A 67,566-nucleotide genomic window follows, 5' to 3' on the forward strand; every position below is an offset into this window, starting at 1 on the left:
ATTTCAAATTCAAGTCAAAAACAAATAAACAAAATGCAAATCAGATTAGGATACTCGACTGCTCTGGGAGAGGCCAAACATCAGGACTTGAATAACAGATTCCAGACCAGCTTTGCAATGTCACGTGGTCTTATCCAGCCCCGTCCAGCCTGCCCCTGCCCCTGCCGAGCTTCCGCTTCCCTTCCCCTTTAGCTGTTTGCATTTTCATCCTTCCAGGAGCTTTCTGCGGCTCTATATCCATATTCTGTTTGTTTCCTTCAGGGCAACTTGCTACAATGTGTAATAACTGTGTCTGTGTATCTGTCCTTCACTTCTTGTCTCCCGTAGGCGCTGAGCTCCGACAGGTCCGACCTTCGACGGTTTCATTCTTGGTGATACTCCCGGTGCCTGATGAGCACGTATTTATCGCGCAGTGAAGGAAATGAGCAAAGGCAGGTGCGGAGAGGTGACACGAAATCCTTCCACGTAGGTCATTGTCCTGAGTGCATTCCCAAAACACCTGGCTTGGGGCGCAAGACAACGGGAGCCCCTGGCAAACAGAGCTGCACTTTCATCTTTGACCCACACTACTCGTCAAAACCACCTTCTCCCTACTTGCAGGACAGCCCGGAGGCAGACAGAACCACAGGCGCGGAAACACCGTTCAGGAGAACAGGAGGGCAGCGGGCGCACCAAGCCATCAGACGCAGTCATTCCATGAGCGGTGTTGGGACCCACCCAGCCGGAGGCAAACCCGGGCGTTGCTCCAGTGTCTTTCTCCTAAGGGGACCCCAGCACGGTCTCCCAGGCTCGCAGCCCTGCTCTGACAAAGGCATTTTCACAGCTGCATTTTACAAATGGAACAGGAAGAACCATGGCCAGTGGGCTGGAGACCCACTCCTGGGCCACAGGCTGAGGCCTGGCCTTCCAACCGGTCCTGTCACCGTTCTCTTCCGTAGACAACCGGAGCCCAAGCAGGGCAGAATCCATTCAGCGCAGTCTGTCATCAGCTCAGAATCAGCGGCTCCGGGAAGCCCGCGGACAGCTGTCCCCAAGGGAGGTAGCTAGTGAGGGCCAAAATCCTGGCTCCACGGAGGCCTGGGTCAGCCATCTTGGGGTACAGTGCTCCCCTCTTTGGTGCTCCTGGGTCCTTGTACTCTCCTATGCTGTAGGGTGCCTCTGTCCACGGAGAACGAGGTCAAGCCAGGATCAAGTGTCCAAGGGCCTCCCAGGCAGGGGCAGCTTCAGGGTGGGCTGATCTGGGGGTTCTTCAGAAAGAGGGCCAGCCTCTGGGCGACAGCGTCCAGGTCGCCTGAGTTGGCAGACCGGAGGAGGTTGCTCTTTCGCACGAAATAGTGCTTCAGAAAGTGCTGGCTTACACACTTGTGCAGCTTCCTCACCAGGCGCAGAAAGGCTTTGCTGAAGACCCGCCAGTCCTTCTGGCGTGGGTACTTCTCACAAGTCCAAAAGAGCACTGTCTGGGGAAGGAAGAGGTGCTGTCAGACATGGGTCCGGGCCACAGAGGAGAGTATCCTCAGGAATGTTACCCTGCTCACATGGCCTTGGAAGAAGGGAGAAGGGGGTCTCACCCAGGGCAAGGAGGCTCCGCCGGGATTTCACAGCCCCCCACCTCAGGTGTGCTCTCGGCCTCATCTGGCCAGTCTCCTGCGCCTGTCATTGTTTCTCTCACCACTGACATTTCCGGTGACCAGCACTCTCCTTAAACCTGCGATCCCCCCCACCCTGGGCAGATGGCTTTGCCTCCTACTTTACAGGGAAAATGGAAACCCTCACGCTAGCAAACCAGACAGTTCTAGCCATCTCTGCCTTCAGCACCCTCTTCCTCTCTTCTCCGCTTGACTGTCCCACCTAGCTGGGTAAACCCCAGGCAGGGCTTGGGGCTCCTCCTTCCAGAAGCTGTGACCGACTTCCCTCTTTCTCATGGGCTCTCAAAACTATCAATTGCACTCCTGGGTATTTACCCCAAGATACAGATGTCGTGAAAAGAAGGGCCATCTGTACTCCAATGTTTATAGCAGCAATGGCCACGGTTGCCAAACTGTGGAAAGAACCAAGATGCCCTTCAATGGATGAATGGATAAGGAAGATGTGGTCCATATACACTATGGAGTATTATGCCTCCATCAGAAAGGACGAATACCCAACTTTTGTAGCAACATGGACGAGACTGGAAGAGATTATGCTGAGTGAAATAAGTCAAACAGAGAGAGTCAATTATCATATGGTTTCACTTATTTGTGGAGCATAACAAATAGCATGGTGGACATGGGGAGTTAGAGAGGAGAAGGGGGTTGGGGGAAATTGGAAGGGGAGGTGAACCATGAGAGACTATGGACTCTGAAAAACAATCTGAGGGGTCTGAAGTGGTGGGGGGGGGGTGGGAGGTTGGGGTACCAGGTGGTGGGTATTATAGAGTGCACGGATTGCATGGAGCACTGGGTGTGGTGAAAAAATAATGAATACTGTTTTTCTGAAAATAAATAAATTAATTTAATTAAAAAAAAAAACAAGGGGCGCCTGGGTGGCTCAGTGGGTTAAGCCTCTGCTTTCAGCTCAGGTCATGATCCCAGGGTCCTGGGATCGAGCCCCGCATCCAGCTTCCTGCCCAGCGGGAAGCCTGCTTCTCCCTCTCCCACTCTCCCTCCTTGTGTTCCCTCTCTTGCTGTGTCTCTCTCTGTCAAATACATAAATAAAATCTTTAAAAAAAAAAAAAAACTATTCTCAGCTCTCCTGCCCCACCCCCTGTCCCAGGGTCCCAGCTCCCTCCTAACCTCTCATTCCTCTGCTCAAGTGCAGGCTTCTCGAAACAATCCGCTCAATTATCAGTCGTCATTTCCCCTCCTCTTATTCCCATCTCAATCCACTGCCATACGGACTCTTCTGCCATCTGGCCTGAGAAGCTGCTGTCTGTGAGGTCCAATGATCTCCATGCTGCTAAGTCCAACAGGTCTTGCCCCGCCCTGGCCCTACCTGACCTTTCAGCGGAATCGGATTCTCCCACTCACAGCCTCCCTCGAATCCTTCTTCACTGGCTTCCGAGCCACGCACTCCCTGGATTTCTCCAGGCGCTACAGCTATGCCTTGGCATGTTAGCCCCTTGACTGCCTCAGTCTGGAGTTTTGGAGGCTTGGTTCCACACCCTCTTTCTCTTGTTCTCTCTTGCTTCCTTCCTCAGTGGCCTGAATCCCCACCAAACACACGGAAGTCACTCATAGTTCTCTTTCTCCAAGCCCTACTTCTCCTCTGACCTCTTCCTCCCCCGTTATCTCTTGGAAATCTGAAGGTTATCTCCATCAGCCTGTCCCAACTGAACTCATGGCTTTCCCACGTCTCCAGGGCTGCTGTCTAGCCAGTCACGCAAAACACAAGCCGGGGGTCACCCTCCCTCACCAGCATCCCCAAGCCCCCCAGTCCTCCGAAGGGGTTCTTCCATCTCCCCCCGTTATGCTCGTCTCCACGGCCGTCCTCCTCTTCCGCCTCCCCCGAGCCTCTGTCCCCATTCTTGCCCCCATCCTGTCACCACCCATGCTGCAGCCAGCATGATCTTTTTGAAATAGAAATCCATGGTTCTTCTGGTCTGAAAGACTTGCAAGCCTTCTCCTGGCTGGTTAATGAAAAACCACAATTCTTCGGAGGGTTTTGGCTCACAAGGGTGGGGCCCTGCCCTCCTTGCCAGCCTCGGCCGGCCCTCGGCCCCCCTCATGCTCTCCTTCCAGCCCCACTGGCCTCACATTGCTCTCTGCTACCCCGGAGGGACTTCCTGCACATCCGACTTCTTCTGCTTGGAACACACTTCCTTCCCCAATTTGTCCAGGACACTCGTCCATCAGATCAAATGCCCCTACGAGACCATTCGACACTTTCTTCACCACGTACTTCTCAGAATGCAGAATGCCCGTGACGGCGGTTGCCATCATCTCTGTTATTTATGTATGCGATCCCCTAGGAGGCTGTAAGCTCTGTGCACAAAGAGGCCAATCAATACCTGTTTCATGGCTCTGATGTCACACAGCCCCCAGCAGAGGAGCTAGCCCACGGGAGGCAGTCAAAAATGTTTACTGACTAAGGGAAATAATTCATTAATATTATGATCTGGATATTGAGCATTTTTTAAAAAGAGCCTCTATGAGAAAGGAAAACAACAGTTGCAACTTCACAGCAAGATCCTGAGTATGTGTGTATTTTTAAAGATTTTATTTATTGGACAGAGAGAGAGATCACAAGTAGACAGAGAGAGAGGAGGAAGCAGGCTCACCACTGAGCAGAGAGCCCGAGGTGGGGCTTGATCTCAGGACCCTGGGATCATGACCTGAGCCGAAGACAGAGGCTTTAACCCACTGAGCCACCCAGGCGCCCCGAGTGTGTTTTGATTTAGATCACATTGTGCAATGTGAATGAGCTGGTGATAGAGTCATGCTATCAAGATAACCTAGACACCCCTGCTTTAATCCCTCTCGTGGTTAAGCTTTTATCTGCCTAAGCAAACCTGAAGTGGTTAAGCTTCTTAGCATCAAACCCCTGTGCCTTTGAGTGGGGTTTTAGGAAGAAGCAAGCCAATGAAGGATGAGCTCTTCTTCACTCAAAGTTGCTTTGGGGGAGAGCTGCTTTGGGGAGGAGGCAAGAACCTCCTCAGACCATGTCAGACTGAGGGTGATGCCGACTCGTACTCCCTTCCTGAGGCTGTTTTGCAACCCAGCTCTTCTACTTTTCCCAGACTGAAGTCTTGGCAAGGATCCTGCCCACCCAAGCCATCATCCGGGATGGTGTCTAACAGCACACGGTCACCAGCCACATCCATCCTTATGTCTAAAGGTGAGGACATCCTGGACCGAGGATAGAATACTAGAAGAACAGGCAGCTAGTACTACTTCTGTCTGTCCTGCCGTTCTCCATGAGTATCCCCGCCTTCAACTGCCCCTTCTTGAGAATGCACAATTCTGCACTCTGTCACTGAGTTAGGGAGAACTGAAACAAAGCACATTTAAGGAGTTGCCCTAAAACCCTCTAGTGATGGAGAAGCCACTGGAATAAAAGTATATCCTTGTGTGTAGTGCAGTGTTGACAGCAGTCAAGGGATGGGAGGCCCCCTGTGGCCCTATTCAATCTTGTCTAAAATGTTCATGTCACTTAATATGTTTCCATCCATCTTAACTGTGAGGCAGTGAAGTCAATGGTTAAGATCTTGAGGTTCCAGATAAGATAGAATGTGGCTTGCTTCTCAGCTCTGACCCTTCCTAGTGTGGCTTGTAGGAAGGCAAGCAAGCAAGAAGCCAAACCTGCCGAATGAACTTGACCATCCTCCGCAAGCACATGCCCTCAAGAACAGGTGGGTGTTTTTAGGGGAATGTGTGTGGGCACATACCGAGAATGTTGAAACTCCAGAGAAAGGCCCCGGGGTGTGCAAATGATATTTTAACTAATTCTTGGGGAGGCCAAAGAGGACAGGATATTAGGAAAGAGGAGAAAGAAAAGCAGAGACTACTGCTTTCATGGGGGAAAAAAGCTGAATATGATGTGAAAGCACTCATTCATTTGCTCAACAAATATTTATTGAGCAACTACTACGTACAAAGCATTGGGAGAGATACTAAAGGTGCAGTAGTAGTTGCTCTTCAAGAGCTTACACTGGAGCTGGAGGAGTTATCCAGGGTCAGAAGATGGTGGTCCCCTGAACAAGAGGGGGCACGAGCGGGAAGGCACCGCACAGACAGGCAGCCTGTGCTCGCCTTTGCAAAAGGTCAGGGAGAAGCTCCCGGACACACACTAGCTAGGCTTAGGCTGTGCTGTCTCTAAGTCCACCTGCCACCTCCCAACCTCAGAGTGCCACACAGCATGGTCCATGAATAGCCTGTTCACCATGTACCGTTGGGAATTTGCAAAAGAGGAGTTCAGGGTGTGATGGAGTGCCCCCCTCCCCAGGGATACCCTGTGATGTCCCAACCCGGGCCAGGGGTCTGCTGCTCTGGGTCTGTTTTCCTCGGTGCTCCCCATGTTGTGTGATGCCACGTGCACCTGGGGGACCACCTGACGGCCCGTCTCCCCCACTGGACTGTCGACTCCAAGGAAGCAGGAACCACTTTCTGTGTTTGCTCACCTGGGACCTCCATGGGTAGCGCACACAACAGGTGTCCGGCCCACAGTAACCTCAATAAACATTTGCTGAACGAGCGATTAAAGGCAGTCATGAATGTATATGACTGGGTGTGGGGAAGGAGGCAAGTGCTGCAGAGGAAGGGGAAATCCCTGCCTGAGGATCTGGAACCCGGAAGTTCAGGTCCGCAGCCATGACCCCATGGCAATCACCACTTCCTGCTGTCCCCCAACCCCCATGTGGCCGTGGCCTCACGAGGCTGAAGTGGAGACCCAGGGAGTCTTAAAGCCCCGAGTCCAGCCATTTGCAAGCTGTCCCCAGACTGTTGGCTTCTCAGGGGCAGGGGCCATACCATGTAAACAGCGCTGAACCTCAGCATGGTTTCTGGCACACAGTGGGCACTCGTGTTGGTTTGGTGACTGAAGTAAGTGGAGGGGAGAGACAGAGAGAGAAGAAAAAGAGGAACCGACCAAAAGGAAGAAAAGAGAGCAAGAGGGCCAAGGAAAAGAGGAGGCCATTCAGCTTGGGCAAGGCTGTGGTGGGCACACAGATGGCCCGGGGGTCGCAATCTCACCAGGCAACAACAGTACATGGGATGGCCAATCGGGACACCAGCGCCCCCTCTCGAATCTGACAGGTACACCCCCCCCCAACGGGAGTGGCTCTGGCCAGCGCGTGGGGCCCCCGGAGAGGATGCACCCACACCTGGGGTGTGCCCACTCACCTGCAAATGGTGGGACGTGATGACCGGCCTCCTTCCTGGACACCAGACGTCCTCCTTCATCTGCCTCAGGGCCCGGAGACACTTCCTGCGGCAGCCCCCGTCCTCGTCCAGCTGCTCCAGCAGCACCTGCTCGGCCTGCAGGAAACTCAGCTGCCAGTGATAATGGGAACAGGCCAACAGGGCAAACCCAAAGGACTGGGAAAAGAGAAAAACACCAGGAAAATGAGGAGGGGGAGGAGGCTTGCCATCTCTGAAGCTATCCGCTACTCTGGGGCGGGGTGGCGGGGGGAACCTGCCACTAAGCAGGCAGAACCTCCCACATGGGGACGTGGAGGCAGGCTCAGGGCGAACCACTTCCTTGTGCACAGGGAATGGGAGAGGCTGTGTCCACGTTCCCACAGGCACTGGTTCTCCAAGCCGAGCCTGCACCTGGAGAGCTTGTTAAGGCCCAAACTGCCCGGCCCTGCCCATGGATAGGAGCAGGGCTCAGGAATCTGCTTTGCTAACAGGCTCTCAGGGGCCGCTGTGGACTGTGGGGCCCCCACCTGGAGCACCACTGCTCGAGGGAAAGCTCATTTTTCCCTTCCAGCGCGGGCTGGCAGTCAGTGATGCTGCAGATGGGTAAGCTGTGAGTGCCTCTGCTTTGGGGAGCTGCGCCCTCCGCTCCCCGATACCTTGATGCACTCCACTCTCTGTCGGGAAGGCCAGCGCCTCAGACAGGGAGGCCACCGAGCTTTCGCAGACCAGGCAGTAGGGATCTCCACAGCGGGGACCAGCTCTAGCTCCACCTGCCCTGTGGCTGTTTCCACGGCAACCCAAACTGCAGAGTGGTGTGTTAGCATGCTGACCTTACCTGTTGGGAAATGACAAAGAGGCAATGAGAAGAGAAAGCCTGGCTCCCTGTGAATGTTCAAAGGAGGAACTGGGGAGCAGGGGCAGCGAGCAGCAACCTGTGCCTGGTGGGGCAGCTGGGCACAGGTTGGTAGCACTCCAAAGCTGGGGTATTTATGGCTAAACTAGACAATTAAGTGAATCTGGATAGAAACGTTGCTAGCAAATCTCGTGGTGGGTGACTGTTGCTTTTTCCTTTCTCCCCGCCCCCAAGGCTTTTACGGCTCCTTTTCTTCGAAAGTAATAAGATTCTTTTCAGAAGGCTCAACTGAAGAAAAGAGACACAGAAGACGAAGGAAAGAGGGACTATTTGCTAGTAAAAATGAAATCCAACCATTCTTGTATGCCCCCTCCATTGTGCCCAGATGTCCTGACCTTGCTGGGGACAGCATTCCACCCGACTCATCCATCTGCCCCTGGTGGGGTTCTGCTTAACCCGTTCGTTCCCTACCTGACTCCCAGTCTCTCAGACGGCATCGTTTCCACCATTCAGCATTGTTTCCACCATCCATCAAGCTAGTCTGGCCTCCGATACATTGGTCACCCCAAGCCCTTATAATTATAAAATGCTTCAAAGTGTGTCATCGCCATTGGTTGAAAGGGTCGAAGGAGTGGGAAGAAGCTCCCACTACCTCTTCAAACCAGGCAATGAGAGGAAGAGAAAAACCAATGCATCTGGGAGCATTTTCCAGCGCCTGTACTAGAATTCATTGCTGATCTGTCCCCCCTTCTTTCAAAAGATGCACAGTAGTTTTTTCGTTTGTCTTCACTCAAGATGAGGATAAGCTGTCTCGATCAGGATCTATTATTTTTCTCCTGTTTGCTCAGAGAAGAAAATGGAAGCTCACTCATTAATCGTGCTAAGCTATTCAAAAGGAAAACACTCTTCTCCTTGGGCTGGCGCGTGATAAAGAGGTTATTGTCTGCATCTCATCAGAGCTGCCCAGACAGGAACAGGACGACGTCTGGCACCCTGGCATTATTTACTGAAAGCATCTCATCAACCTGGCCCATTTGCAAGGTCTCATTTGCACTTTCACTATTACCACTGTTTCAAAGTGAAGAGGTCAGCACATGCTGGAACCAGCCTGCCCCGTCCACACCTCACTTCTGCCCTGGCTCTGCTTGCGTGGTGCGTGACCTCCCGCATGTCAGCTCATCTCTCTAAACCTCAGTGTTCTCGTCTGTAAAACAGGCAGAAAAATAACTCTGACTCTCCAGGGTTGCTATGCCATGACCAAAGCATCCTATACATGGTAAGAATCCATTCAACATGGGTTAACTCCATCACGGAAACTTTCAGATCAGTTCCATCCAGACAAGTAAAAGCACATTCAAATCCCTTTCTTTCTACACATGTGGAATTGCGTCCTGTTCAGCACTTTGGTGTTCCCTTCATTATCCAGCATATGGATCTTTCACAACTCAGTGTGTACAACATGTACCCCATTCTTAAAGGCTGGACAGTGGACGAAAGGCAGAGATAGTACAATTTATTTTGTCCATCTCCCTTTGTTACTGACATTATTTCTAGTTCCTTTCTATTACAGAGCCTATGGAAGTAGACACCCTTATGTCTGTTTCCTTCTCATCTGTAGGAATCTATTTCTAGAACTGGAATTGTTGAACTGTCAAGTCAAGCACATTATAAAAATGAAAACCGACTCATCACCCTTAAGAAGTAAGCACCGATTTACACTTCCAAGAACAATGCATGGAAAGGCCTTTTGTACCACAGTCACCCTTGGCCTGAGCATGATCTCACATTTCACCTCTGTCCATTTAATGCACACTGCTTGAAATATACATTAGGTGGAGCCTTTTTCCCTGTTTTGTTTGTTTCTTTGTTTAAGATTTTATTGTGAGAGCGAGAGAGAGAGAGAGAAGTATGAGTTGGGGACAGAGGTGGAGGCAGAGGGAGAAACAGAGTCCCCGCGGAGCAGAGAGCCCGATGCAGGGCTTGATCCCAGGACCCCGAGATCATGACCTGAGCCAATAGCAGATGCTTAACTGACTGAGCCCCCCAGGTGCCCCTTTTTCCCACTTTTTTTTTTAACTACTACTTGTTTATATTCTTTTTCTGTGAGTCTTTTTTTTTGGGGGGGGGTCATGATTTCTATTGCTCTACTTGTATGTTTTCTTATTGGTTTACAAATACTCTTTTATAACTAAGGAAATTCACCACTTTTCCCAGTGCGAAATACACTTTTTTTATTCTGTGGGAACAAAATGTGTGTGCGTGCATGTGTGCACACATGCCCACATGGTAGCATACAGTTTAAGATTTGCGGACTGTCAAATTTAATCAGTTCTTCACGGCCTCTCATTTTTGTGTTTTGACACAAGTCAGTGGTTTCTGAATGTGGCATCTTAAGACACTGGGGGACTGCAGTCAGTTGTAGGGTGAGATAGAAGTGTGCTAGAAACAATGATCTGTGGCTTGCAATTTTCTTTTTATAAAGCATACCCAAGGTTTTAAATTCACATCCAGGGAAGGGTGTGCAAGCCAAAGGTCATCGTATGTCTGCCAGGGCAGTGATCCACGGAAATCCCAGCATCCCACTCTTGGGTGTCAAAGCAGAAAAAAGAGTTAATTCACATTTCGGGGAGTGAACAGATGTAAAGAGCACATGGTTATTGTCTCAGTTTAGGGCACGAGTTTCAGGTAACACTTAAGCACAGGTTTTTTGTTTTTTACTTTTTTAAAGATTTTATTTATTTTATAGTGAGAGCGATAGCGTGAGACAGCATGAGTGTGAGGGGCAGAGAGAGATGGAGAGAGAGAGACTCCCAAGCAGACTCCATGTTGAGTGTGGAGCCTGATGCAGGGCTCAATTCCAGGACTCCGGGACTGTGACCCAAGCTAAAACCAAGAGTCAGACGCTCAACGGACTGTGTCACCCAGGCGTCCCTAAGCAGAGGTTTTATAAAGCTAAAAGGAAATGCCAGAAACTGCCCTTTGTCCTGTTCTTGATCAGCTCACCTGAAAGATGACAGGTTCCAATCGCATTTTCTACCAGCTTCCGGAACACCTGGAGGACCTTGGCGGGCACAATATCGCCCTCAATGTTCACATCCGCCTCATGCCACTGCCACAGGCTCTTCATAAACTGCTCCACCTCCAGCCACTGCTGCAGGCCCTCTGGGTCCTGCAAGGGGCAGGACAGCCTCTCGCCCTGCAGCGTGTAGTAACGCCAGCGTTGCTCCCTGGCCTCCCTGTACCCGGCCAGGCCCTTCACTGGGATGGTGACCAGGAACTGGCTGGGGGCCAAAACCTGGGGTCAAGAAAAGAGACAAGAGTGTGAGTTCACTGACTCCAGAGGTAAAAGCAATCTCCGGGGCACCAACCTGTCGAACTGGGGAGCTCAACGAACCACTCAACGCTTGGCAATGTGCTAAGATGGACAGAGGGCTGCACCTCTTTCCATCTTTGTCCTGCCACTAACCACGGTATCAGGCAGATGAGTTAATTCACCGAGTCCTTGGTGTAAGGAATCTGCAAGGAAAAGAGTGCCCCTGACCTGGAACTCTAAGAGGTACCCAAGGGGGAGAAGAGAAAGCAGGGAAAGGAAACAGTATACACTGAGTTCTGCACATACTAAGCACTGCAAGCCCAGGCATTAGACGAGGTGATCTTCCCAGTTCCACGATGAGGTGGGCTTCGTTAACATTTCCCAGATGAGGAATCTAAGGCTCAGAGAGGCTCTGACATCTCCCTGGGGACACACAGCCCATTGAGTGGGAGAGCCAGAATGTAAGCCTAAGCCCTCTGACGGCTTGTTCAGGGCTTGTCATCTATGTTGGGCTGGCTCTCAGTCAGGGAGGAATGACCTGGGCTGGGTTAAAGGTCTGGTAATGGGAAGGGTTGGAAGGAAGCAAAAGGATTCTGCAAAATGTCTCCCTATCTTTTTGCCCGTACTGATGGCCCATGACCAGTATTAATGATCGGTCCTTACAAAACCACAGGTGAATGCAAGGCAATTGCTGAGACCATGTGAGCTATTGAGATGATTCTAAGTTTCATAAAACTTAGAATAAAGGAAACATTCAGAATCTACCTATTCCATTTCTACAGGTACCAGTGAAGCAGAGGTCAGGGTCAAAGTGGTCAGGCCCAATAGTCCAAAGGGTCAAATAGATTGCCCAGCAGTGTGGTATCCCCAGAAGGAGCCTGACCTCTGGCCACAACACATGGCAGCCTACTCCACACCGCACCTCTTCCCATCAGTCAGCTGTGCACTTCATGGGCCTCCTCCTTCTCGTAGAAAGTCCTGACCATAGTATTTGGTTAATCTTTGCTCAGGGCCCTGTCGTCGGCCAGTTCATGGGTGAACACCAAACTCTGCCTCGTTCTCAGACAACAACAGTGTGATGCTTTAGATAACGGATCCATGTGACTTCTGGTGCCCACAGAAAGGCGGTGGGATTTCAAAAGGGAACACATCAAAACTCTGGCACACTTTGAACCCCCCTTCACGGGAATTCGAGAACACCACTATTGTGTTAATAGTCACATAAATGATGCTTAATTAATACTCGCCACATTTGTTCCAAGATAAAATAAAATCAATTTCACATGCTCCACTCCAACTATTTTTGAAATTTAATATGCAGGACACGATGCATTTATATAAATGCAAGATCCATTTTAACCTATGAATTCTAAGTGAGACCACAGAAGGAAATTTCCTCCGATATAATTCTAGGGAAAGTGTTGTTGTGGGGTGCCTGGGTGGCTCGGTTGGTTGAGCATCTGCCTTCAGCTCAGGTGATGATCCCCGGGGTCCTGGGGTCAAGTCCTGCATCGGGCTCCTGCTCAGCAGGGAGTTTGCTTCTCAATCCATCTCTGCAGATCCCCCTGTTCATACTCTCTCTCAAATAAATAAAATAAAATCTTAAAAAAAAAAAAAGTGGTGTTGTGTTTCTACTCCTAGTCACTGGTCTCGAATGATCTACTGCAGGTTGGAAGGGCGACAGAAGTGGGCAAATGATGTTATCCTGGGGTAAATTTCCCAAAATCTGTACTCTGTCCCCAAATACACAGGTCCCAGATCCTTGTGCCTGACAACCTTGGAATGTTCTGTACACCCAAGGGTCTTCAGTTCAGGCTCTATTTCTTTTACTCATTCATTCATTCATTCATTCACTGAAGCTGAGTGTCTGCATGGGCCACACACCATGTTGGGTGCTAGTAATGGAGCTATCAATAAACATGATCTTTACGATCAAGGAGCTTATCGTCTTGTGTGAGAGATAGGGCATGAATACACATATATTTAATACACGCAAAAGGGGTTCTTAGGAGCCATAAAGAAAAATCAAGATAAAGCAGCACAGGGACTGAAAAGGACTCAGAAGCCCACTTCCCTCATCTCTGAAAGGCAATGAGCCATGTCTGTTCCTCGAGGCTGTTTGCAAGTGTGAGGGAGGCCATTTCTGAGAGAATGGTTCGGTGCTGCCGGAAGGCTGCCGTCACACATGGGCCCTGGTGGCTTAGAGTCCTGTCTGCAGCGGGGACAGAAGTTGCGAGGCCACCCCTGCAGTTTCTAAGGTCTGCCTCCTCCCCCACCTCTGCAACCCAGACTCTTAACTTTCAACCCTTTTCTCACAGGTGTCTCCAGTTCCTCTCCCCAGGCACCCTCTATTAGGCAGGCACTGCCTACATGGATGTTCGCTTAACTAAATTTCAGCTGTTACAGCACAGTGTGTTTGGAGTCCGAAGCCCCGGGCTGAGTTCTGGCTGTAGCGCCTAACAGGACATCAAGTCATCTGACTTCTCAGAGCCTCAGAAGGGGGGCTCACAGGACACAGCAACTCTGGAGTCTGTGTGTAAGTGGCAGATACTAAAAGGACCTGCAGAACACAAAGGATCACTGGTACCCTCGGCTGGGGGACACCTGCTGCACCGAGACCTGCCCACCCGTGCACCTGACTCCCTGGGTGGTGCTTAGAGAGTAAGTGAGACCGGCTTACCTTGATGTTCCCATTATACGTGTCAGAGTAAGGGACAGCCTGGAATCGAATGTCTTGGTGGCTGATTTCGGCGGTCAGGTGGTGGACGATCCTCTGCACCTCCTCCACAATCGGGGAGACCTGCTGGCGCCTCTCATCCACCTGGATGGGAAGGGATGAGCACAGCAGTCGTTCCGGGGGCGGGGCCCGGACACTGGCATGAGGATGCGACATACAGGCCCAGCGGTGGGCGACCATAGCAGCACAGGCAAGCAAGCACACCCTCCCAAGAACCCCAGGGGACATGCACCGAGGCGCGGTGGCACTTGCTGATGGCTCAGTGCTCCCCTCTGAAATAGAAGCAGTCATCAGCATTGACCCAGTGCCTGTGTGCAGTGGGTGCTGGGGCACAGCAGTGAACGAGAGAAGAGCAAAGAAGACAGACAAGTCCTCATATATACAGGATATATGTACATATGTGTATATATACACGCATACACACACACATACGTAGTATCTAATATTGGGAATGATAAATCCCATGAGGCACATAAAATAGGATAAGGGACTAGAGAGTAAAAGGGCTGCTCATTTAGATCAGGTGGCCACAGAAGGCTTCTCTGAGGAGGCGCCAGCAGATCCCCTAAGCAGGAGCATGCCTGGAAGGCTCAAGGGCCGGCAAGGGGGCCCCTGTGGTTGGAGCCTGGCAAAGGGAAAGGAGGGTGACAGGAGATGAATGTGAAAAGGCTGGCATGGCCAGCCCATCCTGTGGGGCTTTGTGTGCCGTGGTGAGGCTCTAAAATGGGATTAAGAGTGGTTGCTGTCCAGGCTGGTGAAATGAAAGGTTCAATGTGTGTAATCACAGCGCAGACGCTTTCTAGCCTTCTGTTGTCCATAAATGGTGACTCTCTTGGCCCTGGTACTCTTGCTACCAGACCTGCCAGAAAAGGCACACATTTATGTTCCCTCAGATTCACACTGCAAGTTCCCAAGAACAGGAATTACCATCAGAAAGTTGAGCACTAATGCTACAAACCCTCACAGGTACTCAAGGTCTAGGGAAATAGGTGCTTGTGGGGAATACACGGCACTTTTAGTAAACTCCAGGGAGCTAGGAAGATCCAAATGAAGAAGAAATGGGAAGAGCCCCTTTGTGTTTTCTGGAATGGAGGGGGTGTTCCATTCTGTTGCTCGTGCTGGTGCCCTGACGAGGGTCCCCCTTGTGGTGGTGGGGCGGGGGAAGAGGCGGCTGACCGGGGCCAGGAACTGACAGGAAGCAGTATCTGATATATCTAAATGCAATGTCATGGCTGTTTCTATGTATTCTCCAGTCATTTAAGACACCCATAAATTAGTCAAGGAAAATGTCTAAGTCTAGGAGATTTCTAGCTATTTTTCTAAATGAACTCATCAGCTGGTCCAGTCATCTGAGACCTCATACCTCTCACCAATAAACCCTACAACCATATATGGACCCAGTACACAAAAGTGCTCATGTACACATGCTCTATGTCACGTGTATAAAGTGTGTCACATATATAAATTAGTTCATTAATAAACATTTATTTAGCACCTCTGTGTGCCAGGCACTCTGTGACATGCAGGGGCACAACAATGAGTGATACAGAAATTGCCACGGTCTGCAGTAGTGGGTAAGACAGGTATCAGGTCTGAATAAGCATGGGGCCCACGATAGGGAATTACCAGAAGGGTACCCCTGGGTTCAACGGGGCAAGTGGCCTCATCTGAAGCCCAAGACCTGCTTTAAAGATTCCTATCCCCACACAGGGGACCATCTTTGAAAAACTAGTACTTTCCAGATGCCTAGGAGTAACAAGAAACATAAGACAAGGCTCCTGATCTTAAGGAGCTTAAATCTCCCTGGAAATACATGATATACATAAAATAGTCTTTTCAAAACCCCATATTTTGACCTAAGGGTCAAAGGTCTTGACCTTGCCTGACCTTAGGGATGATGATCATATCTATGTGTTTGTTTTTTTTTTAAAGATCTTATTTATTTATTCGACAGACAGAGATCACAAGTAGGCTGAGAGGCAGGCAGAGAGAGAGGAGGAAACAGGCTCCCCTCTGAGCGAAGAGTCTGATGTGGGACTCGATCCCAGGACCCTGAGACCATGACCCGAGCCAGAGGCAGAGGCTTTAACCCACTGAGCCACCCAGGTGCCCCCATGCAGATTTTTAATACCATCTTCTTGCCATCGGCACCCACCACTGCTCTTATATGTCTACCCACTACATTCATCACGGGGTGGGGGGCACCTTTCTTAAGCATTTGTAAACTATCAAGATCCTGCATCTTCTAGAGTGTCCAATGGAAGAGGAAAGGCAGTCAGGGAGGGGGCAGACCCTTTGCCATGCCAAACATAAAGGGGAATGCTTTTAGTAGCCCATTTTAAAGGGTCCCCTGCAGGGCCAGACTCTTCTGTGTATTGTGATTCAACTCCATTTGATATAAAATGCCAGATGCTGTGTGTATGTGCCTGTATGACAGAACAAGACAAGGAAACTGGAAATTAAAGTCACAGCCATCTTGTGCTGGGCAGAGGTTTGTATAGGATGCTATGGGTATACAGAAAAGGGAAATTTCATCTAGTCTGGAAGCTAGGGGTCCTTCCTGGAGGCACAGCATAGGGGAGTCCTATCTTGAAAGATTAGTAAGAGTTAGCGAGAAAGAGAAGAGTGTGAGGGTTGTTCTAGAAAGAGCAAATGGCAGGTATCTAGTACAAGGAGCATAGGGGAGATGGCAATGGTTTCCATTTTGCCAGAGAAAAGAGTGCCTTGGAGGAGGATGGTGAAATGGGAGAATAAGCAGCAAGAGGTCTTGAAAATCAAGGAAGAAGTTGTTCAAGAACAAAGTCAATAGTAAGTGGCCCAATGAATAGGGCCCCCCAAAATGTCCACAGTGTTTGGGAACTAGAACAGGATTGATGTGCTCAGGGAAGGGGTGGGCACTGAAGCCAGACTGCAGTGGCTAAAGGGTAAGTGGGAGGCGAGCAAGGGAATACAGAGGTCAGCAACTCCTCCAGGAAGTGGGGCCAGGGAAGGGGAAAAACAAAATAGGGACACCAACAGGTTTTTTCAAAATGACACACAGGTTTGAACATGTTTAAATGCTGAGAGAAAGGGGCCAGCAAGGAAGGAAGACTCAGCAGGGAGAAAACCACTGAGTCAGGGTTTCCCAGCCAGAGCATCTTGCAAATCCAGAAACCTGGTAAGCAATTCACCTTGGCACGTCACAAGGAAAGAGACAGGTATAAACACACATAAAAGGGTAGGCGTGCAGGAATCTGAGAGATTTCCTGTCTGAGGACTGTTTTCTTTACAGAGCAGGAGCCAAGGCAATGTGCTATGTGTGAGGTGGAGAGGGGAACACAGGGGACTGCAGACTGACAGACTTTGATGTGGAAATCACATCTCTGAGGGATGGGCGCTGTTCAGGCACCTATGTGAAGACTGCCAGGCACTCCCGACTCAGTTATGGGGGGGTCCATGGGGCCATGGCATATCGGGGATTCAGCTGTGAGATGGTCTCCATGGCTCAGCCCTCCAAAGGTAACAATGGAGGTGCTAAGGCGAGGGCTTCATGGGCAAGATCTGAAAAAGGATAAAGGACCGAGGAAAGGTTTCCATGGTGGGCCATGTCTTCTAGCTGGGGAAAGAGAATGGACAAAGCCATTTAGTAGATGATGGAACACTGGACAAGTTCAGGGGCTCCAAGTCTGATCAGGAATAGCAGGAGAAAGTCATACAAGGCTAACTAGATAGAACCCCATAGTCAGAGTGGTTGGGAAATAGTCTTCCCAAATACCTAATTCCTTACATTGTGTTGAGGACTAAGGCTCAGCCACAAATCCTCCAAGTCCACTGATGGGAGTTCATAGAACTCAGATGTCAGCAACACAGTGGTTAACTCTGTATGGGCAAGTATATTTTATTTCCCGAGTTGATAAACTAATGAAAGATTCATCACCATATCGACACTGTCAAATAATTTTTTTTTTTTTTTTTTTTTTTTAGAGAGAGAGATTAAGCAGGAGAAGAGAGGCGGAGGGAGAGAACCTGAAGCAGGCTCCACACTCAGCACAGGACCCAATGCAGGGCTTGATCTCAGGACCCTGAGATCATGACCTGAGCCAAAATCAAGACTTAGATGCTTACCCCTCCGAGCCACCCAGGCACCCTGACACTGTCAAATAATTTTTAACTGATTTAAGCTTGAGAGACGAAGTGTGTCTGTGTGCGTGCACATACACACACACAATGAGTGGTCTACTGGACAAAGTTCTCCACTGTGAATCTCTTCCTACAAATTCTGCCCTCACTGGACGGTAGAATTTTCTTACTGGGCAGAATGAGGCAGTTCACACACTCCCTGGAAGACACCTATATTCTCTCATTCATTATACATCTTTATGACCTGTTTCGATTTCTGAAAGTAAAAATCAGAGTAGGTTCTAGAGCCTAGAGCCACAAACTCTGGTTTTGATTTCCTTCTTCCATTACTGCTGCCGCCATTTTGACTTGGGATCTTAGAACTGGAAGAGACCTCAGAAATCACCTTGTCTGGTGTCAACATATAGGAGTCCACAGTGATGGGTGGCTCTCCTAATGGCACATTGGCAGTTGGCAGCAGGACTGACCCTAAGCCCAGGGTCCCTCACTGCTCTTTCTGTCCCTTACCTCCGAGTGGACGCTCCCACAGTCATACCTACCTTTAGCCTCTTCCTGAACCTAACCACGCCCTCCATTTAAACTGAAGTCAAGGCTCATGAAGGAACAGATCCAAAGTCTCCATTTCTTTGGGCATCACTGACTGTTCTGACACCCACAAGCACCCCAGGGCAGCACAGTAGGGTCCTGAGTGTGGGGCTCCACCAGGACTGAGGGGAAGAGCCCTGCTTCTGACAGGCCTCCCTCCCCTACTCTCCCACCCAGTGCTCAAGCCCCCCAAGTCAGGTAGCAGCCTGTTCCCTGCAGGTGGTGATGGGTCGCGGACCAACCCTCCCCCCCACCACCGCCCCGCTCCACCTCCTACCCTAGGTTCTTCCGTCTGCACCTCTACGGACCACACCCTTCAGCAGCCCCAGAGGGACTTAGGCTGAAGGCTGCCCAGGCTCCATCCCACAGACCATTTGTCACTCTTTTGGTGTCACTCACAACCCAGACACCCCAGGCAGTTTTCCCTCGCTCCTCCGGAGCACAGCCTCATAGGTGGAGCAAGAAGATTCCATTTCAGGGTGTGGAAAAGCAAGGAATGGGGCCCGAGGCGGCTCTACGGGGACTGATCTTGAGGGAAGAAGGAGGTGCCACCACAGAGACCTGTCACCGGCCAGAGCCCAGAAGCCCTTTCAAGTGGGTCCAACTTCAGGCAGATACCAGGTGCAGCCTGGTATATATACCCATCACCAGACCCATTCCACAGGGCAGCTGGGAAACCCACGGTCATTTCAGAAGAAGGAATCAAGGCACGTGCAGTTCAAACATGACCTCAGTGCAGGCCTGAGTTTCACTCGCCTCCCCCAGGGATTAGTTCAGTGAAAAAAGGTGTGCTTTTCTTTTTAAAAGTCTGCATTTCTGGGTGGGACGGAGCATGAGCAGAAATGAAGTGGGTGAGATTAGCCGGGCCCATGACGCAGACGCGGTTACCCTCTCTCAGCCTCCCCTCCATCCCAATGACCCTAGAAAGTTACACCACACCTGTTAGCCAGCAGATTCGGGAACTCGAATGAAGCAGAGTTTCCATAAGAAGAGTCATGAGAGGCCCCCTTGAAGGATGCCCTGCGGTTTCTGTGTACCTGCCCCCACACACGTACACACCCCCAGCCCGGTGTCTGGCTCACTGTTGCCCCACACATGGTCTGCTACTATTAATAGCTCGAGTGCGGAACAATTTACTGTTTCAAATATAAATGAGTGAGAATTCAAGGTTATTGCCTATCATAACAGCATTCTGACTCATTGCATTCCAACACGCTTTCTTGAGACAGGCAGAGGGGCAACACTAAGCAGCATGCCAGGAATGTCACACAGGTCTGGCCACGTGAGCATGTGGCCTGTGTCACTGTCACCCACTGTGAGTGCCCCTGGGGATAAAAGGCTGAGAACTTCCTGCCAGACATTTTAATTCTGGAGCTGCATTAAATCCAATAAACAGGATCTTTAAAAACAAAAACAAAAAAGCAGGATGAGCACCATCTCTGTCATCCTGGGTTAATGACGGAAAAGTCTAGCACATATACTAAAACTGGAAGAAAAGTCTGAAATGATGAAGATGGAAGGTGCTAATGAGGCCCTGAACCATCATATCCCCGTTTTCTCAGACCCATTCTTCCCCAAGCGACATGTAGGGGCCCTACAGGTTCCATACATTGTGCAAAAACCAGACCAACACCAGCACCACAGAGCAGGGACGGGAGGCCCTCCCGTGTATGAGACCCTCCCTGAGAGCTAGCTCCCTGGAGCTGCCCCATAATACTGGAAGGTGGCGGCTAGGATTATCCCCATTTTACAGAGGACGAAATGCCAAGTTCAGAGTGTCTAAGGAATTTGCGCTGGGTCCCGCCTGAGACAGTTTAATTCTCGGAACGGTGATCCACGCTGTGCACTGTCACACCTGGCAGACCACATTCGTAACCACTGCACTGCTCAGCCTCCCCAGGGACAAGCTGCAGGGCCTGAAACCCACACTGACTGCTTGAATGGAGCTCCCTCAGCCAGAAAGGCCTCTCCGTTACTCCTCCACTTAAAACCCAGTGCGTGCTCTCAGGCTTAGTCTCCACTCCTCTCGCTGGGCCACGCCTCCCCGCTGAGAGCCAACACTCCTCGGTTCTCCTCCAGCACCCTGTAGAAATCTCGGTGTAGCCCTGTGGTCAGCCATGTACTGTACCAAGCATTTCCCTGTCTGCACAAGAACAGCCTCCTTTTACCCTTGGAGTTCTGTGCGAAATCTGCAGGCAGGAGAGGGCCATCCTTAAAGATATTCCAGACACACTTTACCTCTCAGTTCACATACCACATCCTGGACCTGGGTTTAGGGCACGGTGTTTTGCACACAGCAGGTGCTCAGTGTGTGTTTGTGGAGATACAGAGGGATTTAACAGAGCAAATATGGCTTTGGAGTAAAACAGAATTTTCTTACTGATACCTCAACACTCTCACTATCTAGCTGTGTCACCTTGGACAAGTTTTTGGAGGTATGTGCACATGTCACCTAGTGGATGATGGGTCCAATGAGATACTGCCTGGGCCTCAACCTGCCGGCACCTTTTACACTATTCTTGTATTATCTTCACTGAATCCTAAAGCTATTCTGACCACATCTGTGCGAAGATACTGTGTGAACATCAAGGGGAATGAAGATACCCGAGACACTACCGCCCCCTCCAGAAACTCATAAACAGTAAAAGGAGATAATATTTAAGTGTCCACCCAAGAGAGTAACAGGAAAGGTGTCAAGAGTCAATATACAACCGATTGCCAAATAAATATTGTCAGTAATAATTACGACGAGTTCACAGGGAAATCAAAACATTCTGTGCTAGGGTGTCAAGGAAATCTTTCAAGATAAGGTTGGCTCTGAGTGGAGTCTGAAGGATGAATATGAGCCAGAGAAATGGAAATGGAGGGGAGAGAGGATGTCTCCCCTGGCAAAGGAGAGAGGGGAAGCTCAGGCTTAGACCTTCTCAGGGCACAGTATCTGTGGACAGGATTAACAGACTGACCACCTTCGGGGACAGAAGGGGGATACACCTGAGAAGGAGCGCTGAGGGGGGCGCAGGAATGCCACAGCCCCCCCCCCCCCAAGAAGCCTCGAGCACATGCTCTGTTGAACTGACACTCAGCCCCAGCCCACAGTTACCAGGCAAGAAACTGGGACCTGTGGTTGCCAGATAGCCTGATGTTTTCCTTTTTCTGGAGAAGATGGAAATCTCAGTTTCTATGCAAAATCCTGCTATTATGAAATGTTTGTAACAAATATGAAAAAAATTTAACAACACTCTGCGGGCGGGCCAAAAAAATCCTGTGCGCAGGCTGGAATCAATGTATAGAGCACTGTTGAGAATTTCTGCTATTGGAGATGGTGGGAAACAGCGTGGAAAGATACAGTGTTACTACTTGGATGCCAGGCTAAAAACACTTGGACTTTTTCCAGAAAACAGAGGACCATGGGAAAATGCCAGCACCCCTTCCACTTAAAAGAGTCCCCAAAGGGAAAACAATGGGAAGTTACTTTGTTGGGTGTAATTTTTATCATCCCACGTTTCTCCTATTCATCTAAGTGGTTTGCCTAAGAAATCAACTTTACTTATCACTGTGATAATGAACTCTGCTTTGTTTACTTGTGAAGGCATGTCCGTAATTTTAGACCAGTCCCTAATCTTAGTTTAAATGCTTTAGCTTTACTGGTGGCTCTGTGCCTTAAAAACTTCATCAGTAAATGGAAAGGCTGAATTAAGTCAGATAATATTTAAGGTGCCTTCCAGTTCTAACAGTCTAAGAGTCTAGAAGAATGTCAATTAACTCTTAAAGGGTCTGTACTAAAAATATGCTATACATTTTAAAATACAGCAGTTTTATAGTTTCCAAAAGGTGTTCTTAATTTCATTTACTCTTTTTTAAACACCCTATTATTTCAATGACCCCTCAGAGAACAAAGCTGAGGCTCAGGCTGGTTCGGGGCCTTGCTCATGACTCTGCCCAGTTCAGCTACAGAGCTGGAGTCCAACCCACGTTCTAACTTTCTGTTCCACACTCTGCACCCAATGGCCTCTGGCACTAGAACCTCAGAGAGAGGACGGAAATGATGTAAGCCCTAAACACTCTTATGGGTGATGGTCTTGGGTTCCTGAGGACCACTTCATGGATCTTTGAAAGCAGCCTGACTTCCCTTCTTAATTCAGGTTGGTGGGACAGAAGGGGTGGGGGCGGGGGGCATGGGAGAAACCCGCACCTGTCCTTACCTTAGCCAGGAGGCAGTCTTCCAAGTCTCCTGCAGTCGGGGATTTCATGGCTTCTTGTTCAGTCCTCAGTGGAGCAGCAACATCTTGGTTTTTCCGTCAGTGGAGGACAACACTTGCAGGTTGGTTTCCCAAGAATGTTAGTCTCAGTGCTAAGTTTCTTTGAGAAGGTGTACATGGACCAGAGGCTGGCCTTCCCAGGTCTTCCCTCCAGCTCTCACTTCCACACTGGGAGCATCTCTCTGTCATCTTTTGGGAATATATATATATATTTTTTTTAAAGAAAAGGAATTTAAAAAGAAGAGCTGATGAAATTGAAACTGAATTTGAGTCCAACCTAATTTGACTCGATTTAGCTCTACTGATGGATGCTTTGACCGAAGGGCAATTTCCCAAGTTGTATTTCCCACTCAAATACTTAAAAGCTTCATTCAAGATAAAAAAGCTCTGTAGTTGGCTTCTTCCCCGCCTTTTAAGGTTCTTGTCCCAACACGAGATGCACCTTGAAGCCCAGTATCTTATAACTCCTTGTTCTTACGCTGTTGACAGTAAATATTCCTTGCTCTCCAATCCAGAAAATCCCCCAGACTGATTTACCTTCTTTACAATAAACAAATAGGGAACTGCCAAACTACCAGCCAGGCACTCGCCATTTGCCTACAAACAAGTGATTAGGTCTCATCAATCAGATCCAGGCACAATAATTTGCAGGAGGAAAACACACACACACACACACACACAGACACACACAGACACACACGCATACACACGCACACACGCACACACGCACACAGGCACACAGGCACAGATAGAGAAAGGCACGCACACCCAGGAACAGCAGGACAGGAATCCTTCAGCTCACCTGCTGACCTTTAAATATAATCTCCCTCTTCCCACTTGAAAGCTGGCAGTAAAAATAAAGTCAGTGTAAACAGGCCCCTCGAGAGTCAAGGAAACACTCTTGTCTGCTTTTGCCAGCAAAACCATGTTGGAAAACAGCTCAGGCAGTAAGTTCCCAGTCTGACTGGCTGGGGCCAGTTTTATTAAAGAAAAAAAAAAAAAAATTTCACAATGGCCTGATCTCCCTGAAGCTGGTAAACATCGGAGAATGCTGTCGGATGATCTAAAGAAATTGCGGCACTTCCGGGAGCCCTGCTCACTTCTAAGCACTGTTCCGAGCAAAGGTCTTTTCCAAACCCACCTCTGAGAGCTCAGCCTAGGTGCCTCAGACACTTCGCTGTCGGTAGCCACTATATTTGCATATCTCCGTGCTGTGCCCCGGGTTGAAAGCCACACGGGAGCTCCCTGCTCCGCCCACCTCATGAATCCCAGCCTTCACGCCTGCTGCTATAGATCCCTTCTGTGACACACTGCAGTCAGCTGAAATAGTCTATGTAAATATTGCGAAGCTCCCCTCCTCAAAACTGCCTTGATTTTCCATCTCCTTCTCTTTGTAACCCAGTCTCCTTCATTTGATAGCAGATGCTCCCGAATATTTCAGAATCTTCTTCTCTAGGCTTATCACTGGTCAGTCATTCCAAACTCCGGTTTTTCACAAACGGAGCACAGAGCCTGCCTCTTGGAATTTCCTGCAATCCAGAATCCTCTCTCCACCTCATTTTCAGTTTCACCAAAGTCCTGCTGGTCGTCCCCTCCACCCCCACCCCACGCTCTGGGGTTTTGTCCTTTACTGCCGCTTCACTGTAATCATTAACTTGGGATTCCCGGTCCTCTGGGGGGGACCTTTCCTACAGCTCTCAGCTTCCCCCCAGACACCTGTCATCAGATACACAAACTTGCATCATTCTGTGCCTGGGGCCCTCCTTCCTCCATGGCCCCAGCCCTGCCACTGATGGGAATGCTGAAACTGCGATTCTTCTCTCGCTAGGGCTCAGTGATGCTTCCGGGGTGTGAACAGGGAGACCAACCGGCAGGCCACCTGTAGATCCTGGGAGAAGGAAGAAGTCTGTGCTCAGGCTGGCTCACGACATTCTAATTTTACCTGGATGCCATACCTGGCAATCAGAAGGTTATATAAACCCAATCAGTTCTCTACTCCCTGATTGAGTTCCTCATGGGCAAAGTTTCCAACAGGAGGACAGTCCCACAGTGGGGCCCTCTGACAGATTGGCGAAGAAGACCTTTCTTTGTAGATAGAGATCTCTGGCTAAATGGCTTTTGGATTAGCAAATATTTATTGAGCAACAGGCTGCCGAAGGCACTATGTTGGGCCACAGAGCGGGATTCAAAGTCAACTCAGATTCTCCTCCTTTCTGGGGAAATAAATATTCTCATTTCTCATGACTCATACCAAATGCCAGTACGAACCTGTAAACCAGCTTTGGCTCCATTTCTGTTGTGAGGGCTGAGAAATTATTTTTTAAAGTCAGTTTAGTGAGGTATTCAAAACCCTAAACGAACAATATGAAAGTCCTAGGAAGATAATGTCAGCCCTGATTCACCAACAGAAGTGTTTGCTCTTGACTTACAATGGCTACAGTTTTCATTCCAAGGTGAAGGGTTGGCTTGATCCAAATCAACCTTAAATACACAAATATGTTAAAGTTCACCAAATATGTTAAATACACAAATATGTTAAAGTTCACAAATATGTTAAAGTTAACACAAATATGTTAAAGTTTACAAACTCTGACATATTTTTCAAAAATTTCCTTTAATCCTAGGGTGACTCAAAGCTAACAGATCCAAGAACCCAACAGAGAAAACTGTCCATGCCACGAGGAAGCCCCCAGCAGTGAAGGCAGTGATCCCGTCTGTTCTGGATCCGCACCGCGGTCCAGTGCCTAACACATGATTGATCCTCAGTAGTGATGAAAATATGATTGCATTATACATGAAAGTGACCTCATATATAAGATATTTGGAGATGCATGAGATCACTTTATAAATTATACGTTTAATTTCATACATGCACCTGTGACCTTTTAAATTACTATCATCTTTTATAGAGGCCTATTATAAAAGAACTTAGCATAGTATCTTGCACATGATAGGATCTCAATAAATATCTGTTTCCATACTCCATTTTCCTCCCGGGAAGGGGATGTGAGTAACCATCCTGGTCTTATCTCAGGGGTAAGATCTTTCACTGTATTGGTCTTCAGATTCCCATCGAAAAGCTAGTCTCCTTTCCGGCATACCAGAAATGGCAACTGAGATAGTTTGAGCTTGATCTTTGTCTAATCTAAGTTCAGAGGCCGATGGTCCCAACTCAAATGCCTACGTGGGTGGGGAAGGTAATAAAATAATCAGGATAGAGTAGAACAATGGAAAGGGGTGGGGCGGATGGAGGACTCAAGAATATATTCCCTATCTAGGGAGGTAGGGAGGATAGTCTAGGGGGTGTGTGTGTCTGTGTGTACTGAAACAACACTGTACTAACAAATACTGGACAATACAAAACCCACCTCTGCACTCTGTACTCCTGAAATACTAATATCATTGCAGTCCTCTGGAAAATCATGGACATCTTCCCTGGCCCTTTCATAGGCAAAGCTCTCTGCTTGGGTACTCTCCTACTCTCCCCTACCTCCTCCCCCCCTTCACTAGGCCAACTCAGATACAGACCTTCTCTGATTCTCCAGGCTGAGTAGGGGACTCTATGTCAGTGCTCCTAGACCACTTGCTGGTTTACTTGTATCTATCACCAGTTGTACTGTGTACCCTTTCCTCATTCTTCAGTCTCATCCTACCTAGAGGCAGAAGATAAAGTGAGAAAAGTAAAAGGTAAATAATGAGTAAATGCTCATTCATTCAATTTGGGAGGACCATTAATCATAGTAGAAAGGGAATCAGATAAGGTCACTTAAAAAAAAAAGAAAAAAGAGTTTAGGGATGCCTGGGTGGCTCAGTGGGTTAAGCCGCTGCCTTCCGCTCAGATCATGATCTTAGGATCCTGGGATGGAGCCCCCACCCCCGCATTGGGCTCTCTGTTCAGCAGGGAGCCTGAATCCTCCCCCATCCCCACCGCCTGCCTCTCTGCCTACTTATGATCTCTGTCAAATAAATAAATAAAATCTTTTTTTAAAAAAAAAAGATTTTATTATTTGTCCAAGAGAGGGACAGAGACAAAGATAGAGCACAAGCAGGGGTTGCAGCAGGCAGAAGGAGAAGCAGGCTCCCTGCTGAGCAAGGAGGCTGAAATGGGACTCGATGCTGGGATTCTGACCTGAGCTGCAGGAAGCCACTTAACTGACTGTGCCACCCATACCTCCCCAGATAATGTCCCTTTTAAATGCTGACTTCGACTCAGAAAGAGCAGGGCAAAAGGATAAGATATGAAAGAAGCCACTATTCGTACTCCCTTTGGCAGCACACATACTAAAGAAGCCACTATTCATAACCTAAAACTGTCCGGACGGCTGAAAAAGTGTTCAATAATTAGAAGATGCCATGTGGATCTTGGAATCCAAACACCCATGTGTCTTCGGACAAGTAATGAGTCCATCTGGCCATGTCAATAAAAAGTACATTATTTCTTAGCTGCAAGTGTTATCCTAATACATCCAGAAAGAGAAGTCCTCCAACTTCAGCTTGAAGGGAGAAAACATGTTTACTTAACACCCATGACTCTACCACTTGTATCAAAAGAAATATGATCAAAAAGAAATGTGATCAAAAGAAATCATTAGTGCTACCAACCCCAGCTTTCTGTGCAGCAAAGACAACCTATTTTAGTTACAGAATGGCATATATATTAAACGATCCCCGCTTGGGCCAGGGGAGAGGAAAGGAGGCTATCTAGAAATGTTTCCATCTCTCTGTGTGTCCATCCATCTATATTTCTGTGCACTGGAATGTCATTCTAGATTTTCCTCATTCAAAGGAATGATTTTCCTCATTCAAAGGGCCCATGCTGAAAGGCAACCCAGAAATGTATTTTTAACAGATACCAGTTGTTGATGTAATAAAACTCCTGCTATGCCTTATATGACAATTTATTTTCAAATAAAATCGTAAAACATGTTTCCATTTTCCTATTATCCTGCCTGGGAAGCAGAGTGGTATTTTCATCTGAAACTTTTCCTTAAGTCAGGGTATAGCTTCCTTCCCTCTGCGCTGAGTTATGGGAGTCTGGCCCATTTTTCTGTTGACAGCACAATGGACACACTGCGAGGAAGAGTCTCTAAGGAAGAAGACATTTAGTTTTGTTAACCGGTTACACCGTGAACTTAACTGGTAACTTTACCGATCCGCCCAGCTCAGTTTCCATCATGTCTGAGCCAGGAGGTGGCAGGACAAAGGTAGGACAGGAGGGCTCAGTCACTGCTAGCTCTCGGGCACACAGGGGACTGCCTTGTCCCTCATCCACCCTCTACTGCTCATGACACATGACAAATATTTCTGGCTTGGGTTTTTAAAATTGTTTTAGTTAAAAGATACAGATAGAAGATACAGACATGGAGATCAATGGAACAAAATAGAAACTCCAGAAATAGACTTACACAAATACAACATTTGATCTTTGACAAAGTGTAAAAACACAGTTCAGTGGAGGAAAGATGTTCTTTTCAACGAATGGGTATTGGAGCAATAAGTTATCTTTAAGGAAAGAAAGAAACCTTAGTATAAAATTCACACCTTGCGTAAAGATTAACTCACAATAGATCATAGGTCTAAATGAAAAACATAAAACAATAAAAGTTTTAGAAGAAACACAGGATAAATCCTTGTGACTGGGGTTAGGCAAAGAGGTCTTAGGAATAACACCAAACAGATGATCCATTAAAAAAAAAAAAAAAAAAAGAACAACAACAACAATAAAAAAAAAAACAACAACAACTGATAAACTGGACTTCATCAAACTTAAAAACTTTTGTTCTTCCAAAGATACTGTTATGAGAATGAAAAGACAAGCTAAGGACTAGGAGAGAAATATCTGAAAACTGCATACTCCATAATGGACTTGTATCCAGAATATACAAAGGATTCTCAAACTCAAGAGCAAGAAACAAATAGCACAATTAAAATATGGGGGCGGGGGGTGCGTGCCTGGGTGGCTCAGTGGGTTAAGCCTCTGCCTTCAGCTCAGGTCATGATCTCGGGGTCCTGGGATCAAGTCCCGCATCCGGCTCTCTGCTGGGCAGGGAGCCTGCTTCCTCCTTTCTCTCTCTCTCTCTCTCTGCCTGCCTCTCTGCCTACTTGTGATCTCTCTCTGTCAAAAAAATAAAATCTTTTAAAAAAAATATGGGGAAAGAACTGAAATAAACACTTTACCAAAGAGGATATAAGAATGGCAAATAAGCACATGAAAAGATAATCAAAATCATTGACCATTAGAAGAATACAAATTAAAAACACAATAAGATACCATTTCTTACATACTTTTGAATGGCTAAAATCTCACAATATCAAGTGCTGACACATATACAGGGCAACTAGAACACAATACAGTTCTGCTCAGAATGTGAAATTGTACAGCTACTCTGGAAAATGGCATGGTGACTTCTCAAAAAGCTAAATATAAATTTGGCCCCAGCAATCCCACAGTGATGTTTATAGCTGGGGGAAATGAAAACTTGGATTATATGAAAACCTATATGCAAACATTTGCAGCAGCTTTATTTGTGATAGTCAAAAGCTGGATATCCCCCCAAAGTTCCTCAACAGGTAAATAGATAAAGAAACTGGAACTTGCCCACCAAACTACTGTGCAACAACAAAAAGCAACAAACTACTGATAAACAGAACATGAGTGACTGAAATATACCATGCTGAGTGAAAGAGCCCAATGTCAAAATGTTACATACTGTATGATTCCATTTATTTGACATTCTGGAAAATTCTCAAAAAAAAATCAAGCTATAATGATGGAGGACAGATCAGTGGTTGTCAGGGTGTTTGGGGTGAGGTGAGGATGTGACTACAAGCAGATAGCTGAGGCAACTTTTGGGCTGGTGGAACTGTTCTGTATCCCAATTTGGGTGGGGTTTTCTTGAATCTCTATATATGTTAAAATTCACAGAAATTTTCACCAAAAAAAGTGTTACCATAGGTAATTTTTAAAATACAGAAACCCAACCATATTGATCATAATGGAAATAAAATCAAGTTACCAGATTCCTCATAATATATTCTGTTATTTTATTGAAAATAGATAAATATTCTGTAAAGTAACCAAATAGTGCCTTTCTTTAAAAAGACTTTTTTTTTTTAGAGCAGTTTTAGGTTCACAGAAAAATTGAGAGAAGGTGCAGAAATTTCCTATAGATCCCTCCCCACTCCCCTCACATTCACAGCCTCCCCCATTACCAACATCTGCCACCAGAGTAGAGATTTGGGCAGCTGATGAACGTCATTATCACCCAGTCCATAGTTTATATTGTGTTTCACTCTTGGTATTGTATCTTCAGTGTTGTTAGATTTAATTTGCTCATTTAAAAAAATTTTTAATTGTTGACCTAGGGTTTGCAATATAACTTACAACTAATTCAAGTCTACCTTCAAATAACACTATACCACTTTATGGGTGGTATGAATACCTTATAACAACAAAGTTATCCTAATTCCTTCCTCCCATCCCATCTCTCCCTGGTATCATTGCTATCATTCATTTTACTTGCATATAAGGACACATAAATAATACATACACATAGAATATACATAAGCATACATAATTGAATACATTGTTTTTTGTTTTTAAAGATTTTTTTTTTTTATTTATTAAAAAGAAACAGATAGTATGAGCGGGAGAAAGGAGAGAGAAGGAAGAAGCAGACTCCTGGTTGAGCAGGGAGCCTGACATGAGGCTCATTCCCAGGACCCTGGGATCATGACCTGAGCCTAAGGCAGACACTTAACGGACTGGGTCACCCAGATGCCCCAATTGAATACATTGTTGCTATTATTTTGAACAAACTGTTTTCTGTTAGCTCAGTTAAGAATAAAAAAATAAAAATTTTAACTAATGCTATTAAAATATCTCTACTACCCAAAGCAATTTACACATTTAATGCTATCCCTATCAAAATAGCAACAGCATCTTTCACAGAACTAGAACAAACAATTTTAAAATTTGTATGCAACCACAAAAGACCCTCAATTGCCAAAACAATCTTAAAAAGCAAAGCAAAGCAAAGCTGAAAACATCATAATTCTGGACTTTAAATTACATCACAAAGCTGTAGTAATCAAAACAGTAGGGTGGTGGCACAAAGATAGACACATAGATCAAAAGAACGGAATAGGAAACCCAGAAATGAACCCACAATTATATAGTCAATTGATCTTTGACAAAGCAGGAAAGAATATCTAATGGATAAAAGACACTCTCTTCAATAAATGGTGTTGGTAAAAATGGACAGAAATATGTAAAAGAATGAAAATGGACCATTCTCTTCCACCATACATAAAGACAAACTCAAAATGAATTAAAGACCTAAATGTAAGACCCAAAACCATTAAAGTTCTTGAAGAAAGCACAGGCAGTAATTTCTCTGACATCAGCCATAGCAACTTTTTTCTAGATAGGTCTCCTGAGGAAAAGGAAACAAAAACAAAAACAAACTACTGGGACTACATCAAAATAAAAAGCTTCTTCAAAGTGAAGGAAACAATCAATATCACTAAAAGGCAACCCTTGGAATGGGAGGAGATACTTACAAGTGACATATCTGGAAAGGATTGGTATCCAAAATATATAAAGAACTTGTAAAATCCAACACCCTAAAACAAATAATTCACTTACAATAAGGGCAGAGGACATAAACAGACATGTCTCTAAAGAAGATAGACTGATGGCCAACAGACACACAAAAAGATGTTCACCATCACTTACCACAGGGAAATGCTCATTACAATGAGATATCACTTCACGCCTGTCAGAATAGATAAAACCACAACACAAGGAACAACAGGTGTTAGTGAGGGTGTGGAGAAAGGGGAGCCCTCTGAGACTGTTGGTGGGAATGCAAACTGGTGTAGCCACTCTGGAAAACAGTATGGAGGATCCTCAAAACGTTAAAAATAGAACTACCCTACAACCCAACAAATACACTACTAGGTATTTACCCGAAGAATACAAAAATACTGATTCAGAGGGATATATGTACCCCCCCATGTATATAACAGCATTATTTACAATAGCTAAATTATGGAAATAGCCCCAGTATCCATCAATTGACATATGGATAAAGATATGTGCTATATCTATCTGTATCTATATCTGTCTGTCTATATCACAATGGAATATTATTCAGCCATTAAAAAGAATCAAATCTTGTCATTTGCAACAAGATGGATGGAGCTAGAGAGTATTATGTTAGTAAAATAAGTCAGTCAGAGAAAAACAAATACCATATGATTTTACTCATATGTGGAATTTAAGAAACAAAACAACTGATCATAGGGAGGAAAAAAAGAGACAAACCGAGAAACATACTCTTAACTATAGAGAATACACTGATGGTTCCCAGAGGAGAAGGGAGGGGCATTGTTGAAATAGGTGATGGGGATTAAGTAGTGCACTTGTGATGAGCACTGGGTAAAGTATGAAAGTGCTGAATCACTAAATTGTACACCTAAAACTAATATTACACTGTATGTTAGGTAACTGAAATTTAAATAAAAATTTAGGGAAAAAAAGTTGTTCATTTTACAATCTTCAGTGCTCTTCTTTTTCTGTATGTAAATCCAAGCTTCTGACCTATGTTATTTTCCTTCTCTGAAGAACTTCTTTTAATGTTTCTTTCCAGGCAAGTCTACCTGGCAACATAATCTCTCAATTTTTGTCTGAGAAAGTCTTCCTTTCTCCCTCACCTTTGTTTTTTGGGTTTGTGTGTGTGTGTGTTTCTTCTTTCTTTCTTTCTTTTTTATGTTGTTAGTTATGATACAGTACTTCATTAGTTTTTGATGTAGTGTTCCATCATCCATTGTTTGCATATAACACACGGTATTCCATGAAATACATGCCCTACTTAATACCCATCACCAGGCTCACCCATCCTCTCACCCCCCTTCCTCCTAAAACCCTCAGTTTGTTTCCTGGAGTCCATAGTTTCTCATGGTTCCTCTCCCACTCTGATTTCTCCCTCTTCATTTTTCCCTTCCTTCTCCTAATGTCCTCCATGCTATTCCTTATGTTCTACAAATAAGTGAAACAATATGATAATTGATTTTCTCTGTTTGACTTATGTCACTCAGCATAATTTCCGCCACTCCCATCCATGTTGATGCAGAAGTTGGGTATTCCTCCTTTCTGATGGGTGAATAATATTCCACTGTGTATATGGACAACATCTTCTTTATCCATTGATCTGGTTGAAGGGTATTTGGGCTCTTTCCACAGTTTGGTGACTGTGGCCATTACTGCTATGAATACTGGGGTACAGATGGCCCTTCTTTTTGCTACATCTGTATCTTTGGGGTAAATACCCACTAGTGCAATTGATGGGTTATAGGGTAGCTCTATTTTTAATTTTGGGGGGAATCTCTGCACTGTTTTCCAAAGTGACTGTATTAGCTTGCATTCCCACCAACAGTGTAAGAGGGTTTCCCTTTTTCTACAACTTCTCCAATGGTGGCTGTTTCTTGCCTTGTCAATTTTTGCCATTCTAACTGGTGTAAGGTGGTATCTCAATGTGGTTTTTTTTTTAGAGATTTTATTTATTTATTTGATAGAGACAGCAAGAGAAGGAACGCAAGCAGGGTAAGCTGGAGAGGGAGAAGCAGGCTCCCCACTGAGCAGGGAGCCAGATGTGGAGCTTGATCCCAGGATGCCGGGATTGTGAGCCAAGTCAAAGGCAGATGCATAACAACTGAACCACTCAGGTGCCCTTCAATGTAGTTTTGACTTGAATTTCCCTGATGGATAATGATGATGGACATTTTTTATGTGTCTGTTAGCCATTTGTATGTCTTCTTTGGAGAAGTGTCTGTTCATGTCTTCTTCCCATTTTTTGGCTTGATTATTTGTTTTTTGGGTGTTGAGTTTAAGAAGCTCTTTATAGATCTTGGATATCAGCCATTTGTCTATAGCGTCATTTACAAATATCTTCTCCCATTCCTTGAGTTACCTCTTTGATTCATTGACTGTTTCCTTTGCTATGCAGAAGATTTTTATCTTGATGAAGTCCCAAAACTTCATTTTTTATTTTCTTTCCCTTATCTTTGGAGATGTGTCTTGAAAGAAGTTGCTGTGGCTGATGTTGAAGAGGTTACTGCCTATGTTCGTTCTCCTCTAGGATTTTGATAGATTCCTGTCATATGTTGAGGTCTTTCATCCATTTTGAGTTTATCTTTGTGTGTGGTGTAAGAAAATGGTCTAGTTTCATTCTTTTGTATATAGCTGTCCAATTTTCCCAGCACCATTTATTGAAGAGACTGTCTTTTTTCCTGCTTCGTCGAAGATTAGTTGGCCAGAGTTGAGAGCCCATACCTGCGCTTTCTATTCTGTTCCATTGTTCTATGTGTCTGTTTTTGTGCCAGTACCACACTGTCTGGTGATCACAGCTTTGTAGTAAAGCTTGAAATCAGGCAAAGCAATGCCCTCAGCTTCTTCTTTTTCAACATCCCCTTGCAATTAGGGGTCTTTTCTGGTTCCATACAAATTTTAGGATTGTTTGTTCCAGCCCTTTAAAAAATGCCATTCATATTTTCATCCAGATGGCATAGAAAGTATAGGTTGCTCTGGGCAGCACAGACATTTTAACAATGTTTATTCTTCTGATCCATGAGCATGGAATGTTTTTCCATCTTTTTACATCTTTTTCAACTTCTTTCATGAGTGTTTTATAGTTCCTAGAGTACAGATCCTTACCTTTTTGATTAGATTTATTTCAAGGTATCTTATGATTTTTGTGGGTTTTGGTGCTATTGTAAATGGAACTGATTCTCTAATTTCTCTTTCTATTCTCTAATTTCTCTTTCTCTACATTGCTAGTAAATAAAAAAGCAACTGATTTCTGTGCATTGATTTTGTATCCTGCCGTATTACTAAATTGCTGTATGAATTCTAGTAATTTGGGGGTGGAGTCTTTTGGGTTTTCCACAGAGTATCATGTCATCGGTGAAAAGAGAGAGCTTGACTACTTTTCCAATTTGAATACCTTTTATTTCTTTTTGTTGTCTGATTGCTGTTCTCCTTCACTTCTGAAGGACAATTTCACAGGGTACAGAATACTATATTGGTGGTTTTTATGCTTTCAACACTTTCAATATTTCACTCCACCTGCTTTTTGTTTGCATCATTTTGGAAAAGTGAGAGATAATTCTTACCTTTATTCTTTATAGATAGGTATTTTCTCCCTTCTTCCAAAAAATTTCCAAAGATTTTTTCATTTTTTAAATTTTCTGTAATTTGAATATGACATGGCTAGATTTAGTTTTTGTTTTGTTTTATTGTTGTTGTTTTGTTTGACTCATTTGGCACTAAGTGGACTCAGTGTTCTCTGAGCTTCTTGGATCTGTGGTGTGGTATGTGCCATTTGATTGGGGAAATTCTCAGTCATTATTGTTTCAAATATTTCTTCTTCTTATTTCATTGTTTCTTCCTGTGTTCTCATTACATGTATGTTACACTCTTCGTGGTTGTCCCACAGTCCTTAGATGTTTTATTCTGCTCTTTACAATCTTTGTCCTCTTTGATTTTCAGTTTTGGAGATTTCTATTGAGATAGTCTGCAGTTCACCGATTCTTTCCTCAGTGCATCCGGTCATGAGCACATCAAAAGCATTCTTCATTTCTCTTCCAGTGGTTTTTATCTCCAGCATTTCCTTTTGGTTCTTTCTTAGGATTTCCATCTCTCTGCCTACAATGCTTATCTGTTCTTATATGTGGTCTACTTTACCCATGAGAGCCCTTCACATATTAAGCATTATTGTTTTAAATTTCCTATCTGATACTTTCAATATTCCTGTAATGTCTGATTCTGATTGTGACTTTTGTCTTTTCATGTGCTTGTAATTTTTTGTGAAAGCTGGACATTCTGGATCAAAGGAACTGCTGTAAATAGGCCTTTAGTAAGGTGGTGCTGAGGTCCAGGGGGAGGGGAAGCCTTCTCCAGTTCTATGATTACGTTGCAGACTTTCAGTGAGCCTATGCCTCTAGACTGTGACCTTCATTAGTTTCTTAGTTTTTTCTTCCCCTCCTGAAGTGGGACAGGATGGTTAGAGTGGGCAGGAGTTGGCTATTTTGTTTTTTCCTACAGAGGGCTAAAGCTTATTGGAGTTGGGTCTTTCCCTTCTTCCAGGTTAATTCTTGGTAATACCCCAGCAGTTTAGGCTTTGGTTAATGAGTTTCTGCTAAAGGCAGGCCTTGATAAAAAGAACAGATTGTTCTGGTGTATTTAAAAATGGTTCCTTTTCCCTTCCCTGCAGGAAGCATGAGGACTTTTTTCCTGGTAATTACTGTAAGGATCTGGTAGTGATCCTAAAGGTAAATCTCACAAAATTGTGGGGGCCCCTCATGACTGGGTCACTGGAGTTTTTATCTCAGAGTTGTCTGCACTGAGCCTCCAACAGTGTGTCAACCATAGTTCAGATTTTCCTGTCCTGCTGCTGGTTCCCAGGGAGGTTTCTTTCTCCACATTTCTGCTCTGGGAAGCTGGGACTCTCTGTATTCACCTGTCTGTCTCTTCAGTTTGGAGGGAAGTGGTCTGCCTTGTGGCATCTTCTTTCCTATAAATCCAAGAAAAGTTGTTGATGTTTTTGGTCTGTTCAGCATTTTACTTGTAGTAAATGACTAACATTTACTAACATTTAGTAAGGACTCTCAAGCTACTTACATGTGGAATCAGAGATCAGACATCCAGTAGTGTCTGTTTTGAACTCTTGTTAGTTGAGCTCATGTACTGCTATTTATTAAAATGCTAGTCATGGTTTTAAACTTCAAAATCAGAAGGCTAATAAGTCAGATTGAAATAATTAAGTCTAATATTATGAGAGAAAGATCAGGAGGGTCATTTTGGACATGTAAATGTCCTATTACTGCCTTGGACAGTAACCTTTCTGAATGATACATTTTAATAACCAGGTATTCTGGAAATTTTTAAGAGGATGTAGGAAAAAGGAGGGGGAAGAAAAATATAAAATGAAGTTAATCGTTGTTATTTTGCAATGGTAGAATAATTATAGGCTTTTTGGGGTGCATTTTTAATACATTTTCTATAATGAATATATGCTATTTATAATCAGCAAAAGGTATAAATGCTACAAATTGTCATTAAAATTTTAAAAAGCTCATTTCTTGATGATTCCCTTATATTTGCTTTCTAGTTTTGCCAATATTATTCTGCATAATTAGAGAACAGTTTCAATACAAACGTTTGAAAGTAGGAAAATATTATTAGCACAGCTGTAAAGTATTTATGTCTGTGCTGGTTTTCTTTATTAAGATGTATCATGCTGATGCAGGAAAGACATAAACAGAAGAAAACAAAAATATAGGTCAGAGACAGTAAGAGAACATTCATAAATCATTTTGCAGTACATGTCTATCTTTTCAAGATAGCTATATAACTTCAGGGGCAAGCATTTGACAGAAATATTTGCAAGTACTTTGGGAAATTTTAAAAGAATCTTCAGACTACACAACCAAACTCACCACCCTCTTGCTTGGTACAAGTTCTGTGCTGGGTACCAACAACGCAAAGATCCTACCAATTCCACAGCTTCCTTCTTTTGGTAAAATTAGAGAGTCAAGGCCAAAATATAAAGAATGGTACCATCAGTCCTGTACTGATGGGTGCTCTCCAGCTGGCCCAGACAAATTGCTGCAGGGAATCATGGAGGGGAAGGCTGATAGTACACTGAGAGCACACTTAGGTGAATGCTATGAGATATGGGTGGGAGGGAGTATCTGAAGCCAGGGATATCATCTGGACAGGCATATAGGCACTGTCAGGGACTGTGGTACCAGCAGACCACCTAGAGGATGCCTGACTAGTTCAGAGAAATCACAAGACACTGAATTCAAGGCTAAGATATTTTTATTTTTCCTTGTAGGCAGTGGAGAAGTCTTTGAAGAATTTTGAACAATACACTGATATGTTAGAAACTGTTCTTTAAAGTAACTTACTTTATGGAGTGCCTGGGTGGCTCAGTGGGTTAAACGTCTGCCTTCAGCTCAGGTCATGATCCCAGGGTCCTGGGATCGAGTCCCACATCAGGTTCCCTGCTCAGCAGGAGCCTGCCACTTTCCCTGCTTGTATTTGCTTTCTGTCAAATAAATAAATAAAATCTTTTAAACAATATTAAAAAATCAAGTAACTTATTTTGCAGCTACTTGTGTATGGGATTATCCATCTCAAATGGCCTGTCAGCCTTGCAGGCAGAGAATGTGTCTGGTTCATTGTTGTCATGGGACTCAGAACTGATACTAGACACTTCAACACCAGTGTGCAAACCAGAGAAGGGTGGCCCTTTTCCCAATACTACAAGGCTAATGTTTGCTGAGCTGACCACACCAGTGTGAGCAAGACCTTCCAGAATGAAGCAGTCCACACAGAGTCTCATGGGTTGGTAAGTAGAGCACATTAGATGTTAGTCCCGCTCAGCCCTAACATAGGGATCCTTGTGCAGTGCACAACCTACCATTAGGTGGAGAACCATTACGTGGAAAACCTGAGAAGCCACACACAGGAGACTGGTTCAGAGGTGATCCCACTAAGCAGTGAACCAAGGTAAGATTAGTAGGGTTAGAAAGAAGAAGAGAGATCTGAGCAATACATAAAGTCTCTAGAACTTTGACCGGAGTGGCTGCTCTGAGAGGTCCTTGGGTAGGGTCTACCACAGTCACAGGCCTTTCCTACAAATTTGGTCCCTTCAGCTCCTCATGGATGCCTCTAGTAGAAAATTTTGTTTTCAAAGCCTTGTCTGAAGGCATTGGTTTCTCCATAGATCAACCCAGTTTCCTCTAACCCCATTTGATGGTGTTCAAGCATGAGAGCTTACTCAAGGAAGCTTTGTATCTTTGTAAAAACATCTTTGTATCTTTGTATACTTGTAAAAACCTGTCCTTGTGCTATTTAGAAAGAAACTGTGAAGGATGTGAAACAATTGGTTGTCAATAATATTCTCGTGGTGAAAAGGAAATGGTAGGGGTGGCGAGAGAGATTATTTCTCATGGGTTTCTGGGTTATCTGTGAAGACCACTTCTATCAAAGTGAGGTCCCTCTGAACCCCACACCACTCAATGTCTACTGTCCCAGAAACACTTGTTTGCCTGGTGGCATTTCTGTGTGCTCCATCTTGGTCTCTTTCATTGGTCCTTCCTCTTTCACTGGACATTTCTTTGCCAGAGTTCCTTCTAGTGTGGCCTTCTGTTTTATGTTTCACTTACTTTACATACCCATTTAGCAGTCCTACTCACACCCATGATTTCAAATGTCCCACTGCCATGCCTCTCTCGCTGATGATCTCCAGTTCACACCTCTATTCCAAACACCAGATCTTATGGTATCTTGACCATTTGGCATTTCCTTCTAGATATTCTGATTTCTCAAAATCAATATATCTAAAATCTAATTGATTAGTTTTCATCTTTTATCATGAAAGTAATATATTCTCATGGTAACAAGTGAAGCCATTTGAAATATACAAAGAAAAAGTAAGAACTCTACATTGCCTCTACATTTGTATACACATACCATTTAGGTTTTGCTTTGCTGTTTCTTTTCAGAAAAATAGGATAGTATTATACACATTTTCTCTGCATCTTGCCCCTTAACAATGTAGTATATACAGCCTCCTGAACCATGTTTGCTGCTCTACCATGTTTGCTGCTATAGACAGAATTCACTCTTTAAATAGCTATATAGTAGTCCATGTTTGCTGCTATAGACAGAATTCACTCTTTAAATAGCTATATAGTAGTCCATGGTATAAGTGTCACAACTTACTCCACTTCTGATGGGCATTCCCTTTGTTTCAAGGTTTCTGCCTGGAAACAATGCTGCAACTCATCTATATCTTCAGTAGTCTAGAGTGGCTTAAGTAATATAAGAAATTTTTTTTTTTTTTTTTTTTTTTCAAAGCTTTAGATACAGTTTAGCTGCCAAAGCATTCTGGCCTGGTCTGTTTCTTTGAAAAGTGAAAAATCTCCCTTTTTAAATATCTCCCAGCGCTACTGATATGTTTAATTTTTCTACCCCTTCTTGGGTCAGTGTTGGCAGTTTACATTTGACTCAGAAACCATCTATTTCCTCGAAATTCTCAAGTTGACTGCCATAGACTTTACATAATAATGTTCTTTTATGATTGTTTTCACTTCTTTCATACTAAATTCTTGATATTTCTCTCAAATCTGTTCTCCATCCGGTTTTATGGAGATCAGAAAAAGGACCCATCATCACCCCCAAGTTGAAGTCATCTTTGACGCTTTCCCATCCTTTGCCTTCCACATTCAATCTTCCCATCAACCCTGTCTGCCTCCAGAATAGCTCTTGGGTCTATTCATCCAACCCTGACCACCAGTCCACAGCTTTTCCACATCATCATCACATATCCCCTGGACTACACCAATATAAACCATCCCTCTTCTTCCTTACTTGTACCTTGGCACCACTTCCACACTGGGATGAGCAACTTTTTTTTTTTTTTTAATAGAAGGGGGGAAACCTGATTTTTATTACATATATATGGATGGGAGCCCCAAAGAGATATGAGACTCCTGGGGTGAGGAATCTTAAAATTTTCATTGGATCACATCACTCTCCTGCTCAAACTCTTAAATGGAATTGTACTTTTTAAATAATTTTTTTAACGATGATATTTATTTATTTGAGAGAGAGAAAGAGCACATGCACATGAGTGGAGGGAAGAGCAGAAGGAGAGGGACAAGCAGACTCCTGGCAAAACACAGAGCCTGATGCGGGACTCAACCCCACACTCCCGAAATCATGACCCAAGCTGAAATCAACAGTCAGATGCTGAACTGCTGGGCACCCTTGGAATCGCATTTTTGTGGTAAGTTCCAAAGTCCTTTTTATGCCTACCATCTTTTGTGACCTGAAGCCCGACTACTTCTCAGCTCTCATTTCTCGCCACTGCTCTTCTCCATTCCCATAACATTTTAGCTCCAATTATCTTTTGTATTTCTCTAAATGCACCAAGCTAGAAAGGATGCCTTATTTTAAAAATGCTGGTGTAAAAACTGGCTCTCTACCCTAAAAAAAATTAAGTTTCCTTCATCCTGCCTCACACCACATTTTTAAAGTAAAATAAATTCAAATTTCTTAAATCTTGAAATAAATTTTAAGAGAATATATTTAAAATCTGGCAATTGGGTTTCAATCAAGAAACCCAGAGGGCATATTGAAAATATAGATATATTTAATGATACAAACATTAAAACTGATTACGTGAACAAAGGCACCACAAAAAAACTAAGAAGGTAAATAATAGTTCGGGATAAAATATTCCACAAGGTAAATGAAGAAAAAAGGTCACTATATGTGTCAACAAAGAGCTCTCACAAATGATAAGAAAAAGATAAATATTCCAATAGAAAATATAGGCAAAGCAAAATAAAAGGAGAATCTCTCTTTTCCACATGCTCTCTCTCTCTCTCTCTCTCTCTCTCACACGCACACACACACACACACACATGCACACACACACGCACACACAATCACCACCATCAACAACAAATCAAAATGACCAATAAAATAGGAAAGACATTAAGCTCATCTTATAGTGCAGGAAATGTAAAATAAAGTAAGGAATTAAAGAAGTAATATCACTTTTTACCAATCTGACTGGCAAATGCTAAAAAGAGTAGAAAATTCTGTTGCTGACAAGGATTAGGGAGAATTATCCTTCTGAAACACTGTTAGTATAAGTATGAATCATTGTTACCTTTCTGGAAAGAATTCTGGCAATATCTATCAAAATTTTATAAAAAATATATCCCAGAAATCTCACCCTTCAGAATTCAACCCCCCCAATAAATAATCATATATAATCGTATCAGATAAAGTAATAATGATGATATCATCAATAATAATAGTTAACATATCTTAAACACATTTCATATCAGGTACTGTTTTAAATATTTTACAAATATTAAGCCACTTTATCTACACAACAAGCCAATAGAGAGATAAGTGCTATCATTATTTCCATTTTACAAGTGAGCTAGAAAATAAAAGCATAAGAATGACTATTAGAGCATTATTTATGATGGAGACAAAAGGATTGCCTATCAATGGTGGAACAGCTGAATAAAATGTGACCATCCACATCATACGACAGTGTGCAGCTAATTGAAAGCATAATTAGAATTAGTGGTTCTCAACCCTGGCTACACATAGAATCATCTGGAGAGCTTTTAAAAAACATAGGTGTGTAGACCCTCCCCTAAACCAATTAAACCAGTATCTGAGGGTAGTATATATAGGTAGTATATATATAATAACCTGGAAAAAGTATGGAAATATACAGATGTGGTCATTAGTTAAGAAATGGGATACAAATGGCTCACACGTGGGGGACAAGAGGGAGGAGGAAGAGACAGGATGGAGAGAAACTGAAAAAGAGAAAGAGGCTTTCAGCTACAGTTTACCATATAAAACAACACAAATTCTCATAGAAGTTATCTCAAGGAATGCGGTTTCAGGTAATTTTTTAAATACTTATCTGTATTAAATATATTTTCTATAACCCTACATCATTTTTATAATTAGAAAAAAGTTTCACCTTATTATTTTCTTTAAGTGATGTGTTGCTTTTAGCTCACATAATGTTCTCTGCTGGAACAAGTTCCCTTTGATTATTTGCCTGGCTAACTCTTACCTTGGAGGCCTCGGCTTCCACGTCAGTTCCTCCGAATTTGCTTGAGTTGGATTTGTTCTGTCTCACACTCAATCCTGTCCCACTGCCCTTTGCTTCTAAAGCACTTATCACAGTTTGAAATTATTTGTGTAGCTGCTAGTCTCTCTCCCCCTCCAGAGTAGAAGCCACAAGAGGCCAGGGACCAGCTCTGTTTGCTCTGCGCTGAATTCTTTGGGTCATGCCCAGTGTTAGGCACATAGGAGTCTCCAAAAATCTTGGTAACAGCTTGGATCATTTCTCTTTAATAACTTTCCACATGTTCCTACCTTGTGCTTGAATAATATTTTGTAGTTTTTAATGTCTGGGACTGTGCCTTACACCTTTTTATTCTCTTGACTGCTCAGTAGATCTATCTATGGCTGATTGGATATGTTGCTGATCCTTGTTTCCCTCAGGAGCATCACCATTTTCCTTTATATCATGCCCACTGCTGCTGCCACTTTCTCCTGTTGCTCTAGGAGAAAGACAAATTGGGATGAGGATCCCAACCATCCCAGAGGTTTCAATTCTTTCAACTATACTTCAGCAACTTTGATTATAATTAGATGATCATTAGTTGTCATGTAGATTACAGTTCCCTTTCTTTGTGAGCTTCCCTCTCCCCAGCTCCCCAGTGGTAGAGTTTCCCATCCCATCTTGGTATGAACTGAATTATGTCCCTCCCAAATTTATTTGTTAAATTCCTAACTCCCAGTGCCTCAGAATGTGACTGTATTGGAGGCAAGACCTTTCAAGAGGTAATAAAACTAAAATGAGACTTTCTGAGTGGGCTTTAATCCAATCTGACTGGTGTCCTTTGCAGAAAAGGATAGAAACCAGGATGTCTGCATGAAGAAAAGGTCATGTGAGAACACACAAGAAGGCAGTCATCTGGAAGGAGCCTCAAGAGAAACCAACCCTACTGGCACTTTGATCTTGGACTTCTATCCTCCAGAACTGTGAGAAAATTGTGGCACCTGGTGGTTAAGCACAGTTGGTTAAGCATCTGCCTTCAGCTCAGGTCATGACCCAAGGGTCCTAGGATTGAGCCCCCAGTTGGGCTCCCTGCTCAAGAGTTTGCTTCTCCCTCTCCCTCTGCCTGCTGCTCCCCCTCCTGTGTTCTCTCTCTCTCTCTCATCAAAGGGATCAATAAAATCTTTTAAAAATAAAAATTTTAAAAAAGAACTGTGAGAAAATCAGTTTCTTTGGTTAAACCACCCAGTCAGTGGTATGTTGTTATAGCAACTCTAGCAGACTACCACACTCACTTGGGTTTCCCAGAGCTGGAGAGAAACATCTTAGTGACATCTTAGTGACACCACTCTTTGTTGTCCCCTCCATCCATCAGTCAACCAGTTGCCCCAGGAAGGTGGAACAACCTTTCAGCTAATGCCTTCTGAAGGGTGAGGTGTGTGTGTATGTGTGTGTGTGTGTGTGTGTTTGCTTTTCTGCAACAGGTTTCTGATACTCTCCCAGAAGTTGGGGAGAACATTACCATTCCTCTCTACTCAGGAGTTTCAATCTTAGAACCACAGGAAGCTCACTATTACCACCACCCTACTTACCCCTTTATTATTTCTCTTCAGAAGGTACTCTTCAAATGAGTCTCCTGATGATTTGTCTTGGTAACACAGAGTTCTTGATGGAGGCATCCAAATCAGGAATCTACTAAGGTAAAATTTTCCTTCTGAGCTTTCCCTCAGGACTTTAAGAAATGAAGAAAGTCCACAAAGGCTACATAGGAGAAAATACCTTATCCTTCCTCTGAGAAAGGAAGAACCTCTCAAAGTACATACTGGAGGCATCATCACCGAAAGGAACACTCAGACTCCACTTCTCTTTCACTACTCAGAAACCACAATATTTGTTAGCAAAACATGATTAAGGAAACCAAATGTCAAGGAAATTGTAGCTTTTTACCATAGGTTTATGGCAGTTTATAATCTACAGTTGGTATTGAGAAAATAAAATTTGGCCTTTTGGGCCCCTAAAAATAAAAATGATCAAGGTCAAACCGTCCAGAAAAAACAATAACAACAATAAAAATAGAAAACAATTAATGAAGTCTGATACCTAAACATCAACAAGTCTTTAATTATTAAACATTTCATTAAAAAAAACCTGGTAGAACAGAATGCCAAATGACTAGTTCACATTGAAATAACTCTTTTCTATTTGGCTATAGTTCCTAAACTTATCATACAAACACTAAAAATTTTTCATTACTAATTTTCTGCCTCATAGCTAAGCTTCCTTGGGGTCATGGGATAATGGAGTGAAGACAGAGACAAGTCTGATTTGCGGAACTTAGTGTATTTTTACTGTCTTCATTTTGCACTCCAGCATCAGGAGAGTCAATGTGGTATTTCAAGCCCTACGCAGAGGAAGACTACAACAAAGTCCTATTAACAAAGGATATGTACATTAAATCCCCCCTCTGCACTGCAATGCCTATCATAGCCACCTCCCAATTCATTCTCTCCCATTACCATGACAACCCTCATCAGTCATAAGCAGCCAGAACAACCAGGAAGTAAAGACTAAACCTTTATCTCCAGCTCATGTGGCTTTGTTTCAAATAATAATCTTGTTTCTCTGTAAATTCTTACCTTATTCCAACCTTGAGTAGTCAGTCATTAGCACTGGGGAGATCCAAAGATTCTTGGGCTCTTGGCACCAAGGACTGCTTAGATTCTGGTTTCCTCTTCAATATCCAGTTAAGAAAAAGATTATATAAATCTTCAGCTTTCCAGCTCAATCTAATTATACCTCAATCATTAAATGAAACTTTTAGGATCTAAGATAAATGGCAGTGCTGAATGACACCATGCAACAAATAAATTATACAAAAGCCCTATCAAAAAGGACAGGAAAAAAACAGGATATAGGTCAACCACATCTGCAGTTTTCTGTATTCCAGCTTGAGGGCCTAGAACAGTTCACCATAACTTTTTTTGATTAACAATCTCTAGAAGCTTCCTAAACCAAAATATCTGTTATAAATATTTCAGGTTAATTGAGATGATCCAGTTAAATATAACAAACCATGGCTGTAATTACTGGGGAATTTTAATAGTTTTTCTCCACAAGCTGTGGGACACAGTAATTATTCTTCATATAGTTGATAATCCTGAACTGGGTAGAAGCCAACTACTTCTAGAAAGACTGCTTGGTAAAGTAGACAGAAAAATACATAATTGACAAATCTGTCTGCAATTTGAGTGCCTATCAATAACTTGATTTTAACCCCTTGATAAGTTAATTTGCATTTCTTACCTTAAAGTCTTAAGTAAAGTCTGTAGAATAGCTGTGTATATTTAAGTTACGCTATAGGACACTGATAACACTTTTCTTTACATTAAACATGGCGTCACACTGAAAAGTTGCAAACTCACCGAAGAGAGATGAAAGGGACCTATTTTAATGATGAAAGAAATACAGACACTTATTTGTAACACAGCATGATAAGTACAACAGAGATAAATACACACAAGACAACTGATGGTGTTAAAGTAAATAAAAGCAATGTTGTCTGACAGATTAGGGAAAACTTCATTGAAGAAGGAACATTTTGACTGAGCCTTAAAGGTGAAAAGTTTTCATGAGCGTGTTTAGGAAGGGAAGGATGTTCATGAAAGGAAAACAACAGCCTCAAAAGCATGGAAGCAAGTGGTGCCAGTGAAAATGGCAGAGCAAAGACCTTCAAAAATTCTCTCCTCCAGAAAAATAATGTTGTGCAGAATCAACTTTTTCAGGAATCAGTAAATTAACAAAAGCCTTGCAGCAAACTGGGCAGGATTGATTCAAGAACACCTGCTAAATTTCATTAAGAAGATAGAATTTTGTGATGTTTTAACTTTTCCTGTATTTCACTTACCAACTCTATAGTAGTCTTGAAAATTAACATCCTCTATTCACGGTGAAAACTAGCAGGCTGCAGCCACCAGAGGAAACAGAACGGGGCTGGAGTTCCTCCAAAGCCTCATTCCCAGAGAATTATCATTATTTCATCTGGCTAGTAGTTCCTGTCCTTGCTGTCAATATCTGACCTCATTTGCTGTCTATATTTGACTTGACTCCCACTCTAGATTCTTCCAGTACAAACAGACTTTTCCCTAAGCACCTTTGTCAAAATAATTATAATCAATTGTTTAACTTCAGGGCTGTCTGAAAAGGTGAATAATAGTTGGAGCAAACAGTGGACTAACCAAGAACTTAAAAAGAAAAGCTGGTGAATGAGATGTTCATAGAAGCTTTGAAAGATCCTGTGTATTTTTGGGAATCTAAAAGGCTATGCTTATACACAGGGTTGTGCACATTCCCATGACTGTAAAAATGCTCAGAAAAGAGCTTTGAAGCCCCTATGTTCTCACCTCTGGCTGACTTGAGGCTCTGTATAAGCAAGAAATGCTTGCTAAGGCAAGTTGTAAACTGCCTGACTGTTGAAGAAATACCCCCAACACACAAGAGTCCCTTGGCAAAGAATGGGAATTATATTGGTTCCAGGTGATTAAGAAAATCTCTATCAAATCACCAGCTGACCACTGAGTTAAATGGGTAAAGACTTCAGTGGCCACATACTACATACTACACAGATTACATAATTAGTCCAGAAAAATCACTAAACAAACAACAATAATCATAACAAGTAGAAACAACAGTAAACACCGGAGAAGGGAGGAAGCTGATTTCCACAGTTGTCATGTTATATATTTAAGAGGTCTAGTTTTCAACAACAACAAAAAATATGAAACAGTCAAAGAAAAGAGAAATGATGGCACATACACAAGAAAAAAAAGCAATTAATAGAAACTGTCTCTGAGGAAACCCAGACATTAGATTTATTAGACAAAGACTTTAAGTCTATGATCTTAAATATGTTCAGAGAACTAAAGGAACCATGTCTAAAGAAATAAAGGAAAGTATGCAAACAATGTCTACCAAATAGAAAATATCAATAAAGATGATATATGAAAAGAAACCAAATGGAAATTCTGGAGTTTCAATGTATAATAATTAAAATGAAAAATTCACTAGACAAGATCAATATTAAATTTGAACAGGAAGAAGAAAGAATCAGCGAAGTTGAAGATAGGTCAGTTATGAAAAATCAAAAGAGCCTCAGAGACCTGTGGGGAAATAAAATATACCAACAAATGCATTTTAGGAATCCCAGAAGAAGAGGAGAAAAAAGAAGGCAGAAAGAATATTTGAGGAATTCCTAAATTTGATGAAAAACCTTATTCTACATATCCTAGAAGCCCAATAAATTCCAAGTAGGAAAAACACAGAGATTCACACCTAGACATATCATAATGCTGCAAGACAAAGAATCCTGAAAACCTCAAGAGAGAAGTAATAAACCATGTACAAAGGATTCTCAATAGGATTAACTACTGACTCCTCATCAGAAGCCATGGAGGCCAGTAAGTAGTGGAATGACATATGTGAGATATTAAAAGGAAAAGAAAAAAACCAACCAGGGCACTGGGTGGCTCAGTGGCTCAGTGGGTTAAAGCCTCTGCCTTTGGCTCAGTTCATGGTCTCAGCATCCTGGGATGGAGCCCCACATTGGGCTCTCTGCTCAGTGGAGAGCTTGCTTCCCCCTCTCTCTCTGCCTGCCTCTCTGCCTGCTTGTGATCTCTCTCTTTGCCAAGTGAATAAATAAAATCTTAAAAAAGAAAGAAAGAAAGAAAGAAAGAAAGAAAGAACCAACCTGTCAACAAAGAATCTAAATCAAATAATGTTATCCTTCCAAAGTAATGATATTCACAGATAATCAACAAGTGAGAGAAGTTATCATTATCAGACTGGTCCTAAAGAAATACTAAAAAGAGCTCTCCAAGCTAAAATAAAAGGACACTAGACAGTAGGTTGAATCCATATTAAAAATAAGGAACATTGGTAAATGTACCTACACAGGTAAGGAAAAATAAAATATAAATATGTTTTTAGTTTCTAACTATTTTTTCTCCTATCTGATTTAGAAGATAACTTCATAAAGCAATAATTATAAATCTGTATTGATAGGTACATAAACTATAAAGGCATCATTTATACATCAATAAGAGCACAAAGGGAGAAGGTAAGGAATAGAACTATATAGAAGCAAAGTTTTTGTATACTACTCAAGTTAATTTGGCATCAATCTGTATTAGATTATTATGAGCTAAGATGTTAATTGCAACCCTCAAGGAAATCACAGAGAAAATTAGTCAAAAGTATATAGTAAATGAGATGACAAAAAATTTATAAAATGGTATACTAGAGAATACCTACCTAACACAAAGAAGGCAGTAGTGGAGGAACAGAGGAACAAAAAAGACATAATATACAGCAACAGAGAGAAAAATGGCAAGTGTAAATCCTAACTTATCAATGATTACATGAAATGTAAATGGATTAAAAGCACTAATGAAAAGGCAGAGAATGACAAAATACATTTTAAAACCAACTCATAAAAGCCAATATGATCCAACTCCATAGCATTTATAAGAGACATACCTTTAATTCAAAGACATAAATAGGCTGAAAGTAAAAGAATGCGAAAACAAAACAAAACAAAAGACAGTAACCAAAAATAGAGCTGGAGTGGTTATATCCATCTAGATATGGACATTGGGGAGGGTATGTGATATGGCGAGTGCTGTGAAGTGTGTAAACCTGGTGATTCACAGACCTGTATCCCTGGGGCTAATAATATATTAAATGTTTATAAAAAAAATTTTTTTTAATCGCTACTAGAGACAGGGATAGTTTGAAGTGATAAAGGGGTCAATTCATCAAGAAGATATAACAATTATAAACATATTCTAAACCTAACAACAAAGACCTAATGTAAATGAAACAATAACTGACAGAGAGAGAAAAAGACAATTAAACAATAATAGTTGAAAACTCCAATACCCCACTTTTGATAATGGATAGAAGAAGTAGACAAAAGATCAAAAAGCAGACCGAAGACTTGGACAACACTATAAAGAAACTAGATCTGATAGACATCTATAAAACACTCACCTATCTACAGCAAAATATACTTTCTTCACAAGTGTACACGGAACATTCTCCAGAAGAGACTATATGTATGGCCATAAATAAAATATCAATATTTTTTGAAGAACAGAAATCACATGATGTATGTTCTTGAATCAAAAAAGAATTAAATTAGAAATCTGTAACAGTGGGCACCTGGGTGTCTCAGTCAGTTGATCATCCAACTCTTGATCTCAGCTCAGGTGTTGGTCTCAGGGTTGTGAGTTCAAGCCCCACATTGGGATCCATGCTGGGTGTGGAGCCTATGAAAGAAAGAAAGGAAGAAAGAAAGAAAGATCTGTAACAGTAAGAAATTTGGGAAATTCAAAAATAGTAAAAGGGCACCTGGGTGACACAGTCCAGTTAAGTGTCTGCCTTTGGCTCAAGTCATGATCTCAGGGTCCTGGGACCAAGGCCCATGTCAGGCTCCCTGATTGGTGGGGAGTCTGCTTTTCCCTCTCCCTCTGCCCCTCTCCCATGACTCATGCTTTCTCTCTCAAATAAATGAATAAATATTTTTTAAAAAAGCAGAAGTAAAAATTAAGATACACACTCCTGAATAACAAACAGGCCAAAAATGAAATCACAAGGAAAAATTTAAAATACTTTGAAATGAGTAGAAATGAAAACACAACATACAAAACATAACATACATACAGGCTGCAGGTAAAAACAGAAATGAAAACATAACATACATACAGACTGCAGGTAAAAACATTGATTAGCAGGAAATTTATGTCTGTAAATGCCTACATTAAAAACAAAGAAAAATTTCTAGTCAATAATGTGAACTTCTACATGAAGAAACTAAAAATAGAAGAGCAAACTAAACTCAAGAAAAGCTCTAAATAATAAGTAATGAAGGTGAGAATGGAATTAAATGAAACAGAAAATAGAAAAGTAACAGAGAAAAATCAATGAAACCAAAACTTGGTTGTTTGAAAAGATCGATGAAATTGACAAACTTTTAGTTAGAATAATCAAGAAAAAAAGTGAGAAGTCTCTAAATACCAAAATCAAGAATGAAAGAGGGGACAGTGATTCTACAGAAGTACAGAGGAAATAATATGAGAACACTATGACCATTTGTAGCTAATAATTAGATAACCTAAATGAGCAAATTTCTGTAAAAGACACAAGCTGCCAAAACTGATCCCAGAAGAACTAGAACATTTGAATAGACCTAAAACAAAGAGTTTTAATTAGGAATCAAAAAACTTCCCAGAAAAAAAAATCACCTCAGACCAGATGGCTTCACAGGTGAATTCTACCAAATAATTAAAAAAGAATTTACACCAATTATTTATAAATTCTTCAAAAAAATAGAAGAGGAGGAAATACTTTACAACTTATTTTATGAGGTCATTATTAATCTAATACAAAAACGTGACAAAGACATCATAAGAAAAGAAAATTATAGACCAATAGCCCTTATGAGTATAGACTGAAAAATCCTCAAAATACTAGCAAACCAAATTCAGCAACATATATAAGGACCAGACACATACGATGAGTAAATGGTACTCATTTACTGTAAGAATGCAAGGTGGTTTTAACATATAAAAACCAAATAATGTAAGACATCACATTAACAGTATAAAGAACAAAGTCCACATGATAAACTCAGTAGAGGCAATAAAAGCATTTGACAAAAATCCAACACCTTTCATGATAAGAAAAGAAAATAATCAACAAATTGTGAAGTTTGTTAGGCCATTTGTAAATGGCCATCTACTAAAAACCCACAGCTAACATTGTACCTGATGGTGAAGACTGAAAGCTTTCTCCCTAGGATTAGAACAAGACAAGGATGTTTACTCTCACCATTTCTATTTAGCATTGTTTTGGAGGTCCTAGCCAGGGTCTTTAGGCAAGAAAAAAACATAAAAGCCATCCAGACTGGAAAGGAATGATCTCTATTTGCAGATGATATGATTTTATATATAGAAAATCATGAGGAATCAACAAAAACATAATAGTGCTAATAAACAAGTTCAGCAAAGTTGGTATATACAAGATAAAGATCAATTCATAAAAATCAGTAAAGTCATTTTCATTACTATACACTAGCAATGAACAACTGAAAATGAAATTAAGAAAATAATTCCATATATAGTAGCATCAAGAATTTTAAAAATACTTTGGACTAAATTTAATATAAGAAGTGTAAGACTCATACACTGAAAATTGTAAAACACTGACAGAAATTAAATATGATTTAAGTAAGTGAGAAGATATTTCACTTTCATTGGATGGCAGACTTACCACTATTAAGATGGCAATACTCCCCAAATTTACCTACAAATTCAACACAATCTCTACAAAAATTCTAGCTACCTTTTGGGGCAAAAACCAACCAGCTAATTCAAAAATCTATATGCAAATGCAAGGGATGAAGAATAGTCAAAAAAATCTTGAGAAAGAAAAACAAAACTGAAGAATTCATGCTTCCTAATCAAAACTTACTACAAAGCAACTGTAATCGTGACTGTGTGATACTGGCATAGGTATGAACATATAGAACAATAGAATAAAATTCAGAGCTCAGGGAGAAAAATTTCCATACATTTATGGCCAATTAATTTTGGTCAAGAATGTCAAGACAATCAGATGAAAAAGAATAGTCCTTTCAGAAATGGTGCTGGGACCATGGATGGTCATACTCCAAAGAAAGCATTTGGATCCCTACCTCATACCATGTACAACTGAACTAAAAATGGAACACTGACCGAAACATAAGAGCTCAAACTATAAACCTCTTAGAAGAATGTCTAGGTGTAAATCTTCATGACCTAAGAATAGCACTGATTTCTTAGATATGACACTTCAAAACACAAGGAACTAAAGAAAAATAGATAAATTAGACTTCACAAAAATTAAAAGTGATTGTGCTTTAAAGATCACTATCAAGACAACCCACAGAATGGGAGAGGATAATTAAAAATTATATTTCTGATAGGGTCTGGTATCCAGAGTATATAAAGCACTCTTAAAATTCAACAGTAAATTCATGCGCCTGCATGGCTGCATGGCTCAGTCATTAAGTGTCCGGCTTCGGCTCAGGTCATGATCCCAGGGTTGTGGGATCGAGCCCCGCATCGGGTTCCCTGCTCAGCAGGAACCCTGCTTCTCCCTCTCCCACTCCTCCTGCTTGTGTTCCCTCTTTCACTGTGTCTTCTATCAAGTGAATGAATGAAATCTTTAAAAAAAAAATTCAACAGTAAAAGACAATTAACTCAATTAAGAAAGGGGCAAAGGATATGAATACTCATCTCAATAAAGAAGACAGATAAGCACATGAAAAGATGCTCAATATTATTAGTCAACAGGAAAATGCAAATCAAGAACACAATGAGATGACCCTTCACATCCACTAGGATGGCTATAATAAAAAAGACAGACAATAACAAATATTGGGGGGATGTGAAGATAGAAATCTCATATATTGCTAGTGGAAGTGTGATGTGGTACAGCCACACTGCAAAACACTTTTGCAGTACCTCAAAAAATTATTTATTTATTTATTCCTAAAGTTTATTTTTTAGTAATGTCTATACCCAACATTGGGCTTGAATTTACAATCCTGAGATCAAGAGTCAAATGTTCTCCTGACTGAGCTACCCAGGCAATACTTCAAAAATTTAGAGTTATCATATGACCCAGCAGCTCCACTCCTAGATATATACCCAAGATAAGTGAAAACTTACATTCTCACAAAATTGTCCATAAATGTTCATAGCAGCAGTATTTATAATAGCCAAAAAGTACAAACAACGCAGTTATCTACTGTGTGATGAATGAATAAATAAAATGTGGTATATTATTTGTAATGGATATTGATTGGCAATGGCAAAGTGAAATATTATTTGGCAATAAAAAAAGGATTAAATGCTGTTACATTCATGCTCCAACATGAATGAACCTAAGCAAAAGAAGCCAGACCCAAAAGAAGTCACAATGAAGTATCTATAATTAAGTAAATCCATACAGACAGAAAGTAAATTAGTAATTGGCAGTGGCTGGGGCAGGTGGAAATGGGGAGTGACTGCTAACGGGTACAAGGTTTCTTTGGGGTGATGAAAATATTCACCCCATATAGTCATGATGTTTACACCCTTTATGAATATGCTTTTTAAAAAAAACCACCGACTTGTGACGCCTGGGTGGCTCAGTTAGTTAAGCATCTGCCTTCAGCTCAGGTCATGATCCAGGGTCCTGGGATCAAACCCTTCACTGGGCTCCCTGCTTGGCAGGAAGTCTGCTTCTCCCTCTGCCTGCCATTCCCCCTGCTCGTGCTTGCACATGTTCGTTCTCTCTCTCTTTCTCTGACAAATAAATAAAATCTTAAAAAGCAAACAAACCAACAAACAAAACACTGAATTGTACATTTTAAAAAAGAGTGGATTTTTATTGTACATGAATATCTCAATCAAAAAATAAAACCTGAAGGCATAACAACTTTCCTCCAGGGAATAAAGGACTCATGTTCCCTACAACATAAATGAAGAGTCAAGATTATTTAGGCATGCCCAAGCAAATCTCTATAATTTAAATGATAAGCAAAGAATTCTACCAGCATCTAGGACGGAGAAAAACAACCTTAAAAAGACCAAAAAATGAAATGGCCTCAGACTTCTCTATAGCAATATGTGATAGACTATAAGCAAGTTGACAAAGTTTTGAAAGAAAATGTTCTTATTCATCATGAAGACAGCAAAAATATTCTCAGATAACTAAGAATTTAGAGTAAATTTCCCATCCGGGAAATTTACTCAAATTCATGAGGACAACTTAATCTCACAGACAGAAAAATGAAGTTGGATTTATACCTTATACATATAGAAAAATTAACTCAACATGGATCAATGACCTAAATGGGTAAACACTGAAACCATAATGCTCTTAGCAGAAAACAGGGGAAAAGCTTCATGACATTGGATTTGGTAGTAACTTCTTAGATAGGACACCAAAAGCATAGGTGACAAAAATAAAAACAAATTAGACTATATCAAAACTCAAACCTTGTGCATGAAAGGACATCATCAAAAGAGTGAAAGAAAACATACAGAGTGGGAGAAAATATTTGCAAATCACTCTGATAGAAGATTGATATACAGAATATATGAAGAACTCTTAGGACTCAACAAAAAAGAAACTCAGTTTAAAAATGGGCAAAGGACTTGAATAATTGTTTAGCCAAAGATCTTCAAGTAGCCAAAAAGCACATGAAAAAGATATTCAGCATTGCTAATCATTACAAAGGCAAATCAAAACCCACAATGAGATACCACTGCACATCCATTAGAATGGCTATAATTTAAGAAACGAAAATAACAGTGGTGTTGGTGTGTGGAGAAATTAGAACTTTGTGCATTGTTGCTAGAAATGTAAAATAGTGCAGCCAATGTGAAAAATGGTATAGCAATTCCTCAAAAATTACACATATAATTACCATGAGATAGAAATTCTGAATACTCCAAAGAAATCGAAGCAGAAACTCAAACAGATATTGTAAACTTATATTCATGGAAGCATGATTCACAGTTCCCCAAAAGTAGAAGCAATCCAAGTGTTTATAAAATAAAATGGGGTGTACAATACAATGGAACAGAATGTAATCTGAAAAGGAAGAAAATTCTGACACCGTGCTATGACAGGGATGAATCTTGAGTACATGTTGTGTGAAATAAGTCGATCACAAAAGCACAAAGACTGTATGATTCCACCTATATGAGATACCTAAAGTAAGCAAATTCATACAAAGCAGAACAGTAGCTCCCAGAGGCTAGGGAGAGAAAGAATGGGCATTTAGTGTTTAATGAATAGAGTTTCAGTTGGGGAAGATAAAACAGTTCTTGAGATGAATGGGTGGTGATGTTGTATAACGATGTCAATGTACATAATGTCACACGACTTTACACCTAAAAATGGATAAAATGCTGAATTTTATGTTATATATATTTTATCACATAAAAAACACAATCTGTATAGAAAAACATAGACTATGCATAACATAGTAAGGAAATATACAAGCCAGAAAAATAAGATGGCAGAAGCTCAAAATATCAGTTATGACAATAAATGTTAGCAGGTTAAACTCCCTTAAAGACTCCCACTTAGAACGCAATGATTTCAATTTCCTCCTCTTTTTAGTAAACACTATGATGTTTGTAATAGTCAAACAAGAATCTTTTGTGCCAGTACTAACATTAAGAACAATCATATGAAACATATATTACTAAGAAGTTAAAAAAGAAATGTTGGCAAAAACACAATGGTGGTAGAAGTTTTAACATGCTTCTTTCAGTCTTTGGCAGATCAACGAGACAAAAATAAAATGGGCAATCTTATTAAGTGCTCATAAAAATTGTGTAAAGGGCACCTGGCTGGCTCAGTTCATAGAGCATGCAACTCTTGATCTTGGGGTTCAAGCCTCACATTGGGTGAAGAGATGACTTAAAAATAAAATTGTGTAAAATTTTAAAAATTGTGTAAAATCATGGTGAAGAGAATCTTAAATATTCTGAAAAGAAATCGTCCTGGCTACATCTTTTGCCCAGTGAAAAACAATGGAAAAAAAAAAATAGTGATCATATACAAAACAATTCCAACCACTTGGAAATATTTTTTAAATTATTAAAACAACAGAGACACTTATAGGATACTTGAGCTTATCTCACCAAGTAAAAAGATAATTACAATATACAAAATAAGAATCAGACACAGACACAAAATATGGAGAGATTACTCTGCTAAACCATATGCTAAATCAATTTAAAATATGATGATGTTTTAGAAAAAAATTAATTAGAAAAATTGACTCAAACGAAGTCACATTTCTAGGGAAACCACTATAGAAGAGACGATAACATTGTTAAGAAGGTCCAGGGCTTGGGGCACCTGGGTGGCTCAGTGGGTCAAAGCCTCTGCCTTCGGCTCAGATCATGATCCCAGGGTCCTGGGATCGAGCCCCGCGTCGGGCTCTTTGCTCAGCGAGGAGCCTGCTTCCTCCCCTCTCTCTCTGTCTGCCTCTCTGCCTACTTGTGATCTCTGTCTGTCAAATAAAATAAATAAAATCTTTAAAAAAAAAAAAAGAAGATCCAGGGCTCAATTTACTGGTAATTCTTTTAAATTTCCAGGGGATATATAGTTCCCATACATTTTTTAACAGAGCCCCAGAAAAACAGAAAATACTCCTTGGCATACAGCCAGATTTTACAAATGAAAGCATTTGTCATTTTTGCCGCTGATCTAACTGACAAAATGCTACTCATAAGATTGAAATCTCCTTCTTACTGTCTTTCTCTCCACCATTCCCTCCTACCCACTTCCCTTCTTCCACCCAAACAACCTTGTCCCCTCCTGAGCTCCGGATGCTTACAGGCTCTGAGATCAAGGTGGCATTTTTAATCAGTAAGGACAAGATTGACAACAGCAAATGATGGAAAGGAACATGCTCACTTCTTCAGAGGAAAAGAAAGCCGGGTCCCTACATTCCTCCATATACCAAAATAAATCCCAAGTAAATTAAGGAGTTAAATATTAAAAACAAATCATAGAAGGAACCAGAAAAAAAAAAAAAAGATGAACATTTATCTAAGCTTGCGTGTGTGAGGAATACATGCTGAAGGTGTAGAAAATTTCAACTGAAGATTCAAAACTTCAAAATTAGAAAACATAATTTCACAGTATAGAACAAGCAGAGAACCTACATAGTTAGTTCACAAAAGGAATGATTAACAAACACGAAAATGACCGCATCTCCAGTTACCGAAAACATGTAAATTAAATTCTAACAATGAGATACACCCTTCATCTCCCCACCAATTTAGTAATTTGGTAAAAATCAGAAAAAGGTAATAGTGTTTTGGAGGCTGTGAGGAGTCTGTCCTCATATATTAACAACTGCAGTATAAGCTTGATGAGGGAACGGAAGCAGAGCTAGGACAGAGCAGAAGCTGACTCCACACAACCCCCACCCACCACAGGATGTAAGTGACATTCCTCAGGCACTCCTGGCTGCCCAAAAGCTAAGGAAAGGGGAAAAAAATTAGTTAACTTGGAGAGATCACAATTCTATAAGCCATGAGTCTCCCTCAGTTTACAAATGTGTTAGCAATTTACAAGAATAAAGCATTTCTATCAATAACCTAGCTTCCAGAAGGAAGTGTAGGTACAGTTAAATGTCCTTATGACTTGCAGCCCATTGACAGATAATAGAAGCAGGGCAGAGGGAACTGTTCCTCCAGAAAGTGCCCGGCGACCTTAACTTGACAATGGCAAGGCCTCCATTATCTTGTAGATCCTCTTTAGCGTTTGAAAGTTCTTTTGAAACCTCCCCTTTCTCCTGACCTTCTCAGACTATATAATCAGCCACACCTTACAACCCTGGGGCAGCAGCTCTTTCTGCCCACAGGTCCTGTCCCCGAGCTTTAATAAAACCACGGGTTTGCTCCAAAGGTATCTCCAGAATTCTTTCTTGGTTGTTGTCTTTGGACCACACCCCACCGAACCTCACCTATATTCCAAAACCACATCAAACTGATATGGCAATTTTCATTCAAATTTAAAAGTCATGGCCACTAACCCAATGAGTCTACATCTTAAAATTTATCTGAAGGAAACATGAGAGGTATGTTAACTCTCTCTATACCTCATTTATAATAGGAAAAATGAACATAAACTACGTATCTAGTAATTGGACATTGGTTGCAAGTTAATAATAAGTCTAATGGAAGACTATTCAACCTTTAAAAATTACATAGTAAAAGAACATTTAGTAACATAGAAAGGTTAGGAACATATTGACAAATGGGAAAGAAGCAGGTCATGAAACCCTATCCCTATGTGGAGGTTAGGAGTCATTTTCTCTGGGTGATGGGATTATATCTAATTTTTATTCTCATATTAGCTGTTTTTTCATTATATGAACTTTTAAAAAATAATATATTTCTTTTTATAATCAGAAAAAAGATACACTATGCATATAATCAAACTCAATATTCAGAGCAGATGATGTTGAGAAAGCTCAGGGAGAGTGTATGAAGTGAAAGGGTAAAGGCTAGGACCCAGGTGAACAACCGAGTAAGAGTGAGTCTGGTGGTAAAGCTTGGTCCTTACAAGGAGACCTGTCCAATAATCTGAAGGGTGGTACATAGAATATGTAACTGAATTTGCTTTCCTGGTCCATTATCTAAGTCTTCCTTAGGTTTATATGATTTAAATGCCAAGGCATACCCAGGGCAGAGCAAACTCTTTTCCTGAGAACATCCAAAGAATCCTCAAGGATTGTTCTCTCTCCCTTGCGGCCCAGAGCTTGGTGAAACCAGGGCCCCTGGCTTCCTCTGTGCAGTAGCCTTGTAGAGGTCTAGATGAAACAGAACACACAGACACACACCCTTCCCAATGACCTCCCTCACACTTATCCCTCCAAGCAGGTTCCAGCGTGGGAAGAACCGAGATGGGTTGAGCAGGGTTAGAGTAAGTGATTTTTTATAATCCTTCTCCTCCTACCCCAGCTGGAGGGTACAGCCTCCTCCAGACCCCAGCCGCCTCAGAAAAGTGGAGTGGGAGGAGGGAGACAGTTTCTAGGCATTCCTCATTGGGAAATGCAGAGCTTCAAGTACAATAAAGGAGAGGGGAGTAGTTTTACAAAAGTCTTACCTCCTGAGCTACGTGATTACTTGCCAAATAAAGTGGTTCAGATGAGTATAATGTTTTCTTGAAACATTCTAGATCAGCTACATTTTTGGAAAAAATACGACACCATGAGAGTTTACTTCTTTTTTTCATCACTTTTTAAAAACGTGTGTACTAAGTCCTTGTTTTAAAGGACTGTCTTTGGCAGTTCCTAAGCGGTACCATTTACTGAAGCCCTCCTACTTGGCAGTTGGAATTGAACATACATATTGTGTGGTAATCAGCACAACAGACTTATGATAAAGATGGTATTATTAACATTCCATGTAAGGAAGAAGAAAATGAGAGTAAGCCTACCTGCTTCTAAAACCATATTCATGTGGTATTATGAAGACTGTAAAATGTACTTGAAATATCTTTGAGGAATATTTTGATCTATTCCAAAGCTAAAATTCCAAAGCTAAAACATCAAATAAAGATGTTTAATGACAAATTGGTGGGGGGGTAATGGTGGCAGTTGGGAAGGCCTAGTTGGTTTGCTCTGGGGTTTGAATTGTGGCTAATCTGATAAGAGGAGAGAGTATTTGTAAGAGAAAATGTTTACATTTCCCTTTGCTGTTAGCAGCAAGCTGTTTCTCCCCAGATGATGGGTTTTAGACCGTTAATTAATTTTAATTATTGGCATAATTAAAGGCATACACTGAGAGCTTAGAAGCTATATGACTTAGACTTCCCTTGAAATCACTAGCAGAAATCTCAGCCTCAGATCTCACTTCTCAAGAAATTCCTTCTTGAAAAGGAAACCCTTCCTGTTACTAGCCAGTTTCCCAGACTTGGATCCCAGAGATTTTTTAATCCCTCCCCCAGGCCTTTTCACCTTTGCTGTACTTCAACCCTTCCCACATCCCATTGTAGGTCAAAGACTCTGGGAAGGCTCACTGGTTTGGCAACCTGCCCTAAATATTTTTTTTTTTTTTTTTTAGGGTTTTATTTATTTGACAGGGCACAAGCCGAAGGCAGGCAGAAGGAGAGGGAGAAGCAGGCTCCCCACTGAGCAAGGAGCACGATGTGGGGCTCAATCCCAGAACCCTGGGATCATGACCTGAGTCAAAGGCAGACGCTTAACCAACTGAGCCACCCAGGTGACCCCTCACTGATTTTTGATAATGTCAAGCCTCTAACAGGCACACAGTAGGCCACAATAAATCTTTCCTGAATGAACTTGTTGGAATGGCAAGTTAATAGTAGCCCTAGAGTGAGTATCAAAAGTAATGCCAAAGGGCAACCGAAGAGACAAGAAGAACTTTTCTATCTCCTCTAGGAGATCATAACTGGATTTGGCCCTTTTCAAGCTTCTCAAACCATATTATTATGTTTTTTCTCAATCCATATTATTGACTGACAAATGTATTCCTCCATTCATTTAATTCTGGAGAAAAAAAAAATCTCAATGGTTCTAAAATACAATAACTAGAATATTTCTTAAAATGGTCTGCCTACAAAAGGAGCCCAATCAAAATGTCTGAGCCTTTCTCTAAAATCAAGAAGACAAAAAACAACAAGTATTGGCAAGGATGTGGAGAAAAAGGAACACTTGTGCACCATTGGTGGAATGTATATTTATGCAGCCACTGTGGAGAACAGTAAGGAGGTTCTTCAAAAATCAAAAAAATAGAAATACTATATGATCCAATAACTTCACTATTAGGTATTTACCTAGGGAAAAACAAAACACTAATTCAAAAAGATATATGCATCTCTATGTTCACTGCAGAATTATTTACAATAGCTAAGACACGGAAGCAACCTAAGTGTCCACCAACAGACAAATGGATAAAGAAAATGTGTTGTATGTATATGATGGAATATTACACAGCCATAAAAAGATGAGGTCATGCCATTTGAGACATGGATGGACCTAGAGGGTATGTTACATGGAATAAATCAGACTAGAAAGACAAATACCATATGATTCATTCATAAATGTAATCTAAAAAAATAACAAATGGGGTGCCTGGGTGGCTCAGTTGGCTAAACATCCGACTCTTATTTTCAGCTCAGGTCATGATCTTGGGGTCATGAGACTGAGCCCTTTGTCTAGCTCTGAGGTAAGCATGACACCTGCTTGGGATTCTCTCTCTCCCTCTCTCTGTCCTGCTCTACTTGTGCTCTGACTCTCTCTTTCTCAAATAAAAAGTAAAAATTAAACTAACAAAAAGCAGAATCAGAACTGTAAGTACACAGAACAAACTGCTGATTGCCAGAGGGTTGTGCCAAATGGGGGAGAGGAAGAGGAGATACAGGCCTCCAGTTACAGAACGAGTAAGCCACGGGAATAAAAAGCAGAGTCTAAGGAATATAGTCAGTGATATTATAATTACAATATAATAGAACAGATGGTTGCTCTATTTGTGGTGAACCCAGCATAATGTATAAACTTGTCAAATCACAAAGTTTTATACCTGAAACTAATGTCACGTTGTATGCCAACTACATTCACACACACACACACACACACACACACACACACAAAGTCTGAGTTTTGGTTTCAAGACCCATGTCTGTTCTCAGCTTAACTGTTCTTTCCCTGAAGCTTGTCCTCAAAGTCTTTGAAAGAGAAGTGTCCCCTTTCCCTTGAATTAACTGTTTCACAGAGGCAGGCCCAAAGGGATAATTAAGTGCATGGGCGTTGGCAAGAGACAAAGGGAGATCTAGACCTAGCACAGTCACCTACTAGCTGTGCCCTTGACAAAGTTACTGAATGACTCCGAGTCCATTATCTTCATCAACTGAGGAGGGATTATAAACCTCCTTACGAGTGTTGTTCTGAGAAGTATGACATCACCATAGAATGTATTTAATATGGTGACATGGCAGGCGGAATTTGATGCACAAAGGTTGCCATCCCCACTGCCAACATTATCAGCCAGCAGCTCATGGAAACAAGGTCTGGCTAGAATCAAGAACCCTGCAAGAATCAGAGTAGTATAGCAATCCCTTAAGAAGTGAAGTCAGATGATCCAGCCTTTGCCAATTATTATTTGCATGACTTGGGAAAGTTACTTAACTGTTTTCTCATCCATAAAAATGGAATCAATAACATACATTCCAAAGTTTTCTTCTGAGGATTAGATTTGCCAAGGAATATAAATTTTTAGAACAATGCTCAATATGTGTTATTTCTTTTAACTTAGAACCTAGATTAGAATACAGTACCTAGTAGATACTCAAAATATTTGATGAATAAATGTGATTTCTTTTTCCCTTCCTGAAATAATCCCTAGAATACTAGAAACTAGTTAAGGGAATCTTTTGATGTTTTGTGCACATCTTCCAGGATGAATTTGAAGCTATCTGGGGTGGTATGAAGTGCTTAAAAAGAAATTGAGACAACAAAGCTTGGGTGGCCACCCCATTTCTTACTGGATGCCATTTTATGACACCTTTTCAATTAAACTTGATTCTATTCTTTTTTTTTTTTTTTAAGACTTTATTTATTTATTTGAGAGAGAGACAGTGAGAGAGAACATGAGCGAGGAGAAGGTCAGAGGGAGAAGCAGACTCCCCAAAGAGCTGGGAGCCCGATGCGGGACTCGATCCCGGGACTCCAGGATCATGACCTGAGCCGAAGGCAGTCGTCCAACCAACTGAGCCACCCAGGCGCCCCAAACTTGATTGTATTCTTGTACTTAACTCAAGTATCTTGTTCCACAAGACCAAACCAACATAAACTTTACTCCTTGAAAAAACTTTCCCCCAAATTCTCAGCTGCCTCCCTAGGCCTGTCTCTCTTCTCATCAGCCCACTCCCAGCCTCATCCCTCTCCAGATGGACTGGATTGGGAAGATTATAAATTCTTTCAGTGTGGGAAATCTGTCTCTGTGTGAAGATGTTTGGGAGGCTATTTACAAATTAATGAATAGCGCCTTCTGGGATGTTGCAGACTGGAGAAATAAAGACAACTATTTATTGTCCAACTTCCTCCTAAGGCTTTATTCCCAGTTGTTTTCAGGTATGTCTTCATCCCTTTGACAAAGCATTCCTCTAATAAATCAAAGGTGACCTACATATTAGTCAATATACAAGAGCCAGTCTTTCAGTTACCTAGCAAACAGAAAAACCTAGACATTGATCCAACTCCCAATGATTTTTTTTTTCCCTGAATGTAGTGATGCCAGGAATCAAACTGAGACCTTTTCTAAACCTTTTACATGTTTCCATTAGATGAACTATTTTAGGAGACCTGGATGTTACAACATTGATGGTTATACCAAAAATTCCTTAATTTAGGAATTAAGATCATACTCTCTATGGGGGCAGGGAAATGTCTCCATTAAAAAAAAAAAAATCACCAAACTCTTTTTTTTTTTTTAAAGATTTTTTTATTAATTTGACAGAGAGAAATCACAAGTAGACGGAGAGGCAGCCAGAGAGAGAGATAGGGAAGCAGGCTTCCTGCTGAGCAGAGAGCCCGATGTGGGACTCAATCCCAGGACCCTGAGATCATGACCTGAGCCGAAGGCAGCGGCTTAACCCACTGAGCCACCCAGGCGCCCCTAACCAAACTCTTATTCTGGGGCGCCTGGGTGGCTCAGTCAGTTAAGATCTGCCTTCAGCTCAGATCATGATCCCAGGGTCCTGGGATTGAGTCCCACATCAAGGCTCCCTGCTCGATGGACAGCCTGCTTCTCCCTCTCCACCGTTTGAATGCTCTCATGTTCTCTCTCTCTCAAATAAATAAATAAAATCTTAAAAAAAACCTTCATTTATTCTGTAACAGGATAAATGGTATTTGGTAATAAGTCTATAAATACATGGACAAGATTATTATTATTAGTTTTTTAGTATTTTTACACCACCACTGACTATCTTCTCTACGCTGTACTTTGCATCCCCATGACTTCTTCATTCCATAACTAGAAACCTGGGCCTCCCACTCTCCTTCCCCCATTTTACCCATCCCTCTACTCCTTCCCCTCTGTCAACCATCAATTTGTTCTCTGCATTATAGGGTCTGTTTTTGATTTTTGTTCATTTCCTAGATTTCACATATAAGTAAAATCATATAGTATTTGTTTCTCTGACTTATCTCACTTATCAAAATACCCTCTAGGTCCATCCTAACAACATCCTTGTTGTTACAAACAAGAAGATTTCATTCTTTTTTTTATGGCTCAGTAATATCTCATTTTGTGTGTGTGTAAATATGTACACACACGCACAAAATGGGATGTAAATATGTATACACAAACAAAAAGTATATACCACATCTTCCCATATTTTGACTATTGTAAATAATGCTCCGGGTGCCTGGGTGGTTCAGTCAGTTAAACAGCCGACTCCGCTCAGGTCATGATTTCAGTGTCCTGGGACTGAGCCCTGTGTCTGGCTCTTCGCTTAGTGGGGAGTCTGCTTCAGAATTCTCTTTCTCTCTCTGCTCCTCCTCCTCTCTAAATTAAATAAATGAATCTCTAAAAAAGTAATGTTCCAATAAAAAAGGGGTGCACATATCTTTTTGAGTTGGTGTTTTCATTTTCTTTAGGTAAATTCTCAGTAGTGGAATTATTGGACCAATATTTCTATTAGTATTTCTATTTCTATTTTTTACTTTTTCTATTTTCTATTTCCATTTTTAATTTTTTGAGGAATCTCAATACAGTTTCCACCGTGGCTGCTTCCATTTGCATTCCCAACAGTGCACGACGGTTCCTTTTTCTCCACAGCCTCTCCAACATTTTTATTTTGTGGACAAGATTATTTAACAGTCAACCCTTCTTTGCTTACTTCCATTTTCAAAACAGACATCTCTTGTTAAAGGGGATCATTTCTCTCTGGGATGTGTTCTATTCCTAATTCTAATTTTATACAAAATGGCGAGATTAGGTAGCAAGAAGATTAAAGTGGAATGAAGGTCTTTGTGGTTATCTACAAGTAGCTTTCACAGTTAAGCAATCCATAGATCCCCTTCTCAAGTTAATTCTGGGGAAGAACTATCCATTTGGAGTTCCTTACTTGACAGACCAGTTAAGCTAATCTTGACTGTTTTGTGCCTGGGCATTCACTTAAAATGTTTAAATTTAAAATTAAATTAAGAATTAAGAAATGTTGGGGCGCCTGGGTGGCTCAGTGGGTTAAGCCGCTGCCTTCGGCTCAGGTCATGATCTCAGAGTCCTGGGATCGAGCCCCGCATTGGGCTCTGCTCATCAGGGAGCCTGCTCCCTCCTCTCTCTTTGTCTGCCTCTCTGCCTACTTGTGATCTCTCTCTGTCAAATAAATAAATAAAATCTTTAAAAAAAAATTAAGAAATGTTAAAATTCCTATTGCGTCACAAATACAGTGCTAGTTCTGAGATGAATAAGATACCGATCTTGTTTGCTTTTGAATGCAGTGTAGCAACAGAGCTGATGTGGAGGAGTGGCGAGATATTTATGCATCCTTCAAAAATATTTGAATGCCTCGGACACAGGGGTCCGGTGTAATGAACCAGCTTTAGTAAAAACTGAAGAAAGCCATGTATCTGGTTTTCATAGAGATTACGGCCTATGAGCGGCTGAGGGAAGACATCATCATTTATTAAATTACATGATAAGTACTATAATGGAAAAGCATAGGATGCCTAAGAGCACATAACAAAGGTAGAAGTAATAACAGAACTGATTTTGATAAGAGACTGCTGGAAACTGTGAAGATATAGCAGCAAATAAAACTCAGAAACGAATTCTAGTAGATTTATTCTTTTGTTAGCAGTTCATTTTTTAAACTGTAAAGACTCTTGGCTTAGCCAACAGGGTGAGTAAGATGAACAATAAATATACATTTGAAGTTCTTACCCATGGTCTGGGTCTGGCTTCTTTAACGATGATGAGGTTATTCCATAAAACTTAAAATTATACACTAATGAGCCAGTAGGTCCCGTCTGTCTACTTAGGAGCATGACACTTGACAATGTATACTTAAGTATATAATGTATATTTAAAACACCTGCGATAAACTACGTAATTGCCCCAGACACCCACATTCGAACCCCCAGAACCTGTGAATGTTACGCTTTATGGCCAAAGAAACTCTACAGATGTGATTAAGGTAAGGATCTAGACACAGAGAGATGAGCCTGGATTTTCTAGGTGGGCCCCGTGTCCTTATTTAAGACAGAAGCAGAAGATCAGAAGTAGGCGGCTACCTGGCCATAGAAGCAGACACTGGAGTGCTGAGCCAAGACCAAGCATGCCATGGACTCTGCAAGCTGTAAGAGACAAAGCATGGAGTTATCCCTGGAGAATTCAGAAGAAACCAGCGCTGGTGACATCTTCACTTTAGCCCCTGAAGACCCATTTTGGAGTCTGATCTCCAGAACTATAATAGAACAGACCTGTGTTGTCTAAAACCACTAAGTTTGTGGTAACTTGTTAGAGCAACAGGAGACTAATACGATACCCTATTACTTACGTCAACAAAAGAGGACGTTGGGAGTCTTTACGGAAAAGTGAGTGTGACCAGCGTTTCCTGACCACTTGTCTTTTCTGTTTCCATTCCTCCCGTAAAAGCAAAATACTCTTTGTTCTCCTCCTCTCCCTTCATTATAGTGTCCATTCAGAGGAAACTCCAGTGGAAAGATTAATTACAATAAATAATACGGGAAGATTACTCAAAAGCGAACTGCTGCTCTCTGTCAGTCTCCTTCCTGATAAACTTGAGAATTCTGCTTTCCAATCTAGGCTGTGTTAGAGGCAGGCATATTGGAGACGTAATGGTTCATTTCAGATTACTGTTTTTCTATTTGTATTATTGAGATTAGTGTGTGTGTGTTGGGGGGGGGGGAGACAGGAGGCTTTAAATTATTTGCTGATGACAATCAATCTTTATTGCCTCAAAAAGGATCAGCAACGTGGTGAGATGCCCACCTTGATATTACCGGTATTTCTTCAGTGCCCACTGAAAGAATTAACGTGGGGAAGGGAGGTAAGAGAGGCAGATCACACTCCAGGTGTAGAAAGACACATTCCAGTTTCTTCTTCTACATAAATGAAGCCATGAACATTTATATCCATTAACAGGTAACTCGACTGTGCAGCACAATTGGATGGATGCATACCGCCTATGATGGCAAACAGGGAAGCAAACATCCTGTAATATGAAATGCATCTATAATCATTAAGGGGGCTCTAGGAAGCCAATGGATCTGCTGTACCATCACCTGCAAGAAGAGCTTAAAGCTTCCGTGATTTTAAGATGCTAATGATCTGACGTGATGGGTATTTCACCAACTCTCCAGTGCCTCCTGGGGCTGAGTAACTCCAGTCTAAGTCTCAGGATCCACTCTTCCCCTGTGCTGAGCCCCAGAAGGCTGACCTGCGTCCACTATCATCAAGGGGCTTTCTTGCGCATACGGGCTCCTCTTCCCTGGTTTCTGGAAGCTCTGCCCACATCTCGGTAAATCATTCATTTATTAGACTCTCCTCTGAGCTGAGTGTGTATTTTTGGCCCAACTTA

At 42.2% G+C, this 67,566-nt stretch overlaps 1 protein-coding gene across 3 annotated transcripts; it reads right to left on the reverse strand.

Annotated features, from left to right (window-relative positions):
• Positions 1-745: 745 nt before the first annotated feature.
• MAB21L3 (mab-21 like 3) lies at positions 746-24,602 on the reverse strand. 3 transcript variants are annotated; one of them, XM_032303111.1, is made up of 7 exons: positions 23,841-24,602; positions 22,643-22,888; positions 13,680-13,820; positions 10,690-10,981; positions 7,490-7,668; positions 6,816-7,010; positions 746-1,457 (listed from the first exon to the last, which is right to left on the reverse strand). In XM_032303111.1, the coding sequence occupies exons 2-7, from the start codon at positions 22,688-22,690 to the stop codon at positions 1,224-1,226; spliced, it is 1,089 nt and encodes a 362-aa protein (XP_032159002.1). In that variant the 5' UTR covers positions 22,691-22,888; positions 23,841-24,602; the 3' UTR covers positions 746-1,223. The 3 variants fall into 3 exon arrangements, with proteins under 3 accessions (XP_032159002.1, XP_032159001.1, XP_032159000.1); XM_032303110.1 differs by having other exon boundaries at positions 23,510-24,602; XM_032303109.1 differs by having other exon boundaries at positions 23,502-24,602.
• Positions 24,603-67,566: the final 42,964 nt, after the last annotated feature.

Source organism: Mustela erminea, chromosome 10 (assembly GCF_009829155.1).
Source record: "Mustela erminea isolate mMusErm1 chromosome 10, mMusErm1.Pri, whole genome shotgun sequence".
NCBI lineage: Eukaryota > Metazoa > Chordata > Mammalia > Carnivora > Mustelidae > Mustela > Mustela erminea.

Bases quoted from the DNA above. Each gene is read 5' to 3' on its own strand.
- MAB21L3 (XM_032303111.1), bottom strand. From the start codon at position 22,690: ATGAAATCCCCGACTGCAGGAGACTTGGAAGACTGCCTCCTGGCTAAG. The intron at 7,669-10,689 runs GTGAGCTGATCA...ATTTCCCAACAG, and splicing joins TGGAACCTGTCATCTTTCAG to GTAAGGTCAGCATGCTAACA. The intron at 7,011-7,489 runs GTATCGGGGAGC...CTCTTTTCCCAG, and splicing joins AGAGAGTGGAGTGCATCAAG to TCCTTTGGGTTTGCCCTGTT.